The sequence below is a fragment of the Cryptomeria japonica genome, chromosome 6 (genome assembly GCF_030272615.1).
Source record: "Cryptomeria japonica chromosome 6, Sugi_1.0, whole genome shotgun sequence".
In the NCBI taxonomy this organism is placed as follows: domain Eukaryota; kingdom Viridiplantae; phylum Streptophyta; class Pinopsida; order Cupressales; family Cupressaceae; genus Cryptomeria; species Cryptomeria japonica.
Window position 1 is genome coordinate 161,758,693 of NC_081410.1, and position 72,089 is coordinate 161,830,781.

Below are 72,089 nucleotides of genomic sequence, written 5' to 3' on the forward strand. Positions count from 1 at the left end.
CAGAGGTTGAGAGAAGAGAAGTTGTTGATCAATATCAAGAAGTGTACTTTCATGAAGGATGAGTTAGTCTATTTGGGATTTGTGATATCTGAAGATGGTTTGAAGATGGACCCTGAGAAAGTGAAAGCAATTGTTAAGTGGCCTACACTGGAAAGCATTAGAGAGGTAAGATCATTTCATGGATTGGCTAGTTTTTATCAGAATTTTATCATAAATTTTAGTTAAGTTTGTAATCCTATAACTGAGACCATGAGAGAAGATCATAAGGAATTCAAGTGGACCACCAGAGAAAACCAAAGTTTTTAACAATTGAAATAAAAGGTGACTGAGCGGCCTGTGTTAGCTTTACCAGATTTCAATAAAGTATTTCAAGTGGATTGTGATGCAAGTGGAACAACAATAGGAGCAGTCTTGAGTCAGGAAGGGAGAGCAGTAGTTTATTTCAGTGAGAAATTGAATGATGTTCGGAGGAGATATTCAGTGTATGATCAAGAGTTTTATGTCATAGTTTAAGCCTTGAAGAAGTGGAGACATTACTTATTGCCTAAGGAGTTTGTGTTGTATACAAATCATCGATCTTTGCAGTATTTGAACAATCAGATTATGTTGAGTCAGAGACATATGAGATGGGTAGAATTCTTGCAGAGTTACACCTTTGTGTTGAAGCATAGAAGTGGGAAATCTAACAAAGTTGTTGATACATTGAGTAGGAGAAGGAATTTGATGACAGAGATGAGAGTGACAATATTAGGATTTGAAGATTTGAAGACCTTGTATGATGACCCAGATTTTGCAGAACCTTAGAAAGCATGTAGAGAACCGGTTATGGTAGATAGAAGAAAGTGGCGGGATTACTTTATTCAGGGTGGGATGTTATTCAAAGGAGTTCAGTTGTGCATACCTAAGAGTTCTATGAGGGAGAATCTGATAAAGGAGAAACATAGTGGAGGACTAGCTGGACATTTTGGCATTGACAAAACAGTAGCATTGGTGAGCGAGTAGTACTTTTGTCCCCAGATTCATAAGGATGTTAAGAGATATGTGCAAAGTTGTAGAGTTTGTCAAGTTACAAAAGGTAGTAGTTAGAATGTGGGATTGTATAAAACTTTGACAGTACCGGTAAGACCTTGGGAGGATATAAGCATGCATTTTGTACTTGGATTGCCTAAGACGCCGAGAGGGAATGATTCTATATTTGTGGTAGTGGATAGATTATCAAAGATGACTCATTTAATACCTTGTAAGAAGACATCAGATGCATTTCATGTATAGTAGACCTATTTTTCAAGGAAGTGGTAAGGTTGCATGGATTACCTGAGAGCATAGTTTCAGACAGAGACACTAAGTTTGTTGGCTATTTTTGGAGAAAACTTCGAAAGAAGATAAAGAAAGATTTGAAGTTCAATTCTACTAAGTTCATTCATAGACTAATGGAGAGACATAAGTTGTTAACCAAAGTTTGGGAAATTCATTGAGATGTTTAGTGGGAGATAAAAATGGAAGCTAGAATTTGATCCTTGCACAAGAAACGTTTGCCTACAACAATTCAGTGAATAGAAGTATCAAAAGAAAACCTTTTGAGATTGTTATCAGAGTGCATCCTACAGCTATATTAGAATTGAGAGACATTAGAAGTGAATATCGAAGAATTTTAGAAGCAAAAGACTTTGCAGATCACATGGAATCATTGCATATTCAGGGTAAGCAACATTTCGAAGACATGAACAACAAGTATCTGGAGAAGCCAGATGAGAAGAGGAGACATAAGGAATTTGAAGTTGGCGATGAAGTAATAGTATATCTAAGGAAAGAGAGATTCCTAGTTGGAACTTATAACAAGTTGCAAATGAAGAAGTTTGGACCTTGCAGGATTTTGAGGAAGTTTAGTTCTTGAAATGCATATGAAGTGGAGTTACTAGATAGTCTAGGTATTTCACCAATGTATAACATTGTAGATCTTCATGAGTATCATGAACCAAAATTTAGTGAGAATAGTGTTGTAGACTTGGAGAAACAGTTGTCTTGGAAGGAACTAGATTAGATTGAAAAGATTTTGGACAATAGGATTGGGCATAGCACCCGGAGCATTCAGTATAAGGAATATCTTATGAAGTGGAAGGACATACTAGTTGAAGATTCATCTTCGATTTCTCACGAAGAGGTAGACCACCTTGGTTTTCCTCTGACCCCAGCAAAGTGAGAGGCTCATTTTTTCAATAACCTCAGATGTTTGATGTAGGAGCATCCTCGGTTCATACCAATTTTGCATCAAACAAAAACATTTTCCTTTTTGTTTTTATTTCTATTTGTAGTTTCAGTTTTCCTTTCTATGTGTCCCAGTTTTGGCTCACCAGATCCTATGGATTTGGATTCTTCTTGAAGACTTGATCATCTTTCTTTCTTCCAGACCACATCACTTTTGGATCATTTTTTGGCAAGATATCGCTATCGGTTTCCTTGACAGTTTCTTGTTACTGGCTGGCAGTTCTTGTTACCAGTTGTCTGGACCTATTTTGGTGATCTATCAGAATCCCTTGCGAAGCCTTGAACGTTGATTCCAATGTTCCTTGGCATGTGGCTGACCTTTTCCCGTGATCTACATTTCAACCTTTGGATTTTCCGGAATAATCTCTTGGCGGAGACCAACCTTGTTATTCTACACGATAGGTCTTGTTCTTCAGGTTTTGATCCTTTTGGGCCGACTGGATCCTTTGGATTAATATATATAATTATAATTGTGCATTAGAATATAATCAATCAGAGAATCATGTAGCTAGATTGTGCATAGAAGATAGATCTCAAGGTTTAAGGTCTCAGTTGTGAACTATTTTATATGTTCTACTGGGCCTGTGAGCCGTTATGTTGTAACTCGGTTGTTACCGGTTGGATGTAATCAATTTTCATTAAATAAAACAACCTATTTTGCATTGCCTCCATCATATCTTTGTGTTTACATTGTGTTTACTCTTGTTGACTGGTCTAGATTGAATTCTTCCTCTACAAGGGATCTTCATCTCCTCCGATATGACACAAAGCTCTCCTCATCACCAACAGTTATCCATCTTCTGGTTTATTGTCTGATCTAGTGGGGTTTTCTTCCACCAATGCTACTCTTTCGGTAGTTTCTATCTTCTTACACTTGAATGCACAATGTCCTTCTCCTCCACCCTTAAAGGTTCCTCTAAATTTCCTCTAGTCTTGTCTTCCAAAATTCTCATTTAGGTAACCATTTGGTTCTCTCCTCTAGTAGAAATTTCTATCATCCTTCCACTATGAACTACCTTCCTTGCTCACTTCCTTGTCCTTTCTCTGATCTGTACTGGTTCCCATTCCTTCGATATATCTTCTTCCTCCTTGAAATCTTCCTCCAGTGAACCTTCCACCTCTGCCTCTCTTCCTCTGCTCATGTCTTTTGTTTAACTTGTCTTCTGCCTTTAGGGCATACTGGTAAGCCTCTTCAACACTCTCTAATTTGATCAAACTCAGTTCATCTTGTATAGACATCCAAAATCCATTCAAATATCTTGCAACTTGTTCAAATTCATCATCAACATGTCTGGATCTTCTATTCAACTTGTAGAATGCTCCGGTGTACTCCTTAACACTAGATTCCTTCTATCTCAAATTCTACAACTTCTGGAACATATCCACTTGATAATTCACTGACACAAACTTTGATCTCAACTGAGTAATCATTTGGTCCCATATCTTAATGTTCTCTTTACCTCTTCTTTGTCTATCAACTTGCAAATGCTCCCACCAAAGAGATGCATGACCTTTCAACCGAGTATAGGCATATTTCACCTTCCTCTCTTTTGCAATTTTTTCAAAATCAAAATACTTCTCCATCTCTGAGATCTAATCCATCAATTCATCTAAATATAACTTCCCATCATATTCCAGTGGGGTAAAATGAGGTTTAGTATTTTCCCTACTTAAACCTCTAAAAAACCTTTCCTCATCTAGATCAACCATCGGTAGGATTGCTTGTTCTGCCAGCGCTTCTTCTCCTCCATCTTCACTTATATCTTCAATATGTTGGCCTCTTCTTTGGCTGTCTCCACAGATTCCAACCGGGATTCTATAACTCACAACATATCCATCATAGTAGGGTTTGTATTCCCACGCGCTCGACCATTCCTAGCTCCTCTTGGAGTCGTCATTCACGCTAGTCCTCTGCAGCTGTAGGTCGGATCCGCATTCTGCCACTTTACAACAAAAATTTTAGGACATGCACCCTCTGGAATGAAACTTCTCTCAGATACCACTTGAAGCAATGACCAGTGAGGAGGGACCTCAAAGAGATCAATCCGGACCAATCAGCAAGAGTAAGCACAATGGAAACACAAAGATATGATGGAGGCAATGCAGAACAGGTTGTTTTATTTCATGAAAATTGATTACATCCAACTAGTAACAACCGGGTTACAACATACTGGCTCACAGGCCTAGTAGAACGTACATAATAGGTCATAACTGAGACCTTGAATCTTGAGATCTATCTTCTACGCAAAGTCTAGCTACTTGATTCTCTGATTGATTACATTCTAATGTGCAATTACAATTATATATATCGATCCAAAGGATCCAGTCAGCCCAAAAGGATCAAAACCCGAAGAACAAGACCTAACAAGTAGAATAACAAGGTCGGCCTCTGCCAAGAGATTTCTCCAAAAACTCCAAAGGATGAAACGTAGATCATGGGAAAAGATCGACCACACACCAAGGAACATCAAAATAAACCTCCAAGGCTCCGCAAGCTTCGTAAGGGGTTTCAGTAGTTCACCAAAAATAGGTCCAGGTAACTGGTAACAAAGGACTGTCATTCGATAATAGGAAACTGTCATGGAAATGTGTAATGATATCTTGTCAAAAAATGATCCAAAAGTGATGTGGTTTGAAGCAAGAAAGATGATCAAGTCTTCAAGAAGAATCCAACTCCACAGGATCTGGTGAGCCAAAACCGGGACACATAGAAGGGAAAACTAAAACTGCAAACAGAAAACAAAACAAAAAGGAAAATTATTTTGGTTGATGTAAGATTGCTATGAACTAGGGATGCTCTTGCATCAGCCATTCAAATTGATATCCTTTCTCACACCCAATGGACTCTTTACCTTAATATACCCAAAATTTGTTTTTGGTGTGAATTCACCTAGCATAAAATTAGGGATTTCCCTTTGGTAGATTCTTGAGTTAAATAATCTCCACCAATTAGTCGAGGTTCTTCAATCTATAGAGGCTTCCTCCTTGAAATCTAAGGCAAAATGGACTATGATTTTGTGCCATAAAGAAAAAACTACCAACACTAGTGGGGCACAAGCTAAAATACAATCCATTTCATATTTTTCTACTACCAAGGTGCAAGTTGTATTTTTTATCACACATTTCTAATTAGGAGCAAGAGGTTGTGTCATTATCAGATTAGATATCTCCAAACTGATGTTTTATTAGATGTTATAATCAACATCAATTATATATTTACAACTAATTTGTTTATTCATTTTCCCCCATCATCAAAACATTTGCAATAGTCTTCCCCATCATCCTCTACCATCGAACAAGACAAACTTTTCTTTGAAAAATAAGGGCAAAAAACCCAAAGTTGAGCCAACATCTGAATCCCTTGAAGTTGAATTGCTCAAAATGACCCCCCAAAAATGAAAAGTTATGACCCCTAAAAATAGCTTAGCTAAAGCTAGGAAAACTAAGGACTCTAGCAAGCAGTAGATAACCATTGATTTGGACTTGCATGACTCTGAGGTGGAGGAGGAAAACCTGTATGATAAGGAGAAATAAGATGGAAGCTCTGGTGAGAGGCACTCAACTTGCCTTCTTGCCAAGAACAAAAAGGGAAAATTGGAAACTAAAGAGGCTTCCCCCGACCCTGTTCAGGTTTTTACCCCTAAGGAAGATGATGGCTCCTCTTATGATGATTTAAAGAATGATGAATTTTAAGAAGTTGGGGAGGAGAAAAAGGATGATAGCAGAGAAGTCTTAGAGGGTTTAAGTGAATCACATGAAGAAAAAGAAAACTTTGAACAAAATTCCTCATCTTCGGTGGCTTTTGATGATGATGAAATGATGCCCTGTTCCCAAGTTCTCCAATTGATAATGAGGAAATCAATGCAAAATATCTAAAGAGCCAGATTATTGACCTCTAGGTCAAGGTCATGAATTTGGAGGCTAAAGTGGAGGAGTACAGGAAAGGTCACAGGATTTCGTTGGATGCTCTACATTCCCTCTACACTATCACTGATGAGGTTATGAGGAAAGCCGCAATGGAGTTTGTTTTAGGATAGAGTCGTATGAAGAAGAAAGCCAAAAAACTAAAGGGTAAAGACAATATACATGATGATGTGTTGTGCTCTAAAGTCTAACAGGTGCAGATGAAGCGTTTGGTCAAGAATTGAAATCTCATCAAGGATGATTATGTGTTGTTGGTCAAAGGTTTTTTGGATGGTTCCTGTTTAATATTTTGGTTTAGTTAGCTTAGTTTATTTCCTTGTTAATTATGCTCTGTTTTATTTCTGTGGACCTATGGTTAACTGGGCTTGCACACCATCTTAGTATGATAGGGTTTATTTTGATTATGGAGATTCCTATGACTATGGACTTTTGTTGATGCGTTTTGCTAGTTTTATCAGTATTGGTAGGAGGCAGGATATAGGAGGATGTTAAAATCATAGATACTTTTGTAGATTAGTTTTTTATTACTTCTTAGGGCTTGATTCTTACTTGTTGGTTTCCTTTCTATGTGATTCTTAAGGATGTTTTGTTGCTCTCTCATTTTGCTATTTTTTGAGGGTTCAGGGCTCCTTCCCTACTAAAGTAATAAAAAAAATTGCAATAGTCTCATAGACTTATTAAGAACTATGAGGAGGGAGAATATGCTACTAAGAAACCGAGGATTTCATCTTCCAATATTTAGTTGGGTTCTTTCTTTATAGAGTTTCTATAAAACCATATTTCACTCTCTAGGTGTCATTTTTATATTATTGATGTTCTTAAGAATTTTGAGGAACTTGGTCCTACTTTTGTTAAGAAGCATTTAGCTAATTAATATTTTGATCTCTCTAATTATAAATCCACATTACTAGAAGCTCAATATTTCTATATGTATGGACTATAACTGTTACAAATCATGGAGAAAATAATACAAGTGATATTTTAATTATTACATCTCTCATTTTGATATTTACTCCTTTTGAAGATTATATATATTCTTGCATTCAAAAACCTATTCAAGGAATTGGTGCTAAAGATGTTTCTAAGAATAAAAATCGTACTTTGTTCAACCATCAATGGATTTTTTGTTTTTAAAATGGCATGCATATAATCTCTAAAAGCGGGGAGAAAAATAGATGAGGAGAAGGAAAAAATAATTGGTGAAACATGAGTGAAATATAGGGTTATTTAAACTTTATGTTGTCATTTCTATGATTCTAAAAAATGCTATTAATTTTATTGAATCTACCATTTTGGGTAGTACCCCCTATCAAAAGGTTGTTTGAAAGTTTATAAGTTTTTTATAAAATTTCTCTTAGAAATAAACTTTATGTTGAGGAAATGTTGGTTATTTATCAATGCCTTAGAAAGATAGTTAATGTCAATGTATTGGAGCTTAGGGTCCTAATCAAGGGTTATCTTTCATATCGGACCCTCATTTCCTTAAATCTTCTTCTTGGTTAGTGAGTAAGCAATCTTTGGCTTTGGTGCCTGTTCCTATTTTGATTCAAATAGACCTATTTTCTTTACCTTGACATTTACTCTCTAAAATATCTACAAGTTAAGTTTCTCTTTTGATTGCATATTTTTTTAACTCTTTGATTGCCTATGTTTCTTAGATCTTAGTTGGTGATTTTAATGTTGTTTCAAGTCTTGATTAAAAAATTAAAGGATTTAGTTATCTAGAGCATTCTCCAACCTTATTTAGAGAGCTATGGCTTTCTTATCCAATGGATGTTAAACCAAGAGGTAGATTTTTTGCTTGGAATAATAGGAGATGTGACCCCACTTCAATTTTAGAGTGATTTTCTAGTTTTTAATAGCTGGGTTGGAGAATTTTGGGTTTGATTGTCTATTATTTTGTAGTAGGGATTGAATAGTTACCCTATTAAGTTTTATTCATCTTATTTTTCTATTCATAAAATGTTCTTATTCAATTTTTAAGTAATATGGCTTTAGGACTAGTCTATTCATGAAAATATAACAACTTGTAAATAAGAGAGAAATTTGTCATTTTTAAAAGTTGTCTTGTTTCTTTAGTTATGCTCAAGCTCAAATAGTGGAACAAAATTCTTTTTGGATGTATATTTCGGTAAAGGATACAAATGCAAGAAAAGTTACATTTTTTTTTCCCTTTAGAAAGTTTGGTTTGACAAGGAAGATACGTCTAAAGTACTCACATCTTTCTAAAGAGCACCATGGATGGAATATTTAAGATTATATTTTCAATTAATAGAGATCAAGAAGTAATTAAATTCAAGAGGGGGATAAAATGCATCCCTTTTTCATAATTTAGTCAATTAATGGAGAAGTGGTAATTATTTCTTCTATCACCTTTCCTCAAGTAAATTAATTGTGTTAATCTTAGGATATTAACAGAGAACTTACATATTTCTTTTCTATTTTTGAGGAAAGTTGTTCCACAATTATTGAGGAGGAACAAACTATTTTAGACTACATCCCTTCCTTATTTCTATAAAAATGAATGGTCTAGTTATGGATCCTATTTATATTCAAGAATTGGAAATGATTATTTTTTACATTAATTAAGGTAAATTTCCCTATGTAGATTATTCCCTACTAAGTTTTTCAAAGAATCTTAGGACATACTAAACAATGATATTCTGTTGTGCATAAATATCAAACTAACAATTTTTTTTATTAAATCAATCAATTCTACTTTCTTTGCATTGGTTTAAATATGAGGGTGGAGGCTAACACTTTTGATTATTCCACCTTATTGGTTTCTCTATTGTCTCATATATGATCATCACTAAAATCATTATTGATCATTTGAAATAGTTCTTATATTCTTGTTGGTAAACAGATTTGTTGCTTTAAGAAACTTTCTTGAAAAACTCTGTTTTGCCCTGTAACTAGCAACAAAGCGTTCACAACAGTTGAAGAATCACAAAAACAAAATAATGGTAATTCTTCTCTGCGTTTGAGAGGGGCAGCTCCCTCGTATAATGGGGGTATTTGGATTTTTCAAAAATTTAAAGAACGAACAATAAAAAAAGATTGAATGCCATACAAGGTATGAATCTAGTTTAAAATAAATTCCATATAATCAAGTTTGAGATACCACAACTTGAAATAATATTCTTCACATTCAATGTTAAAGGGAAAGCATTAGGTAATCATCAATTAAACATAAGAACATTGATAATAACCCATGAGAATAAGTTGAACACACATTCAAATTGATCTCTATTGCTTAATTTCTTGAATAATACTATCCAAGTCTCTCATACAAAGCTTGTGAAAAAGTGGAATCTCTCTTACAAATGAATTGGCCTTTTATTTATAGGCATCCTATAGTAACTACCTTAATAACCAACTCATAACCACCTTTGAATAACCACCTTAGGTAACTACTTAGGATAACTACCCTAGTTACCCACTTAGAATAACTACCTTAAGTGACTACTTCTAGTAACTACCTTTTTTTTGAAGACAAGCTAGGATAACTAACTTTTACCAAGCTCAAGCCCAAAAGCTAATTTTAATTACAATAAGTGACTTAATTCACTTTTACAAAGAACAACTTGAAACATTATAACATTAAAGTTATGGATCTTGCTGAAGTACACTTCTCCATCTTTGTCTACTCCATTTTCCTTTGTAATCATCTTTTCATATAGCCATTCAAGGACGTGACACATATGTCTTTCCCTTCTAATAGAAAATAAAACTCCAAGGGTCTCCATAAGAATGAAAATCCACCTTTCAAATGAGCACTATCATGGACAAGATGGCCATGTTTTGTTACTGCAATCCCTATACTCTATGATATGATATTTCCTCCAGGCGGTTTGTCAAACTTTCTAAGTGTATTTCCAGCAATTGCATTCCATATGGTGACATCTCTTTCAATGGCTCTTTATGAAATATTTCAAGTGCATTTCTTTTGTTTCCATATTCAGAATGTATTTCTTTGGGAACAATTCCAACTACAATATCTGACAAAAATGTCCCAACCTATGTGTTTTGATACATGTCGATAACCTACCCCAAAATTATCGTTCTTGAGCATGGTAAGATGCCGACAAAGCTTGTGAGGCATGGATTTATACTTGCACTTGCATTCTCTTGAAATTTTCTAAAGTGCTTTCAGTAGACATTGTGTGAAGATCTTTGAAACCACCTTTTTCCTCATCCATTTCTTGTGAAACTTTATATTTCGAAAGGCGGCTTTTCTTTAAGATAATCTGATAAACTTTTACATGATTTATCTTTGATTCCTCATGATATGCATATCTACCATAGGAAACTACAACTCAAACATCTGATAAAACCCTTTTACTGGTAATGCTCCGCTCCATGCTTCACATTCAAGAAAACACGTCCTCACAATGAATCCATTTTCTGCAAATCTTACAATCATTACGTTCCTTCAGATGACATCTCCTTCAAGCTATTATGATAAAATATATGTACCCACTATGCTCTGATATGTGTTCATAACCTTCTAAAGGCTCACATTTTATCACTATCGTGGAGGATGCTGGAATGGATCATGAGAGAAAAGTCTACCAACTTCTGAGCATTGTTGTTATAGACAGAAAGGATGATTGTCATGAAACTTGAGTTCATAACTACCTGGTTGCATGTGCTTGAAATCCTTTTCAACAAAACCATTTTATTGTATATCATGTTGGCCAAAGCGTTTCTAACAATATTATCGCACAAAATCCTTTATACCGTTATGCTTTGATGAATGTTGAAGCGCTATTTCAAAACTCCCATTTTAGCAAAGGCAGAAGGATGCTAGCTAAGGTTACGGAATTTTTCTTTACACCCGCCAAGTGCATCAACTTGAAAATTTCAAAAGACTTTCTTTTCACAGACCGATTTGTGCATATCCTGCAATCTTTGCTTGTCATGAGACCACATTTCTTCGATGATCATATCGAACAGTTCACATTCCTTGGCTATGCTTTCCAATTTTGTATCGTTCGAAACTTCCATTTTTGCACTGGCAGAGAGGAAAGCTGGCAAAAGTTGTTGAATTTGGGCTTTACACCTGAAAAATTGCATTTGCCTGAAAGTTACTAAAGCTTTTTCGCCAAGTTCATTTTGTGCATATCATGTCATCCTTGACACATGAGACGACATCTTATTTTGAGGCATTCCACAAACGGTTCAGGCTTTGTGTTCACTCCTCTAGGCATGCAGTAGGATGACACCTCTATAAGACATTCTTTCAACAAGTCAGGTGTAGACTTTGCATTCACGTCTTACTGCGTGGATATCAACTTGTGCATTTCTAACTATAATATTTGACAAAGATCCACATTTGATCATGCTTTGATGGATGTCTCTTCACATCTCCAAAACTCACATTTTGGAACGGGCATGAAGGATGCTAGCAAAGGGTTGTGGAATTCAGTTATAAGCCTGTGAACTGCATTTGCTTAAAGTTTCTAAAAACATTTCTATGAATCTTGCACCTAATTCTTCGATGAAGTAGTTATTTGCAAGTAGTTATTATAACTACCTCCCTCTTGGTCTTCGAGATCGAATGAGAAACTCCTATTGTTGGAAATTTGTGAAAGTTGGCCAATCTTTTGATAATTTCACTTATCCTTCATGTCTTCACTTCATCGATGACTTTTGAGAGTGCTAAATTTTATTTTTTTTGATAAGCTTTCTCCAAATCTTTTTGGTGACTTTCCTTGTACACTCCACAACTTGTCACTAATGCTATTAGATGGGACATATCGGTGGTTTTGGAAATTTGAGCAAGTCATCGATAAATGAGTGCATTGGGGTCTTTCAAAATTGAAACAATTCATCGACAAGTGAAGAGCTAAGTGAGAGAATCGGTCTTAACTACTTCGAAAACTTTGTGAAATGAGCAATAAATATCATTTTGATATGCCATTTGATAAAAGCTTCATCTTTGGTGATTTATTAAAATGTAACAACTCATCGAAAATGCCTCATGATTGAATACCTTGGCATCTTTGAAAACTTGGCCACATTATGAAAAATCTCACCAAGAAGGAACATTGACACAAAATTTTAAATTTTGACAAGTTTGAAATTAGGGCTAACAACTGGCTCTGACTAGGGACAAGGATCACAAGAGACGAAGGATGAATCCAGGATCTCTTCACTGGTGAGTGCATTATTCATTGGGTAACAGAGTCACCAAAAAGAGGAGACAACACAAGAGACTAACTAGAGAAACCAGACATAAAACAAAAAAAAGGGATGAACATAACAAAACTTCTAACTAAAGTATGTACATGGTAGGAAATTCCTACCTCAAACTTCTCCAAGATTGTCATACAAAACCATTCATGGGCTGAGAGAAATAGGAACCTTTGCGGACAAGTGGCATACATCCATGTGGCACCTGTAAGCTCAGCAGATTGGCAAGATCGATGTGTAGAAGATGAGAAATATCTCTGAGCAATGAACCAAACAACCATATCTCATCATAAATTTGCAAGCTCTCTTGAAATATTTGGGTACCATTTTGAACATTAGGGGCAATTTGTGGAATATTCTCAAGCATGCCTATATCCTCTATCCGAAGATCCCTCTAATAGTCTGGTTTGCAATTAATTAATCCACGAATAGGACAACCTTCATATAATCTGTAATGTGAAAAAACTTGAGTAGATGCAACCATTGAGTCAAGTTCATGACTATCAGCTTGAAAATGGCCTGTAGAAATACACTCATCTGAAAACAAAGGATTGAGGTACACATTTTCATCATAGGAAAAGCCATCATTTGAAGCCTTCAAACACCAATCTGGAATACAATTTTTATGAGAATTAACTTCATGGGATTCCTTCATTAGACCATCCATTACCTCACTTATCTTTGCAGTCTTGGTACAGCTCCCAAAACTATCCTCTTGATTTAAAGATTCAAAAGGAGGATTGATTTGAATCTTGCATACTTCATAAGGCATATATTGAAATTCCATCAAGATAGGGACATTTGTTGATAAACCTTCATAGATTTCATTTTCAACCCGCTCATAGACATCTGTGTTACTTTTTGTGTTCTCTTGTCCCAATGATTCCTCTTTATCACACTCTTCATGGAATCTGAAAACTTCATAGTCAGGTGGCATGCATGATAACGAGTGGATACTTGATGGTTCATCTTCTTTCACTTGAGGTTGATCTAGAAGTTCACTTAAAGTTTCCATTTTTGAAGATAGAGAATATGTCTACAAAATTTTACCTATGGTTACTTCTCCATTGGTCAAATCCATACAAGATTTTCCATTAGGTTTCATACCTTTATTTTCCACGGAAACGTTTTCATCTTCAACTGTTAGTGATGGGTGAATGGGAATATCCTCTCCACATAGAAAGTCATCATCAAAATAATTGATACACCAAGTTGGAATGATAACTATAGGAGATTCATGTTTATACCTTTCCGCTTCACCATTTTCCTGAAGCTTGGGCTGCATGGAAGTCTTGAAATCGTTTATTCCTCTTTCAAACTCTTTGTTTTCAGGTTCATGGAGGACTTCCTCCTGGCTATGGTGATCTTTATAATGCTCATGACATATAGGAACATAGTCTTCTTTTTCTTCCTCACACACTTCATATTGATCTTTCTTTTGACATGTATCCTTATGAGCTAATACAGCTTCATCTTCCTTAACACATGCATAATGTGATGGATCTTTTTCAAAATTTGGATCACAAGATATCTCATCAGGAGTGCACACATCTTCAAGAAAATAATTTCTTCCCTCTTCTTTTTGTTCAACCTCTTGCAATGTTTGGAGCAAAGAAGGATGTACTTTGGCATGATCAAGTTTCATATTTCCATAGAAGCTTTTCAAAAACATTATATGTGAATCAGTGAGAACCTAATTTTGTCGAGAAACAGGTGAAGGAGAATGAGCATCATCGTTATTATCCATTGTTGATTCAAGAATATACTCACAAGCAAAAATTTGGTTCTCTCTTCCATCTTTTTCCTCAATCTTTTGTAGAGTCTGGAGTAGAGAAGGATTAATTTTATGAGGATCAAGTTTCTTTCCACTATTGACTCTCTTCAAGCAGTTGACCTGTTCAGGTTCATCATGACTTTGATTCAGTTGAACAATTTGTATAGGAGAAATGTCACTTTTGTCTTCATCTTTGTTGATTGTTAACTTGGGTATATGATTGCAAGCGAGAAAACCAATTTCCTTTCCATCTTTTTCTTCAATGTCTTGCAACACTTGACATAAGGAGGGATGAATCTTATCTAGAGTAAACCGCATGCCACCATAAAATTTCTTCAAGAATTTGACCTGTATGGGCTCATCAGGAATTGGCCTCTTTGGACATATATAATCTTCATCATCACTTTCACTATCACTTTCCAACTTTACTTTGTACCAAACCATTGTTCTAAATTCGATCTTTCAAACAGAATCGCCAACCTTCATTCTGAAGAATGTACCTTACAGTATGTGAGGAACAAAGTACACTGGTATGTCGATCCCCAGTAATTCTATGATATTCTATAAGAACTAAAGAAGCTTTATTAAGGGGCATTTGATTCTTGATGGTATCATTATAGACTTATAAGTGATTCATTCCATAAGTTTCTCTAATGATATATTTATGTTTATCAAGTTGTATATGTGAAAACGCTTATGATAGGGTTTGATAGAACTTCCTCAATGATTTACTATCTGCCTTCAATTTTTTTTTAGGGTGGATTGAGTGGTCCTTGAGCTACATGGCATCTTTTCCATTATCTATTCTTATTAATTGTATGCAATCTTCTCTCTTCATTGTTCAAAGGTTTTGACACAAGAGAGTCGTATCTTTCTTTATCTTTCCATTCTTATAGTTAAAGTTTTTAAAAGGTTTCTTAACTATTAAAGAGTAGATAGATTACTTCAATGTTATAAAGAGGAAGAGGCTAGGGATCTTGATCATCATTCCAATCTTAATTTTATGATGATCATCTTTCTAAAATCAAGAAGGCTATTCATTTTAGACATATGTTGAATATGCATTTGCAACTTCTAATTGATTAATAATACTTTAGAAATCCAGTAGAAAATCTTACTTTTATTATGAAATTCACCTTATTTATCTTGATGACTGATTTCTACTGATTCCAGACCCTTCCCATGCTAATCAACACAATGTAAACAAACCTTTCTATATATTTACTTCCTGACAAGAGAATTTTACGTTCAATACTATGCTTTTCATTTCATGTGTTTAGCAAGAGACTTTTGGCTTATGTCGACCATCCAAGAAGGTCTATTTTTGTTTCTATATTTAGTTTGAAGCCACGAGATGTGATTAACATGTGATGGAGTGAGAAAGTGCTGGGTTCAGGTTGTGCGATGCACATTTCACTACACGGCAAATCCTAACGCGTCTTCTAAATATGAGAAACTGCCAGCTAAAAGATCAAGTCTCCCACGGCACTCTCTCCCCTAGTAAAATGGATTACTCAAACTCTTCTGTCGAATTTATATTCGCTTGCCCAATATGAATAGAATTTTTTTCAAAAGTATGTAGAGTGGAAGTAAATCCAAGAGCTGAATTTGCTTTCAAACGTACGGAAGAGACGTAGTAGATAAAACGTTATAGTTTCCCTTAAAATCAAAGAAACTAATAGATTTTGAACAACAAATGCCGTTATGAGGTTAAAGATAATATAAGGAATATTTGTCTTTTGATTTGTTGAATTTATTTATTTCATAATTTTTGTTATTTCTTTAAATACATCATGTAAGAAAGCTATTGATATATGACATTTATGTTGATAGACAAAATGTCATTATAAAGATTTTTCAGATTTGATTGCTTTGATTGTCTAGAAGACAAAAGAAGTCCTCTTATTATTATTTTGATTTCTTATATATACTCATTCCATACGAGTGAAGTTGTGAAAGTAAAATTAAGCATATAGAGTGAAAGTAAAAATTAAAAAACTAATTTTACTTCGAAACATACTCATGAAATGTGGTAGTCTATTCAATGAAAGGAAAAAAAATATAATTTATTTGAAGGTGTTTCCTATCAAGTAAATGGAAATTAAGGAAACTATGAAAGTAAAATTCAATAATTAGAGACATGATATTTATGCAATACATTCTAAATTAATTAGCATGTTTTTGGTAAATACTATATAAGACTTTTTAGGTCAATCAGGATAATCAAGCATGCTAATTTATCAAAAACAAAAATATCACTTGGATCTCTTCACATAAAATTTTAGATCCAATTAAATTTTTTGAAAGCCATAAAGCTAAAAACCTTACCAATCGTATTTTTTAACAACCATAAAGGATCTTCTTCAACTTGTATGGTTTTTATTTTAAAAACATATCACTTGGATCTCTTCACATAAAATTTTAGATCCAATTTAAATTTTTGAAAACCATAAAGCTAAAAACCTTACCAATCGTATTTGCTAACAACCATAAAGGATCTTCTTCAACTTGTATGGTTTTTATCTTAAAAACAAGTGGTCGATCCTATACATTTGTTGATGTATATTTTAATTTTAAAAAAAATAAATGCTATCCATTTGATGAAGATGATGTTTGAGAGTAGAAACCAAAGAAATAACAATTCTACCTATTTTTATTTAATGGCACATGGACAAGTGTTTTTTCATAATCAACATCACCATTTTTATTGAAGCCTTTAGCAACCATTCTAGATTGGTATGTGCATGCAAAAGGGAAAACAATTTTTTGAAAATTTTATCATTATCAAAATTATATAATTTATCACAAAATAGTATTAAATATATTTGCAACAAAAAAAAGTTATTATTTTTTCAATCATATAATTTTTGTATATTTCAAATAAGTTAAAATTTTAATATTCTTTTATTTTAATATATCTTCATATGTTTTTGAAAACATACTTTTTCAATTTTTGTATACATTGGATTTTTTGGGGGGACGTTAAGTGATGTGCATGTTTATTGATTAATTTTTCAAGACTCATGAATTCAAAAATCACAAAAACTGTATAATTGTACTACATGTTCTTAATTATTTTTAACCAATGACTTTTAAATAGTACTTAATGAAACAAATTATCTGAAGGTGAAAAAGTAATGTCATATTAAAATTTATTAGTAAATATTTATCTTAGAAACTACATTTTAAATAATAGTGTTCTTGTTCTTATCACATCTTGGTGCAGGAGCACCCTCAAGACCTAATATGCCTACAAGATGAAAAGTTTATAATTTTTCTTTTTTTCTTTTGTGTTGTTTAATGTTTTTAAGACCATTTTTGACTATTCATGATCATTTTGGATCATTATGTCAAGTTTTGAGTCATTTGAATAAAAATTGTAAAAGTTGCTCCAAAGTTGTCAATATTGTCAAGACAGCTTTTGCAACTTGATGACAAAATTTTAAAAGTTAATTAAAAGTTGTTTATGGGTAGTTGTAGCTTAGTCGGGTAGTTTAATATGATACAAATTGTATAATTTTTGTTCAAAAACTCAAATTTGGAGGTTGGAGAGGGTTGGAAAAGGATGCAATAAAGAAGGAACTTATTTTTGTAGCATCCTTACATTGCTTTTTGAAGTTTTTCAGAATTTGCAGTCCAAAACATGTTATTGTATGACCTTTTCGTGGCCTCATATTAAGGATTATAATATATGGATGGAAAGATATTTGTTTCTAGTTTCCAAATATTTTTCTCATTAAATTTTATTGAGTTGTGTAAGATATCCCATTTTTGGTGCATGTTGTCCTGAATGAATATTTTTTCTATAAATGTCTAAAAGAAATGTATGTTATGGATTGGAAAGATACAATAATGGTCTGAACCAATGGGAAAAGGTGGAGAAATGAGTCTAGTTTCAGTTACTTTTGATATGATCCAATTTCATTATTTTTTGAATGAGTTATGACATTTTTAGTGAGAGCGGGTCTATGATAAAACTAGGGTTTCCAACAAGCATTAAGAAAACTATAATGTTGTATTGCATCATCCAAAAATGCTCAAACTTGGTAAAAATCTTCTTTACATTGCTTCACAAGGCTCCTACAAAGGAATTCGGGTTATTTGATCATTTGGGAAAGATGTGGATGTTTTTGTCTGACTTTTCATAGTAAATGTTGTCATGAGGATTTAATAAAATAATACATTATTGAGTTGTTTGATATAATGATGACTTGTGTGCCATCAAAATCCATAGTGAGAGGCCATGTTCAGGCCAATATTATATTTCGTTGCTGAAGTTTAGATGACATGTGTGAAATTGACCAAAGAAGCAATGTATCCAAGTGGTGTAATTGGAATGCACCTTGAATTCATTTAAGTATAACTTGTATGTTGATTGATGTTACCCCCACCTTTGCATCAAAGTGCTATCAGAGCTCAAAAGGTCTAGGCAAGAAATTTTGGTGTTTGTGTGTGTCTGTTGGTTCAGGTTGAAAAGGATAACCTGATGATTGGTTGCCAAAAGACTAGGTAGAGGAAAAGAGGAGAGACCTAAGTGAGGCAAGATGAAGCCAGAAGAGAGAGAGTTGGTGAATGCGTTGAGGGATTATTTGTGAGGTGAGAGTTCATGGAAGAAGAAACAAGAAGAGGAAGAGAGAAAGAGGAAAGAAAAATTGAGGAGGCAAAAAGAGAGTAGAGAGTTGAGACAAGAATTAGGACAAATAAGGAAAGAGATGGAAGAATTAGAGGCAAGAATACAACAAAGTTGGCATTGACACTTATAAAGAAGATCACATGGCCCATCAAAAGGATCATTCAAAAGAGGGAAAGGCAAACAAGGACAACAACAATATAAGAGGTAAGAAATGAGGAGGTAATCACACCTATGATTGTTTTGATATCATCAAGTATTGAAGAAGTTCAAAAGGAAAATATAGATGTAGATGTGGATGAATCCCCATGTCATTTTCAGTTGTTTGAGTCTAATAATCAAATTGAAAAACTTTAAGGGTAATACTACTATTGAGGTTGATAATAAGGATATTGTTATTTCTGATAAGGTTAATATTAATGATGAACTAGTAGAGGGGAATGATAGTGTTGAACTAGATGATGAGGTTGAGAATCAAGGTGTTGTTGTAAAGGAGTGGAAAGAGTTTCCAAGGAAATTTGAGAGACAAGACCAAGATTTCATGAACAATATTGATACTAATCAATTTTGTTTTGTCAAGGAATTTGTTATTATGTGTATTCTAAGGCAAGAATCAAGAAAATCAAATTGGAAGGGGAAGCAGAAGGATAGGAAGGCCAAGTGATGCAGGAGCATCCCCGGTTTATGAGAAATCTTGCATCAACCAAAAATATTTTGTTTTATTTTACTTCTTGTTCAGTTCAGTGTGCAGTTTTGTGTGTTCCTAACGGTATTTTCTGGTAGTTGCTTGCTTTTCATTAGAGATCATATTTTCACTTTCTAGGCTGGTTCTTGTGCTTAATTCTAGATTCTCAGTCCATTTGGATTCTTTTTTGGCAAGATATTGCTTCCGGTTTGACTATTTCTGGGTTCTGAAGCAATTTAAGGCTAACCGGTTTGTTTTTCTTCTTTTTTGAAGTGGTTTCTTGGCGTGTGGGTCTATTTTGGGTCTTTCTTAATTTTCCTAAGTCCTTGGTCAAACTTCTTGTTGATCCTAACTTCTTGGTTTTTCTTTTTCAGAGGAATTTCTTTCATTCTTGGGGCCAACCTATTTACATGTTTCATTTTCCTGCATTGTTAAATGTAATCTTTTGTGGCCGAGTTAGATATGTTCTAGAGGGTATATATATGGTATTATGTAATCATTTGCGGGATAGTAGATCAGAATGAGGATTTATATTCATGATTAAAGATTCAGATGATTGTGAGAGTTCCAGATGGATTGTATGTAGCATGGTAGCCTCCATCCAACCGGTTGATTACCAGATGTTCTATGATGATTGTATGATGATAACCAGAGGTTCTAAGATAATAATATGATATGATTATGTGATATTTCAATATTTCATTATTTCTTCCATTGCGTTATTCTTGTTGCATGAGCCAGTCAGCTCCCTTTGAGGATCCACCAGTCATGGGTGCACCAAGTAGTATTAGAGTAGGTTATGAACTGGTTGGTGGAGGAGCTAGTTGCAAACCTTGAGGCATTTGTTTGGGTGAACAGATCACCAAGTGGAGGCACGATACAAGTGTGTTCAATAGATCATTGAGTGTAAGGCAATTTAAACTACTAGTCAGATCACCAAGTTGAGGCACTTCATTGGAGTAGAGGAGGATATGCCACCTAGAGGGATGAACCTCTAGAGGGTAGAGAAGATAATGGAGGATTTCAAGAATGAGATGAGGAACAAGATCCAAAATGCATTGGCTAGTTTGCGGAGGAATCCAGAGTCTGAGGATGAGCTTGAACAAGCTAGAGAAGATCTTGAGGTAGAAGAGGCTGCAGGATTGGAAGATGGAAGAGAGGAAAGATTTCTGTGAGCAGTGGCACAAGAAAGTAAAGTTCATAAAGTAGAGGTTTCAAAATTTTACGAAATGCTGAACTCGGAGGATCTGATTGATTAGATCAGAGAGTTGGAGGATTACTTTGAGTTTGAGGATGTCAAGAACCCAGAGAGACTCCAGTTGACACATACTAAGTTGAAAGGGCATGCTGCTTTATGGTGGAAAGAATTTGAGGGAGAAAGAGAGGAGAATGGTGAAATGTAGATCACTTGATGGAGACAGATGGTTGCGAGTTTGAAGGCCAAGTTCATACCAGGAGACTATGTGTTGGAATTGTTCAAAAAGTTGCAGAACCCAAAGCAGAGAAACATAAGTGTGAAAGAGTATACTGAGGAATTCTACAAGGTGATGATCAGATCTAGGCATAGAGAGATGGATAGAGAAAAGGTGGTGAGGCAAATAAATGGACTTGCATTTAACATTCAGGATGAAATGAGTATGTTGAGGATTTCAATAGTTCAAGAAGCCTACTACTATACTTTGAAGGTTGAGGAGAAGGTGAGAAGAAGACAACAAAATAACCCTAGAGGGAAGGAGAGATGAAAAGGACATATGAGTGGCAGTATAGAGAAGCAGAATGTTGAAGATGAATCAAAGCCTAAGTGGAGTAAAGATCCAGATCAGAAAACATAGAGAAAAGGCAATGGCAGTAGCAACAGAGAATTTCATGACAAATGTTTCAAGTGTGGAGAAATCGGACATAGATCTTATGAATGTAAGCAGGGAATGGTAAGAAGTTGTGTGGAAAATGAGGAACCGAAAGGTGGAGTTACCAGAACTGACTGTACACCAGAGCCAGGAGAATCCCTTATATTTAGAAGAGTCATGATGGAGTAGAGTAGTGGAGATACTGGACCTACTCAGAGAAGGAGTCTTTTTCGAGTTGTGCGCAAATCAGGTGGTAAGGGTTGCAAGGTTATTCTGGATAGTGGAAGTACTGATAATTTGGTGTCCGAGGAGATGGTAGTGAAGCTTGGATTGAAGAGGATTAAGCACCCTTGTTCTTATAAGGTGAGTTGGTTACAAGATGATTAAAAGTTAGAAGTAAAGTAGTATTTGGTGAGTTTTAATATTGGACCTCTTAGGGATGAGGTCTTGTGTGATGTTGTATCTATGAGTGCTTGTCATGTCTTGTTTGGAACACCTTGTTAGTTTGATAGAAGAGCTATTTATGACTGTAGAAGAAACCTTATCACTATTGAGAAGGATGGGTAGAAGTTCACTTTGGCTTCTTTGAAGGAGAAAGAGAAGGAGGTGAAGAATCTGAGTCTTGAGAGAAGCTATAGTACTGAGAAACCAGTTGCAGAGGTTATACTAGAAAGAGGAATGAATTTACAGAAGGATTTTTTATATGTTTGATAACAAGATAGAACTAGATGACATAAAGCTTATGGTGACAAACCAGATGAAGTCTTGTGGTAGAAACACATCAGAGTTGCAGAAGAAAGAGAGTTGTAAGAAGATATAGTGTGCAAATCTGAAGAAAGGGAAGATAAATAAAAAGAGTCAGGATTTAGAGAATCCGGTTGAGGTTTCAAAGGAGCTAAGAGAGAGGTTTGCAGATAAGAAAGATGTTTGGATCATAAATGAGCATGTTGTAGCCATAATCGGTGAATCCTCAAAGAGAACTGACCAACTAATGTAGCAAGAGTAACACAATGGAAGCAACAATAAAAAATTGAAAGATCACAAAATTAGATCATATTACCATCTTATAACCTCTAGTAGCCAACTGGTTATCATCGTACATTCATCATAAAATATTTTGCAGTCAATCAGTTACATGAAGACTAACATGCCAGATACAATCCATCCGGAACTCTCAGAGTCATCTAGATCTATATAATCATGAATCTAAATCCTCTTTCTGATCCACTACCCTACAAATGATTACATAATACCATAAATATACCCTTCAGAACATATCAAGGTCGGCCATAAAAGATTACATTTACCAATGGAGGAAAATGAAACGTGTAAATAGGTTAGCCCCAAGAATGAAAGAAATTTATCCGGAAAAGAACAATTGAGAAGTGCGGATCAACAAGAAGGTTGAGAAAGGACTTAGGAACATTAAGAAAGACCCAAAATAGATCCACAGGCCAAGAAACTGCTCTGGAAAAGAAGAAAACCAATAGGTAAGCCCAAAACTGCTTCAGAACCCAGAAATAGTCAAACCGAAAGTAATATATTGTCGGAAAAGAATCCAAATGGACTTAGAATCTGGAATTAAGAACATAAACAAGCCTGGAAACTAAAAATATGATTTGCAATGAAGAGAAAGTCACCATCAGAACATACCAATAGGAACACAAAAACTGTACACAAAACTGAACAAGAACTAAACTAAAAGGAAATATTTTTGGTTGATGCAAGATTTCTCATAGACCAGGGATGCTCCTGCATCAGAGCATGGGATCTATATCCCGAATCCTTTTTGATTTTCATGAGTTTCCTCTCATGGAACATCTCTTTCTACCTGGGGTGTTTGATGCAGGAGCATCCCTGATCTATGAGAAATCTTGCATCAACCAAAAATATTTCCTTTTAGTTTAGTTCTTGTTCAGTTCAGTGTGCAATTTTGTGTGTTCCTGCTAGTATGTTCCGATAGTTACTTTCTTTTCATTGTAGATCATATTTTCAATTTTCACACTAGTTCTTGTGCTTAATTCCAGATTCTCAATCCATTTGGATTCTTTTTCGGCAAGATATTGCTTTCGGTTTGATTATTTCTAGGTTTCGGAGCAGTTTGGGGCTAACTGGTTGGTTTTCTTCTTTTTCGGAGCGGTTTCTTATCATGTGGATCTATTTTGGGTCTTTCTTAATGTTCCTAAGTCCTTGGGCGACATTCTTGATGATCCGCACTTCTCGGTTGTTCTTTTCTAAAGGAATTTCTTTCATTCTTGGGGCCAAACTATTTACATGTTTCATTTTCCTGCATTGGTAAATGTAATCTTTTGTAGCCGACCCAGATATGTTTCAGAGGGTATATATATGGTATTATGTAATTATTTATGGGGTAGTAGATCAAAATGAGGATTTAGATTCGTGATTAGAGATCCAGATGACTCTGAGAGTTTCAAATGGATTGTATCTAACATGTTAGCCTGCATGTAACCAGTTAATTACCAAATGTTCTATGATGACTATATGATGATAACTGGTTGGTTACCCGGGTTATAAGACAATATTATGATCTGATTTTGTGATCTTTCAATATTTTATTGTTTATTTCATTGTGTTACTCTTGGTGCATGAGCTAGTCAGTTCTCTTTGAGGATCCACCGGTCATGGCTGCACCAAGTAGTATTAGAGCGGGTTATGGACCAGTTGGTGGAAGAGCTAGTTGTGATCCTTGAGGAATTCCTTTGGGTGAACAAATCACCAAGTGGAGGCAGTCTCTGAGTGTGTTAAATAGATCACCGAGTATGAAAGAATTGAAACTTGTAGTCAGATCACCAAGTGCGAGTGTGTTTATTGTTTCTTCTATTGTGTTACTATTGTTGCATGATCCGATCAGTTCTCTTTGAGGATCCACCTGTCATGGCTGCACCACCAAGGGTGAAAATGAAGCATAGTGATGGTGCAAGTTCAAGAGATGATGCATGTTTCCATTACCTAGTGCATTGGAAAGGTATACCAAATGAGAGGAAAATTTGAAAATCAAATAAGAAGGAGATCAATCATAGTTTTTTTGTAGGTCCTCACTCAAGGGACTTGAGTTTCATTTCCATGGGGAGTATGGTGTAGGAGCACTCTCAGGACCTAATATGCCTACAAGAGGAAAAGTGTATATTTTATTTTTTGTGTGTGTTGTTTAATTTTTATAGGGTCATTTGTGACTATTCATGATCATTTTGGATCATTATGTCAAGTTTTGAGTCATTTGAATAAAAATTGTAAAATTTGCTCCAAAGTTAAGTCAACATTGTCAAGGCAACTTTTGCAACTTGATGACAACTTTTTAAAACTTTGCTAAAATTTGTTTATGGGTAGTTGTAGGATAGTTGGGTACTTTAATATGATGCAAATTGTATAAATTTAGTTAACAAACTTGAATTTGGAGGTTGGAGAGGGTTGGAGAAGGATGGAATAAAGAAGGAACTTATTTTTGGAGCATCCTTACAATTCTTTCTGAAGTTTTCAGAATTTGCAGTCTGAAACATGCCTTATTGTACAACCTTTTCATGGCCTCATATTGAGGACTATAATATATGGATGGAAATATATTTTTTTCTAGTTTCCAAATCATTTTGTCTCATTAAATTTGATTGAGTTTTGTGTAAGATATGCCATTTTTGGTGTAGGTTGTCCTAAATGACTGATTTTTCTGTAACAGTTTGAAAGAAACATATGGTATCGATTGGTAAGATACAATAAAGGTCTAAAACCAATGGGAAAATGTGGAAAAATGAGTTTAGTTTCATTTAATTTTGATCTGATATAATTTCAATAATTTTTGAATGAGTTATGATATTTTTAGTGAGAGCAAGTCTATGATAAAATTAGGGTTTCCAACAAGCATTAAGAAAACTATAATTTTGTATTGCATCATCCAAAAATGCTCAAACTTGGTAAAAATCTTCTTTACATTGCTTCACAAGGCTCCTACAAAGGAATTCGGGTTATTTGATCATTTGGGAAAGATATGGATGTTTTTGTATGACTTTTCATAGTAAATGTTGTCATGAGGGTCTAATAAAATAATACATCATTGAGTTGTTTGATATAATGATGACTTGTGTGCCATCAAAATCCATAGTGAGAGGCCATGTTCAGGCCAATATTATATTTCGTTTCTAAAGTTTAGATGATATATGTGAAATAGACCAAAGAAGCAATGTATCCAAGTGGTGTAATTGGAATGCACCTTGAATTCATTTAAGTATAACTTGTATGTTGATTGATATTACCCCCACCTCTGCATCACATCTTTAGAAATTGAATCCAATTTTTATAGAAGAAAATAGTGACTTTTAATAATCCCCATTTCTATACATTGACATTGGTTTGAAGATCTATATGTCACCATCTAAATTTAATTTGAACCTGTTATAGCCAATAACAATCCACCCTTATGAATGACACAATTTCCTAAATTTAGTTCTTTATTTATACATCATATTCTACTTTCATGACTTGATCCCATTATTTTTTCCTCTATATCTTGAGTGAAATTGGATCAATCATCTATAACCTTTTTTTCTTGAGTGAAATTGGATCATTCATCTATAACCTTTTTTCCATGATTCCCTTTTTTAAGCTTTTGAGCATTGATGATTTAGATCCCTCTAATGTACCTTACCATAACTATCATCTTTTATTATATAAAAGAAGGGTTGACTATAACAATCAATTATATGGTTGACCATAAGAGTCAATTATGTCATTTGTAATGGTATTATCTTCGTGTAAAATTTGTGTAGTAATGCACATCTCATTATCATCATAATTGATATGTAGTTTCTATTTTTTTTTTTGAAACATCTCATCATCCCCACTTAGAGGTTACTGAAGTGCTTGCAAACACCACCAAGACTCCTCCCAACCTCAGACCCATTCTTCTCTGCCATGCAATTCATATCTTATTAACTGGAGGTCCACAAACTCAAGAGAAATGATGGAGACTACTAATATGGGAAAGTAGATAATACTGTACCTTGGATTTGGGTGGAGCAAAGCGGAGATAGATGGTGCAGAAGCAAAACTGCAGAAGAAGGACAAGAGCGCTGCTACACATTATAAGACTATTATCCCATCCGTTGCTTGTGAGAGGGGAGCCATACAAGGTGTATACAATAAAGTTTAAGAGCCCTTACATCTCTCCCGTTGTCTTCTTCTTATTCACTCTCCAAAAGATAACCCTGCTCATCAATAAGTTAATAGATATTTAGAAATATTTACAATATATGAACTACCCTAAACTCAACCAAAAAAATGATCTTATTGTTCTACTTACAGTGGTTGTCCATACATAAGCAAGCGAACGTGCTTCCTGGATCACACAGAAGCACACCAATATTCAGTACAAGTATAGCAGCTATGATTCATGACAGTAACCTTAAACATTGAATTTAAAAATAGAATAAGGTTAATACAGTGTAATGACGTAAAATGCCAGCCCCGAAATGTATGAGTTTATTCATTATTGTTTTTCTCTCAAAAAGATGAGAAAAAAAATGAATTACTCATAAATGGTTACAAGCTGTAGGGTGGTCCTGCATATTTATAGCTGAGTGTCTTGCCCGTATCTATTTGTGCTTCCACCTCTCAAGTTCAAGATGCGTCTATTTTGGTTCCAAAACAACAGTATGAATTGACTAACACGCATGTTAGTCGTGCATTTTATACTGTGGATTTTGTAATTAATGGTTGCGATTGACTAACCTGTCACTAACATGCTGTCATTAAATAATTCCCTTCCCTTCATAAAATATAATGCACGATGATCTATTTCTAAATACATGAAAAGATGCTCCCTAATTTACTATCTCTTCTTTATTACAATGATAAATAGTAAATATCATTTATTCCTATTTTCTATAACCTTCTACACACATGAACTTGATAGGTGGAAGCACTAGTAGGTACGGGTGAAACACACATCTTTAAATATGCAGGACAATCCTAGAGCTTGTAGCCATTTACGAGTAATTCATTTGTTTTGTCTCATCATTTTGAGAGAAAACCAATAATGAATAAACTCATACGTTGCGGGGCTGGCATTTTAGGTCATTACTCTGTATTTAACATTATTCTAGTCTTAAATTCAATGTTTTAGGTTTCTGTCATGAATCATAGCTGCTATAATTGTACTGAATATTGCTGTGCTTGTGTGTGATATCCAGGAAGCACATTTGCTTTGCTCATGTATGGAGCACCAATGTAAGTAGAACAATAAGAACCTTTTTTTGGTCGAGTGGAGGGTAGTTCATATATTGTAAATAGTCCTAAATTTTTATTAACTTATTGATAAGCAGGGGTATCTTTTGGAGAGTGAATAAGAAGAAGACAACGGGAGAGATGTCAGGGGCGCCCTATGCAATAGGCCTCTTAAACTGTCTTGTATACACCTTGTATGGCTCCCCTCTCATAAGCAATGGATGGGAGAATAGTCTTGTAATGGGTACCAACGCTCTTGGCTTTCTCCTCCAGTTTTGCTTCTGCACCATCTATCTCCGCTTTGCTCCACCCAAATCAAAGGTAAATATTATCGACTTCCCGATATGAGTAGTCCCCATCATTTCACTTGAGCTTTTGGACCTCCAGTTACTAAGATATGAATGGCATGGCAGAGAAGAATGGGTCTGATGATTGGAGGGGTGTTGGTGGTGTTTGCAAGCACTGCAGTAACTTCTATGTGGGGATTGGAAGCAGCCCATAAGAAATTGTTCGTTGGAACTGCTGGAATGGTTGCCTCCATCCTCCTCTACGGATCTCCACTTTCAGATATTGTAAGTAAATTAAGTAAATTTTTTAACATGATTGATGACCTTGAAATATTTCAAGATTATTACTGATATATTTTTGTTATTCAGAAATTGGTGTATAAGACCAAGAGTGTGGAGTGTATGTCATTCTGCTTCTTGATGTTTGCTTTCTTAGGCGGCGTGTTGTGGTTGGTGTATGGTGCTCTGAGCAAAGATCTTCTTATCATGGTAATCATATGTTGATAATCTATATAAAGCTATTAGATTTCCACAAGCCATGCTAATATTCAATAATTATTTTTAGATTCAATTGTTTTTAGCCAATTTTTATCATCAATTTTTGAATCACACTCTTTTTGATATTCCTGTTCATCCTGATGAATTACAGAGTGTGTTTTGAAACATTGATGATAAAAATTGCCATACACAATCGAACCCAGAAATAATTATTAAATTATATAAATTTATAGTCTATACACAAAAAAAAATTCTGTGACTGAGCTTATTTCACTTGTTTTGTAATTTATGATTCACCCAGATTCCGAATTTCTTTGGAATACCACTCGCTTCGGTTCAGATGATGATATACTGTACTTATTGGCAAAATAGTCGAGCACGAATTGAAGATGTAAAATTAGAAGCAGCGCCTGTGCTAGTAGACAATAAAGCTATAGAGCTTCCAGTAAAGTTGCGTAAAACTCGTAGTACAGATTAGACAGGAAATTTGCGCAACTTTATGTAATTCTTAGAATAAGTTCCTCCAATTCCTCTCTGATAAGAAATTTTAGCCTCGTCTCTCCAGACGATTGTCATTATATTATCTTCGATATTGTTTGATTTCGGAGTATAATGACTGTACTTCCACCTCAAAACTTTAGTATTATACTGTTTTACACAACATCATCTTCTTCTCTTTTGAGTTGCCATTAATGGTGAAAATAGTGTTTTCCCCGGCAATTCTTATTTCAGCAGTAGGAAAACTATAGCTTAGAAAAATCATATCAAAGTGATTCGTAATTAAAATGGTATTCCATTATGTTTGATAAGCAGTGAAAAACCTTATTCTAACATAGATGAGAATGGGGCATGTGTCCTCCTTTCTCAAATTATTTTCGTTTCTACAGCTTGCTAAATCTGTCCTGTGTCTCCGCAATAATTGAGCGAGAAAATATCATGAAATAATTGTACCTTCTAATATGACATTGCCCTAGCGCGTTTACCCTTTTCTATTTTCGTACGTCAGTTACTTGTAGATATTTTATAATTTTTTTATTTTTAACAAGGTATGAACCCAACTTTTACCACAACAGCACAAATATGAGACCCTGCCAAAAAAATAAAATAATAGAGTAATTCTGTACGGTACTTTTCCCAACTATCTGTCATTTGGCAGTATTTTTGGGTGATCTGGAAGATATTATAATTTATTAATATTATTTGTTAAAATTTGTTTTTTAATTAATATAAATTAGAATATTTTTTTATATAATAATTTTTTGATGAATATGTGCATTATATTCTATTAATTTATAATAATTTACATATCTCTACATTAAAATATAGGAGGACAAAAGGTCATTCCTCAAAGTTAAATAGACAATGTCTTTAAAGCATGATAATAAAAAAAATAGAAAACCCACTTAAGTAGCGAGAGCAACACCAATGGGAGGCAAAGGGGGGTCCTAATCATCCTCTTTACTCCATACATCAGTAGGGTCTGGGGTGACATCATGAAGGGACCACCCCTCATCAGCATTCGTCTCTCCCTACTCTTTATCTTCATTCCTTGTTGGTGGAATTGCTTAAGCCAACCAAGGGAGCCACTTTGAAGACTCTAGCCAACCACCACCACCACTAGCCAAGGACCAATTGTTGCCACCACTAGTAGCTGATCCTACCTCATCCATAGGCCACCTAGAGGCGAAAACTTCAGACAAAGAGAGGCAAAATGTTGTTGAGCCAAGCTACTCTTGCCACCAAAGTGGCAATGAGGAGCCTGAGATCTTAGTGACTAAGAACACCAAACTGAGAAACTTTGGCTATGCCTGTGACTGCAAGGCAGAGAATGACCACACGAAACAAAATTGTCCAAGGGAACCCTGGCCACAATACAAGGGGCATTACCCCAATGATCTTGTAACTCCCGGAGGTGGGCCACCTCTAGTGCTACTTTATTTTCTTGAACTTCAATGTGGATCATAACATTGTTACAAATCAAAGCTTTAGTAAAAAGAAAAAAAAAAGTATCAATAGGCTTGTGAGAAAAAATAATAGAATTATTATATTTCCATAAGGAAAACATAATCTCCATGCTAAAATCATGCTAGATCTAGATATTCTTGAAGGGAATGCAAGGCGAATCCCCCAAAAGAACCATGTGCCAAGAAAAAGAGGTTATTTTCGAAAGGGGCAAAAAAACTCATGAATCTAACTCCATAAATGTTGAGCATGGTAGTAGAACTAGAAGAGGTGCTTGAAAGACTCTAGTTAGCCACAAAATGGATGAGGGTCCACTACCCCCATATGTCTAAGACGAGAGCCTATAGGCAAGTCTTGGAAATGAATACACTAAGTGAAATGGACAAGTTTAGGCTCAGTGACAACTAACCAATTATTGTGAAATAGTTGTTTCTAAATAGATAGGAGACTACAAATGCCACCACAAATTGAGAACAGACACCATAGGAAGGTGTGGAGAAAGCTAGTAGCATCCCAAACATAGCTTATAACTGTAGAAGGCAATGTTAGTTTGCTAATGCCAATCTTTCTAGCAAGGTCTAATAACGAATGCCAAGTTGTGCAACATATTCAGAGCCAAAGCCAATACAGGCATGTTGAACGTCTATCTATTTGGTTGTAAAAGACAAAATTGGACTCTCAAATCTTCCTAGAAACAAAGATCCATAGTAGCTTTGGAGAACAAATCATAGGAAGTGCAAATGCCCTTTTTATGAAATTGCAAGGCTTAAACCCAAGGCAAATGTGTCACAACCTCCTCCATTATGTATTTGATGCTATCTTATTATTTAATTGGTAATGTTACTCTAATATTTGCTTGGTGAAAACTAAATGGGCAGAATTACATGAGGCATATACGGTATCATTAAAAACACATAGGTTAAAATTATACACTAAGGTTGAACTTGCAGATCGCCCTCCACGTCACCTAGTGGGATTCCTACTTAATTTCCCACATCAAAACAAAGAATCACAAATGTATTTTTCCACAGCGCCTAATTAAGTAGTTGTTAAACTCCACCAAACCTCGCACATAGGCTGCCATTAAAAAGTTGCATGGGAGTTGACTCCACTTTGCTTAATGGTGGTGTAGTTAACTTAAAAATCAACCTCCATGTTTACACCTTATTAGACTCATAAAAGAAAAAAACTTAGTAAAATAAACAGCTTCTCAATTTGATTACTTGCACACAATCAAATCTGAAAACTATTTACTTCATTATCATAGATTGTGAAATCTAATAGACTTGAATAACACTTAGTACCACTATGAGAGATGCATTGAAGAAAATACCCACGTTACCAAAGAACTCCATAAATATCACCATACCACCAATCTGCGACTTAACAAGGAAAGAATAGGTTGCACCAAATCCACACGTACTTTGTTTTCATGTCGTAGGACCTTCTAGGAAGAAATAACGTATAGTCAAAAGAACGTGGCAGCATCCATTAAGGTGTTGTACCCACATACTATAGTCGACTTAAACTGAAAAGTATTGCCACGTCTCTTTACAACATATACTTTATTTGGAATCACCCATGATGCAAGGAAAAGGGCAGCTTATATAAGAAAGATTAATCAGCAATCGAAAAGACAATTTTCCACTCACGGACATTCTCTACTAAAGGAGTTCTATCGTTGGCCATTCTCCATTCCTTTTGTAAGTGATTGATGTAATAAAGTATCGAAACCATGGGCATTCTTCTTCAAACTCTTATTCATTATTGTCTACCTTGTTTTTTATTCTTTTTGTTCTTTCCAAGAGTGAGAGAGTTGTAGCCTACCATTTTGAAGCTAATCTTCTTTAAAGGAATGTATAAGTCTAGGTCTCAATGTGTAAGTATACGCCTCAAATTAATGGTTCTATTCTAGAATATGGTTATGTATCATGGTACCAGTAATCAAGTTGCTAATTTTGAATTATTGATTTTAGTAATTATATTATCATGTGAATTGTATCAACCTTCCTTGCGCTTCATGCAACAAACGGAATGTATACATTATTAGATTTAAATATATTATTTTTAATTTGCACAAGGATTAGCTATATCAATCTATGATATCTACCATTCTAACGAATAGTTGTTATAGACATCTATATACATAGTGCACCAAGAATAATATAGCCAATACTCTCATACGCCTATTGAAACATATCTTAAAACAATCAGCCATAAATGCTTCATCTCTAGCATCAACTTTTGAATGTTTTTAAAAAAATCAAATGCTAAAATGTTAGCTTTAAAAAATCTATCAATAATACCTTTGTTAGTTCTAACATTAGAAGATGCAAACTCAAATGTCATTGTTGCTACAAATATGCGTTCTTGTGTTTGACAAAGGCTTGAACCAATCGATGCTTACTAGACTACATCAATGGCTTCCTTCTTTTAACTTTGACTATTCCAAAATACATCATAATTTGAAGCTTTTTTCCTTATTTATCTTATCTACCATCTATCTTTTATATACCTATTATAGAATACGTAGATGTAGTCAATCTGATAATTTCTTATAATTAGTTGGATTTTAAACGTTGTGGTAGCTAGTTGGGAAAGCATCTAGATATCCCCCTCATTTTACACCTTATTATCCTTAAGGAGATCAATGTACTGCATGGCAATTGTCAAGGTAACATTCCATAGTCAAAGAAGCCCATAGGTCATAACTATGCTTGAATTTATTTATTATAAAAGAGTTATAATGAGAGTTATGTGCTTGGTGAGGTATAGGGTGCTTGATTAAAGGATTATTATGTTGAGAGGTCTATAAGTTGATAGGAAGATGGAATAAATGAGGCATTAAGAGTACTAGAAAATATTTTGGAATCAGGCTTCTTACCCGTTACTTAATAATACATAATTCTATTAAGAAATTACTACACTTATAGTTTTGTCTCTATTAGTTTTGTTGGATAACCACATTTCATTTGAAAGAATTTTTTTTTAACTATTAATTGTAACATAAATTTAAGATTTGCATTCATTTGTTCTCAGAAGATCAATACTAGAGAAATTATAAGACCATGAAATATATCATTTCACATTATTTATACACCTTGACACATGATAATGACAATAGTGGTTTTGGGAAATTGACATTTAATTGTCTAGCAACTAGAACCATGACATCAAACACACAAGACCATTTCTAAGAGCATTTTGATGCATGAATTTTTTCGAGTCAAAGTCTAAATTGGAGATCGAGTTCAACTTGCAAGTCCTACTCTCCATGAACACTTTTTCTTAAAACAAAACTGCCCTACTATTCATGTGCTCATGCATGCTTATATCTGATATAACTTTAGCATACTTTAATTTATTTCTTCAAGTACTTTAAATAATGTCCCTTCACTATTTCGATATACTCTTATTAGTGCAAGCAAGAGGGATACTATCTAATAATTATGAATCCATTTTCCCTTCTTTATTCATGCTTGCTAGTTAACTTTTATTATAAATTTTTTTACATTATTCAATTAGTAAATTTGTACATAAACCATAATCTCAACATTATAGTCTTTTAGACAGTTTGTCAGGCATCTCATTCATCACTTATGATGTTTTTGTGCAGTATGTTATTTTATACCTCATGCTTAATTTTTTGGGGATAGATTTAGTAATCAAATTTTATATTTTTCAATAGTCATTGTATTGTTAGTTTCTTTTTTTTTATGATGGAAGAATTGAACTCATCTTATTGGAATAAAGCAGAAGTCAAAATATTGTTATCAATAAATTACAAGGCATAATCTAGTTGATCCTTAATTGATATTATTTGTATATTTTATTGTTGATAAACAAAAAAAGTGAATTGTTATTTGTAGACTCATCAATTAAATAGTTTTGTCAGTTGTGCCATTTTTTTAATGTTGACATTTGAAATCTTGATTATTAGATGATATTGATTTTGGGTATAACAATCCTTGTTTTTTCTAAAATGCCACGTTTCTCCAATAGATTAGTATATCGATAGCGTGTAGTAACAATTATCCTTTGCATATGTTGGTTAGAAGAAATTATTGTCAAATAATATAAATTATTGAATCAATATAAACTAACTAAATATAGTTTGTTTTTTAATAATATAAATTATTGAATCAATGTAAACTAACTAAATATAGTTTGTTTTTTTAATTACTTTATTTTATGATCTATGTTGTGATAGACATTATTTTTGGGTATTAATTTGAGGTTGCATTTATTTTTTAAAAAACTGAAAAACTATAGCATTTTTAAATGATCAACTATGTGAGTAGATGGATGCAATAGAACATAACATTGAATAATTAGATTCTTTAATTATTATTATATGGATTGGCATATGTTGCATTTGGAAAGCTTAGAGAATGGCATATTAATATTAATGAATGTTACAAATTATATGAAATAAATTGAGTACTAATATGAATTATATTTAATAGGCAACATAGTAATGTGGTTAGGTTTAAAACTTTATGTGGATTACTAATAAGACTTGGATGATTTTGTAGATCTTCCTTCCAAAAGAGAGTTTGATAAGTATCACCATGTTATATTATTTTGTTGGGGTAATTATATTATTCATGAAGGTGCATATACTAAAACCACTTTATCATCTTAGTTATATCCTACAGTAAAAGAAACATTGTCTAAAATTGTAATTACTTTCATTCGGTATAAATATAAATATTAGATAGAGGAATTGGTTGATTATCTCTAGAACTTTGTATTTATGTACATTTATTTATTATAAAAGTATTGATTATACATGTTAGTTTATCTAGTTGTATTTTCTTTCATGATGTTAGTAAACCTAAATTAAGAGAAGAAACTTAGAAAAACCCTAACAATGTTTGATATATATGGTGCCTTTGGCTCAAACCTATAAGTAATGTTTTCATGATTGAGCTACTACATCTATTGCTTAATAAAGCTACAACAATAGTGTTAGTGGTATCCTCCTTATAAATCACTATGGAGTAATAAGGGACATTGTGGAGTTAAAATCCAAGGGGTGGGAAATCCCCCCTTGGATTGGAAATCTAATAAAATAAATTTTAATGAACCTACATCCACTAGTGAAACCATATAAAACCCCAATAGGAATTGAATATAAGTGATTATTCTATTTCATTATTTTAATTCAGATGTTACAATTCTTGATTTTTGACACACGAGATATGGGTGACATGATCTTAGGAATAGGACCTAGATGGAGTTAGGTAAACAAGAAAGGGGCCAACATGGGCTCTTTTTTCTTTCTAAGCTTCCCAGCGTGGGTAACAACCATAGAGAAACTATTTGGGACAATGACCTTAGAAAGGGTTGTGTACTCGCAAAATAGTTTACATCAAACTTAGTTTAGAAACCAAGAATTACATATGCCTTGATCTTGCTTGGAAGCGATGTATATGTAGGCAGTCTAGGGATGGAATGATTCCCTAGTACATAGGCAATTAGGGATGGGGGTTTAGGAATGTTAATCATTAATACGATTAATAACTCAAGGCAATCATTGAGTAAGAAGCTTTGGCTGATGAATTCCAAACATAAATGATAAGTTCAAATATATTCATAATATATTCGGAAGGATCTTGGATGGATTGTTTGACTCCTAGGCTAAATTCTGAGGTGAGTTTCAAGCCTGAATTTTAAATAATACCTCTGACAATGACGACCTCGGTACACTTCCAATGGGAAGTGTAGTCTTCAGGGATGCGACTCGGGACCTGAATGGTTTCAATAAGCAATAAGACTCTGGCTAGAGAACATACCTATCCCATGTGTAATGGAGATAGATGCCTACCTCATTTGGGTGGATACTTGTCATGAATGAATAGATGGCTAACCCATATGATTAGATGTTGTTATGAATTAGACTAATACCTATGTTGCATGGATAGAAGTACCCGAATATACCTATGAGTGAACACTTAATAACATTAAGAAAATATTAAGAACAAAAAATAATAGTTGGTATTTTGGGATTTTATGAATTGGTTATTACAAAATGAGCCAAGGGAAGACCCTGAATTTGAATGAGAGGAAACCAAATTTTCATGCTATTGGTAAGTAAGTGGGTGAATTAATACATGCATTTGATATTTTAGGTGAAAATATTAATTATAACATTAAAACATTGTATATTCTATTGGAAAATATAATTATGTATTATTGATCAAATAAATTAATGGTGAATTCACATGCTTTGTTCCAATAATTCATAAAAATTGCATGCTTTGGCCACCCTATGGTGAGGAAAAATTCACCAATTTGAAATTTTTGACAAAAACTATTCACTAACTATTAATAATTCACAACCAAAAAAAAGTTAGGGAGTGGTTCCCAGTTTTGGTTCCTAATGTGCTTGAAACCTTCAATATGAGAAGGAAAGGACAACTCTTTGCTAGTTCCTATCGGAGTAGGAACCCATGATTAGGTAATTAAAGTTTAGTTCTCATAGAGGTAAAATTCTTGATGAAGTTTGAATACTTAGGTAATTTTGAGTTCATAATGGCTAAGGAACCACTAACAAGGTAAGAATCTCAAGGTTCGCATTGAAGTGGTAACCCTTGATGATGGTAAAGCTACATAATTCCCAGTGGAGACACAACCATGACAAATTGTTCATTTTTTGTTTCTGATGGAGATGGAAACCTTGATGAGAAGGTTGTGAAGTATTTACAAGAGTAGTTTTGTGAGTTCCTTAAAGGGTTGGAACCCTGCCATACGCTACATCATTTGAATTGTTAGGAGTTCCTATTGAAATCTGAAGCCTCAATAAAGGAATAAGCATGGAGTTCCTACTAGGGTTCAACCCCCAACAAAGGCTACAAAAGACAAGGTTGGACAGTTTTGAGAACTAAACACTTTATGTGGTTTCAATTGGAGTTAATATCCCAAAACATGAAAATAAGAATGACACAAATGAGGGAAACAAATCATTGAATAGTTCTTAATGGGATAGGAACCTTCGACATGGTGGCAGATTTCTAGTTCTCATTAGTATGATATTTCTTGACAAGTCTGAAATTTTTTTACTAAGATGGAAAGAATCAATAAGGTTATAACATTCCATAAAATCTTTTGGAGGGTCTTTCAAATGTTTTTATGTGGCTACTTTTGGTTGAAGTGCTCATGTGCTAATTCAGTACTATAATTGCTAAGAGTTCAACGTCTCCTACTATGACAATTGATATTTTCCATATAGAAATTATATGAAGATGGAAGGTGATTTGTGGAGGGATTTTCACCATCAAAGAAAGAGAGGGGATAGACTTAAGTGAGTGGGAGATCACTAATACAGGAAAGGTGATTGGAAAGGTAGAGAATATTCAAAGAGGGAAGGAGATGAGTGAGGTGGCTAACGAGTATGGTATTCAGTAGAACCAATACATTGGAGGGAGTAGGATGAGCATGGGAGAAGGGGCCTGAGATATTATGTGTTCTTGTGGAAAAGTTCTTGAAGTAAAATTTGTTCTATAAACAATTATGATTTTAATCTTGTTGTGTTATTTTGTGAATTGGGTGTTATTTTGGTTTCATGTTGGGTTGTTTGATAAGACTCTTTGATTGCATCTACATCAAGTCTCCTTAAGATGGTCCTAAGCGTGACCCATCTTTCTAGATACACAAATGCATAGGTACTAAAAACTTCAAGAGCAAGAGATATAATTATGTCACAAGGATAAAATCACACCAAGAAGTTTAGATTTTGTATAATCCTTTCCAAGGCCAAAATATACTATTTGGGTAAGTTTGTGATGGTCAAGATAGTACAAGCTTAATAAAATCATCTTAACTCACACTTTTGATAATTCTATTATGACAATCAAAACAATTTTAAGTCCCTAATGCTATTATTACCAAAACAATAATAAATTTTTATTTCTAATTATCAGTCATAATTAAAAACCAGCTTGTGTTCCTAAAGCTATACAATGAAAAAGGAAAGCCAAGAGAAAACCCATTAAAATTTAAGATGAAAGAAAATCCATTCTACATTGAAAGCAAACAATGGGTATCATTTACCCGCCCTTCCCAGAGCCACTGCCAAGTATTAGTTTCCAAGTTATCTCATGGTATCCTTCATATTTTTTTGCATTTCAATGTCAAGTTCAGAAAGAGGAATTGTGGGGCATTTTTCTATGGCTGTTCCATCTGACTGCACAGTCACCACTTTCAATTTTACATCTTCAATTCCTCCTCGACTCTTTTTCTTGTAAATGCAGTATATTATCATCTGAATCGAAGCCAGTGGTATTCCAAGAAAATTTGGAGCCTGTATGAACAAGAAATGAAATGAGCTCAGTTGGAGAGGTTCTATTTGTTTGCACAATAAATGTATATAGATGCTCAACATAAGATTACCATGATAATAATATCTCTTCTCAAAGCACCATAAACCAACCACAACAGACTGCCAAGGAAAGCGAACATTAAGAAGTAGAAGGACATGCACTCCACACTCTTGCTCCGAATTACAACTCTCTATATGATAACATATATGTTAGTTGAATAATAATTACTTATAACATATGACTCTAATGAATGCGAGGGAAGTTTCTTACAAAATCTGAGATTGACAATCCAAAGAGAATGACAATGGCCACCATTCCAGCAGTTCCCACAACCATTTTCTTCTAGCCCGCTTCTACTCCCCACATGGAAGTTGTTGCAGTGTTGATAAACACCACCAAGACTCCTCCAACCATTAGACCCATTCTTTTCTTCCATGACATTCATCCCTCATCAACTAGTGCCCTCCAAAGCCAAGTGAAATCATAGGGACTATCATGGTGAAAGTAAATAATACAGTACCTTAGATTCAGGTGGAGCATAGAGGAGATAGATGGTACATAAGCTAAACTAGAGGAGGAAGCCAATGGCATTGATAACCATGACAGGAGCATTATCCCATTCATTTCTAATGAGAGGGGAGCCATACAAGGTGTAGATAAGACAATTAAAGAGGCCTATTGCATAGGGAAACCATGATCTCTCCCGTTGTCTTCTTCTTTATCACTCTCCAGAAGTTACTCCTGCTCATAAATCAATGTAATATGAACTTAGTGTTAGGATTTAGAAATGAATTAGAAGAGAAGAAACAAAACAATGAATTCACAGACAGAGACAAATGTGATACACATTTTATTATGGTTTGGCAGATTGCCTACGTCCACACTTAATGCAATGAAATCTTATATTAACTGATATCTCAATACACAATACATAGACTACACCCAGTTGTTTATATATTTATTAAGGCATGAAACAAAGAGTTTTGGGAAGGCAGAAAGTCATGTTACCATTAGGCTTCATATACCCAACAATCTCCCCCGTGAAGTCCAACCGGCACAACTATGCACTATGGCATCCCCTACTTTTCCATCGTAATATTACACTTCAACCAGACCCTAAGAAGATTTTAATCTTTTCAGGCTTTGTTCCAACACACTACGAATGAGTCTTCTCTAAATTAAATCAGAGGTTAAAATATCTTCTTTAACTACTTCACCTGGTAATCCATAAACGGAAACACTACTTCCAACAGATTCAAAAAACACTCCTGTATCATGGTCAGCTGCTCCTGTGCTCCCCCATAACAGAAAATCTAAAAAAATGGCATCTTCCTTAGACACCAAAGAAGTCATGAAAATTTGTTGATCCTCTTAAGAAAAATCCCTTAAATCCTCTTGTCAATAACCAAGCATTGGGGTCCACAACCCCTCTTTTTGGCAGGCTAGGAAATCAAATTCCCACTTGTCTCTCACAAATTCTTGGTCCCCTTCAACATTTGTTCGACCAAATTCTATATTCAAGTCATGTAAAATAGTAGACAAAAAAGACCCTCGTTCATATGTCTGCGTACCTGGACAAGCTATGGTGGAAAATCATCATTGCTGCCAATTTTATCCACTCCATGTGGACTAAAAAAACCTTTGCAATGAAACCCAACTTCACCATAAAATAGCCCCTTCTAATGTTCCTTAGGTAGAGCTTCCAGGAAAAGAATCATTTGTCCATCTTGTAGCGATTGACTGGAGTAAAGATTCATTGCTCTGTTTTGAAATTTTTTTCCAACCTAACCATGGTGATTGACAGACTCCAAGACCACATAAGATGCACTTCTCTTTACAAACTCCCTAGGATGTTTGAGCATTTCTGTGGCTTTTGTCCCTTGGCCATACAAAAATCCTTGTCGTCTCTCTCTCTGGTTACGCTTCTGTGGCAAGTGGATTTTATCCAACGCACAATCCTAGTCAACAGGTAATACCGTGAGAAACTCTTGAGGAAATTCGCTAGGACAACACTTTCCCTCACTACCACTGGGAGCATTTTCTCTGTCAAGCCATTTTGTAACCACCAAGTTTTTAAAACCATGTTCTTGCTAATAAACATGCTTTTTTTCTCAGCCACGTTCAATGGGCACATCAAATCATCCTCTGCCAAACCATGCTTCACTGCAAATAAATCTATTTGGGTATTCCCTTCATGCGATTCCTTGTAGTCAAATTGATGCAGAGCCCTGGTATAGGTATAGAGTAGATCCCTTTAGTCCAAGAACAAACCAAGGACTCTAGCAATCACAAAAGACTTTAAGGGGTTAAGAAAGATCAATTTGACAAGTCCCACATCATTTCCTTCCTATATATTTCCTCATAAGGTCACTTTCCTTGAATGCTTCACAAGGGCTTCTAGTGATTCTTAAGGACCCTATAGCCCAACTAGGTTTGGTCCTCTCCATAATTTACCAGTGCCTATCTAGGATTTGGTTTGAAGTCCACTAGGTTAGGGAGACTCCTTTCAATCACCAATTTAGGTTCCCTTTAACGGTTTGTGACTGTTGCTGCAGGAAGGCCTACTAATCCTAGTAGCCCTGCCATGCCACTTTTCCTCAGTTAACTCCTTATTTCTACAAAGGACTCAGACAACTAATTCCAGATTTGGATACCCTTTAATGATTTACAAAATATATCCAAAGGGTTCCAACCATTCAGGAATACAAGGTTCCAAACCCTATCTTGGTTAGGAGACCTAATAGCCCCAATTAGGCCTAATTTACAAAGGAGAGGGTAGACACATGCCCTATCTTGTCAAACCAACACAAGGAACACTTTTAGTACATGGTAACACCATCAATTCCTAAGTTTTAGACTATGATCAAACCCCTAACACTTGATGTGGAACCTATTTGCTTGAACTGGCACGGTGGCCACATGGAGTTGCCCACCTTAATGTATCAAACCCTTGCCTCCAACCGACCCAACCATGAAAAAGTCCTCCAAAATATTAAAATACATTGGCCATACTTTTATTTCCTCCAGATTCGTGATCAACCAATGAAGGATGAGCAAGATTAGGCCATTTCTTTGTGAAACCCTAGGTAGGACTGTCAAATCTGGACCACTTCAAGAAAATTGCAGGTTTCTCCCTTGTCCTGGAAAATTAAGACCTCAGACTTGATGCATATGAAATATTACTAGTCACTATACCACATCCCACCAATTTTCTAATCCCAAGATGTCCGTACATTACGATACATCATTCAGAACAGTAAAATTGTAGGAAATTCACAAAATTTTATTGCTTCAATGATGCCAAATATTTACAAAACTCTTCAACCAATACAATGATGATTGGAACAGAAATTTTATGCCTTCCTCAATGGTTATCAACCACTTTCTGAACTTAGGTGACTGTTGGGAAGAAGTTTCTCTTTGTAACCAAAAGTTGCCATGAAAAGTTATCATGGATTAGCAACTTAGAGACATGTTAAGTCCACAGACTTAGAGTTGTTCAAACATGTCTTAAAACTTCCTAAGAGACTTGCAACACATAAACACCTAGAAAATACTCAACTAAATAGCCCTAGGCCCATATGCCCATGGTGGCTTATCAACTTGCCAAATCCATGTCATTGGGTAACAAACTGTGGTTTATTACAAAGATCAAACAAACTAAACTATCCTATTACATGGATTGAAAGATCACATTCTTATGCATGTGTGACATTTAGGCCTTCATTGTGATTATATTAGTTATTATCCTAGTCATGAGGTGCCCTTGCACCATACTCTCAGTGTGAAGGAATCTCAAGTCCACTTGATATGAGGTCATGTATTGTAGTGCCATGCTTCTTAATCTGATCTTCATCCAACCAAATGGCTTCAGAGTTTGGTTTTCCTTTCCATTTGACCAAGTATTGTTTGTACTCATTTCTCCTAGTCTTCTTTACAACCTTGGTGTCCAACACTTTCTCAAGTTTAGGTGGCTCATGTTTGGAAAGATCTATATCTGCTGCATCTTCTATGACCTGCTGTGAGCTACCTATATTAGAATCACCTTTAAAAGGAGTTAGATCACAAACATTAAAAATAGGAGATATGCCAAGGTCAGGTGGTAATTGAATTTCATAGGCATTGTTGCCAAACTTCTTCAAGATGTGGCATGGTCTCACTTTCCTTTGCATGAGCTTAGTGTGCTTGCCCTTGGGAAACCTTTCCTTCTTCAAATTTGCCCAAATCAAATCTCCAACCTAAAATTGTAATTCTCTCCTTTTCTAATCTGCGTGTTCTTTGTACTTGTCTGATGACTTTTGAAGTTGCATCTTGACCTTCCCATGGACTTCCTTTATGGCTTCAACAAACCTCTCTCCATATGCACTTATGGGGTCTGTATGAGGCAGTTTTCTCAACTCCAATACCCCTCTTGAATGTAACCCATACACAATCTGGAAGGGTGACTTCCCTATGCTTCTATTTACAGTATCATTGTAGGCAAACTCAGCCTAGGACAAGATTGAATCCCATTTTTCACCATGCTATCTTGTAAGGCATCTCAATAAGTTTCCCAATGATCTATTTACCACTTTTTTCTGCCCATCTGTTTGTGGATGATAGGCTGATGAAAAGGACAGATTGGTGCCAAGTTTCCTCCACAGAGTTCTCCAAAAATGACCAACAAATTGGACATCCCTTTCAGACACTATATTCAATGGAAGTCCATGGATCCTTGCTACTTCCTTGAAAAAAACATCTGCTATGTAAGATGCATCACTAGTGGACCTACATGGCAAGAAATGTGCCATTTTACTAAACCTATCCAGTACCACAAATACACTATTAAACCCCTTTTGTGTCCTAGGTAAACCCATTACAAAATCCATTGACACACTTTCCCAAGGTCTTGAAGGAATGGGTAAGGGCTGACAGAGGCTAGCATTAATGCTCCTTCCTTTTGCCTTTTGGTAAATAGTGCACACATCTACAAACTTTCTTACATCAACCTGGAATTTGGGCCAGCAGTAGTGCCTCCTCACCAATTCAAGTGTCTTGTCCAAGCCAAAATGACCTTCCATAGCTCCACTATGCTTTTCCTTGATGATAGTAGTCCTCATTGAGCACCTTGATATGCACAATTACCCACCTTTGAAGAGAAGTCCATCTTGGATCATAAAATTAGAAAAATCCACAAGATATCTTTCATCAAATTCAGTACATACCTTGTAAATCTCCTTGAAGTCCTCATTTGCAGCATACATGCCTTTCAATGCATTAATCCCAATGCTTTCTAATTGGATTTCAGATATGGTTATTGATAAGTTGATGCTTTGACATGTTTTTAATCATGACTCTTAGGTTTTTGGCATCTTTTGGGTTGCATTGTGATAGTAAAGTATTTTGAATTGACTATATGTAATCCATGTTTTAAATCTAAACTTATGAAATCATGTTTGAACTTTGTCTGTTAATTCCTGTAGCCATGCCAATTTATTCCTGAAGCCAAATGATTTGTCCCTATGATATGCAGATTATTTAGGATAATGTCATATGTGAGTTAATGAATGTATTAATTGAGTAAGATACATATGCATGTCCTTGTATGTTGTTTTTGTTTTAGTGCAGATAATAATTGATGTTGCGGTGGATGATTTTCTTTCGCGCCTAAGGACTGGAGAATCACGTTCAGATAACTGGAGGTCAAACTGAAGGGGATTCGAGCAAGTGCAATGTAAGGCATAATCGGAGCAGTTGTACTTCACCATGGGATTTTAACTCTAGTGCATATTGAATTTGCAAAATATCACTTTGGCATGCAAAGACTGTGGTTCAGTTTCAAGATCCACGGTTCCTGCAACCAAGCTCTCAGTTATCTCCTTCATCTAACAATAATCCGCCTCTTCTTCTAGGTGTAATTTGAGTTGTCCATTGTAGTTGATCTTTTCTTTATAATAAGCTCTTCCTTCTTTCTTAGAGTTAGACAAGATGGAAAGGAATTGAGCAGAGTTTTGACAAGCATTCTAAATTTTCTCTTTTAGAATATGTAATCATTTTCAAGAAGAAATGAATAAAGAATATGTTGTTCTGATCTGTTAAAAGTACTTTGTTGAAAGTTTGATATCACTCATCCAAGGGGGCCCACTTGGTGAGTGATCCTGTGTTTATGATCATTGAAGCTAGTTTTTACTTAGCTGCAGTAGAAGTTCATGACTGGATTGTTCTTGCAGCCACTGGAAATATATCTGTTGATTGTTCCTGTAGCCAAGACAGAATGGTGTGATTTCTGTTATTTTCATTAGATCATTCCAGTAGTGTTTTGTGAAGCTTTCATGTAGTCTTTTATGATTTCCATTCCTGCCTTTCCTTTCTGCATAATGTTAGTTACTGCAGTAATGCAGAATAATCATTTAAGGAGCTTAGTGCATATATATTGCAGACCCATTTCAAGTTTTACGTTCCTAGATTGATAACTAAATGAACACCAGCCATGAAAATAATAAACTCTACCATATGCATATCCAAACTTCGGATTGAGATTTCAATTAGAGGTATAATTATTATCATTATAGTTGGGGTAGACATTTTTGGCACCGTTGCCGGGGATGGTGTCAAGCTAAGAACCTTTTATGATTATTTTAGTTTCTAGTTAATTGTTTGAAATTTCATGAATCTGCATGCATAATAGAAGAAGAGATGCCAGAGGTAGATTTTTGCCCACTCATCCTACTCATACAGAAGATAATTTCTCAGATATAAACCCTTTTGTTGAACTGTATCAAGTCCCACATAATTTGAATCACCCTGAGTTTGAATTTCCAAAAGGTAGTCTTTAGTTCCTTTTTGGTCCACAAGAAGAAGAATTTCCTATAGTAACAACCCCCACAAGTCCAATGCAAGGGAACCCACCTCATGTTGGGAATAATCCGCTACCACCACCTGGTCCAATGTTTGAGTTTCCCATCTCTGACCAGCATGATAATGCTAACCTCAAGAACATTCTAGCATCTTCACTTCCTAAATTCTATGGGTTGGTGACAGAGGATCCAGATACATTTCTGTTTGAGTTTGATGTTCTCTGTAGGAGTTTTGACTATACTACAGATGCCCATAGACTCAAAATTTTTCCAGCCACTCTGAAGGAGTCATCCTTGAGATGGTTTATGAGCTTGGGTAGTAGCACAATCAACACATGGGATGAGATGAAATGGTTGTTTCTTGCAAAATACAAAGATTATTGTAGAGGCACTGATCGTCATGGGGATGATATCTTTAGAATGACACAAATTGAAGATGAGAGCCTTGAGGATTATCTGGAAAGGTTTTTGTTTAGTGTCAAGAAGTCCAAGCATAGTACTCTAAATGAAGATTCCCTCAAATTGATATTCTTGAGGGGTATCAGTGATGAATGCATCGATTCCTTAGATCTCATGGGAGGAGGTGACATTACACAATCTATTTGAGCTAAAATAGGACAAATTTGCAAGAAGTATTCCAGATCTACTTCTAAGAAGAATAGGAGATTTAAGCCAGGGGCACCATCATCAACATCTGGAACTGGAGTTTCTAGATTGGAACTTAGCCATCTATTAAAATATTTCAAGGAGGACATTATAAATAATATGGCTACTCAGTTGGATACATTGGCAGCTAAGAAGAAGCATGAGGAAGCTGATGCATTTCTTGCAGAATTATGTCCTCATTGTAAGGAGCGGAAGAAAGATTGCAGATGTAAGATGGTTGCAAATGTTGAAGTACTTGATTTCAAACCAATTCAAGGTGAGGATGAACAAGTCTTCTATGTTTCTCAAAGAAGACCAAATTTTCAAAGACAAGGTATGCCACCCGATCCACTTTCCTTTTCTGGTTATAGTGGTAATTCTTATGCACCAAATAACCAATGGCAACCACAGTATTCTTAAAATTTTGGTAACTATCCACATTGGTATGGATCACAAGGCCAAGGACAACAATTTGCTAATCAAAACTGGTATCAACCTCAGGGTCTAGGGAACCAGTTTCAAGGGAATTGGCAACCTACGTCTCAATGGAGGGGAAACCTATCATGGCCATCCCAATCTTCTGGATATCAGCCCCCTGCTTAGCAGCCACAACCTTCTACTTTAATGCCTCCTCCTGCAGCTACAACTGCACCTCCTAAGCCAACGTAGTTGCCTACTCAACGGTTGCCTAATCCAAATATCAAATCTCATCAACAACAACAAGCTTATTTAGCTGATGCTAATCAATACCCAGCCCATTCTTTATCACTAGATGATATTCACCTCCGATCTGGGACAACTCTACCTAATCCTTCTCATCCGGTGATTACTAAGGTACAAGAAGAGTAGCCAATCTCTGATCCTAAAGATATAATACCTCATAATCAAATATTACCACCATTTCCCCATAGACTGAAAGACAAAGAAGTTTTCACTGAACAACAACAAAGCTTTGATATTCTTGATCAACTGAAGCATATTTGTGTTAAAATTCCATTGTTGCAAGCAATAAAGGATGTCCCTATATATGGTAAGGCATTGAGAGAAGCATGCCTAAAGAAACCTGGCAGAAAGAAAAAGGATCCACAAACAGTTCATGTTATGGGTCAATTGGCTGAAATTATGTTAGGAAAAATTGCTATTCCAAAGTATTCTGATCTAGGTAGTCCTGTTGTGAGTATAGTCATTAATGGCAGTCAAATAAAAAATGTTTTAGTTGATCTAGGGGCAGCCATTAATGTAATGACAAGGGAAGTAATGAAACATCTAGAGATTGATAGTTTAAGGGCTACACCCATAGTTCTCCAACTTGCTGATGGCTCTGCAGTAAGACCTGATGGTATCATAGAAGATATAGTAGTTATTCTAGATTCCTGGGAATATCCTGCAGACTTTATGATTTTATCTCCAAAAGCAACATTGGGGGGATATCCAGTCATTTTGGGAAGACCATGGCTTGCCATAGCTGATGCATATATTGGGTGCAGATCAGGAGACATGACTATTTCAGATGGCAGTTCCATAAAAACATTAGCCTTGTATTCCCCAGCACAACCTCAGCTTGAGCAGCAACAGGTTGTTTGGCCTATTTTGGGAGAGGAATCTGAAGAAATTGACTCTATTAATCACCTTATGATGATTAATCAATTACCACTCATGCAGTTATATGATGAAGAATCAATTCTTTATAAGGTCTTGATAAATTAATTAATAGAAGACCAAGAATTGCAGGAATTAGTTCCGAATATTGCAGGTTTGGACTTTCCTACAGCCACTGATATCTTGCATACCTTGTTGCCGCAGGAATTGTCTTATTCTCATTTTTTTGATATAAATCAGATTGATCTTACTATCAAGATAGAGGTGAAATTGAATAAATATTTGAACATCAATAAGAATATAGCAGATACTCAAAAGGATAGCCTAGTGGACTTGCTGAAACTCCATAGAAATGCTTTTGCATCAAATTACAAGGATATGAATGGAATTGATCCAACAGTTTGTACTCATCGTATTTACATAAAGGATGAGTGTTGCCCCCTCAGACAACCTCAAAGAAGAGTCAACCCTGCCTTGAAGGAGATAGTTAAAGAAGAATTGCAGAAATTGTTGAAAGGTGGGTTTATCTATCCTATCTCTGACAGTCAATGGGTATCACCTTTGGTGATAGTTCCTAAAAAGGGAGGAAAATGGAGAGTATGTGTTGATTATAGAGCCTTGAACTTAGCCACAAGGAAGGATCATTTTCCACTACCATTTGTGGATCAGGTATTTGATTCTCTTGCTAGTAAGAGATATTTTTCATTCCTGGATGGATTTAGTGGCTATAATCAGATACAAATAGCTCCCGAGGATCAGGAGAAAACAACATTTACTTGCCCATGGGGCACGCATGCATATTTTGTTCTTCCTTTTGGGTTGTATAATGCTCCAGCCACTTTTCAAAGGGCAGTGATCAGTATTTTTTCTGATATTTTTCAACATATTATGAAAATTTACATGGACGACTTTACAACTTATGGCTCTGAATTTGATCAAGCATTAGGTAATTTGAAGAAAGTTTTGCAGTGGTGTGAAGACTACAACTTGTCTCTAAACAGTGAGAAGTGTTTCATTATGATGGAAGAAGGAATAGTCCTTGGTCATCATATATCTGTACAAGGCATACAAGTGGATCCAGCAAAGATTGAGGTTATTCAGCATATTAATGACCCTGTGAAGTAGAAAGATGTGAGAAGTTTTCTTGGCCATGTTGGATACTACAGAAGGTTTATCAAAGATTTCAACAAAATTGCAAGTCCCTTATACTCATTGCTTACTAAAGATGCAAAATTTAAATGGACCTCAACATGTAATGAAGCTTTTTTAAAGCTTAAGCATGCTTTAACTCAAGCACTAGTTCTAAAAGGACCAAATTGGTCTCTACCATTCCAAATCCATACTAATGCATCTGATTATGCCGTAGGAGCAGTGCTGGGACAAAAAGTTGACAAGTTGGAAAATGCAATATATTATATCAGCAAGAATTTGCAGGGACCTGAATTGAATTATATAGTTACTGAAAAGGAAATGCCAGCTGTCATATATGCCCTTAACAAGTTTAGACACTATATTACAGGGTATCCCATATTTGTGCATACAGATCATACTACAATTAGATATCTCATGAATAAGCCATCAATCACTGGTAGACTGGCTCGCTGGTTATTGTTGATGCAGGAATTTGATATTACAGTTGTTGATAAGCCAAGGAAGTCTAATGTTGTTGCAGATTATCTTTCACGTCTTCAATTCAAGGAAGATTCTACAATGATAGATGACACTTTTTAGATGAGCATTTGTTTCTCATACAGGCTCATACTCCTTGGTATGCTGATATTGCCAACTATTTAGCTATAGCTAAGATGCCAATTTTTTTTTCTCCAAAGGAAAGAAGGTTGCTAGTCGAAAAAAGTTTTAACTTTTCATGGATTGCTGATTGTCTATTTTATACTGGACCTGACCAAGTCATGCGAAGATGTGTCAGAGAAGATGAAACATATGACATCCTGTATGCATGTCATGATGAGCCATGTGGAGGTCATTTTGCTGCCAAAAGGACAACACTGAAAATACTCAATACCGGATACTATTGGCCAACATTACACAAGGATGTAGCTCAGTACACAAGGAAATGTGATAGATGTCAACGAATGGGCAGACCTACAAACTCTGGTGAGATGCCACTATATCCTCAAATATCTGTTACACCATTTGACAAGTGGGGATTAGATTTTGTTGGCCCCATTGATCCACCTTCTAATGGCAAATCTTATATCTTGGTATGTACAGACTATGTAAGAAAATGGGTAGAAGCTAGAGCTATGCAACATGCAAGAGATAATAAGGTGGCTGAGTTTCTCTATGAAGAAATATTTACAAGGTATGGAGTACCAAGGGAAATTGTCTCAGATCAGGGACCTCAATTTACATCAACATTGATAAAAGATTTGGTCAATGAATACAATATAAGACACATGAAATCTACTCCATATCATCCACAGTCTAATGGACAAGTAGAAGTTACCAATAGAGAGCTTGAGGCTATTCTTACAAAAACAGTGTCTATCCACAAGAAAGATTGGTCTCATCGACTTTCAGAGGCAATTTGGGCATATAGAACAACATGGAAAACACCAATTGGATTCACACCTTTTGAGATGGTTTATGGCAAAACAACAATGATTCCTATTGAATTTGAGCATAAAACCTTGAGAACAACTCTACAACTGAATATGACATTGTCTGAAACACAGAAGGAATGCATTCAGCAGTTAAATGCTCTTGATGAATGGAGGAAGATAGCTGTTCAACAGAAAATTTTTATTCAAAACCAAAGAGCAAGATGGCATGATAAATATATCAGAGAAAAGAAATTCAAAGTTGGTAACTGGGCACTCTTGTATGATTCCAGATATAAAGATGCTATGGGAAAACTCCAAACAAGGTGGTATGAGGTAGAAGAAGTTTTTCAGAATGGAATAGTCCGTTTGTCCACAATAGAACCTGTTCGATATAAACTCTTAGTGAATGGACACCGACTACGACTTTATCACAAGCCAGCTACTAGAGAAGAGTTCCTGCAACAGTTTGATCCACAAAGTGAAATAAAAGTTCCTGCAACAAATGGCAAGGTTCCTGCAGCAACTGCCAATGATTCAGTATCAATTCATGAGCTTCTTGTTGCACTTGAGCAGATTGATAAAGGTGATGTTCCTGCAGTCTCTGCAGTGAACTTATTTACCGTATCATAATAAAATATTTCCATGGGAATATTGTTCTGCGTACATAAAGTTCCATCCACTATATTCCATTCCACTTTTTTACCTGTCACTTCATTTCATTTCGCCATCATTTTTGCCCAATTGCAAGTACGTGTATATTGTACTTTATTTTAATTATGCATTTATTAGTTCATTATGATTTTATCTTGTTTAAATCCGCTCCAAACTTGAAATCTCGTCAGCCTGTGTGGACACGTGCTAGGTTAAGTTGGGGGGGGGGGGGGTACTTTATGGTCCTTTTTCCAATAAGATTTATTATCAGTTTTTTTGATACCCCAAATTGATTTCCTAACTGACATTACTTATGATGATTATTATTTCACACAAGTGAATAATAAGGTCTGCTGCCAAAATTAAGATATGTAGATTTTAGTTTTTTGCGAAACTGTCAAACATTTTGGTGAAGCTGTGGAAGTATCAGAGTAAAAGATGGGTGGTGATCTAATTCGTCATGAGCCAATGGTCCATGAAGGGTTGTTGCAGGATGTTGTCTGTGAGCATTATTTCTGAAACCACGACTGGTTGGATTATTTCTTGAAAATCAGGGATTACAACGACGAAATAGCTACAAAATTTATGTATTCCTTTGATGAAGGAGAAGCTACAGTTAAAGGGTTGAGGGTAATTGCTATGGAGCAACGAATTGCAGAGGTCACAGGGTTGCTATAGGAAGGAGAACTCTTTCCAGAATCAAAAGACGTAAGGAGTGCCAGGGTAGAGTTCACAATTTCCACTGATAGACCCTTAATGGTGGATAGACAAGGGACTAGAAGGGTTTCTTTACCAGCACATTGGCCTTAGGTAGCTTTGTATGTTATGAAATATATTACATGTGAAGGGCAGTATTCAAATTTGTATTCACCTCATTTTAAGTTACTTAGTCATTTGTGTCATGGCCGACGAGTTAATGTCCCTAATTTCTTATACCATCTCATTTCTATAAGTGCTAAGGAGACTCGAAAGTATGTAAATCGCTCTGTTAGCCATCATGGATTGGTTAAGTTGCTTGTACAGCGGTCCCTAAGAGATGTTTCACAAATGGAATGGGGTGTATTTGAGGATATTCTATAATTTAGGGTTGATGATGCCCCAATTGCGAATAATCCGCCGGCTCAAGAAGAGATTGTTGCAGAAGATCCTTCTCGTGAAGATGAGGGTTTGCTGGTTGCTGAAGGAGCCACAATTATTATGGAAGAAAATATTGAAGCAGAGTCAATCGAAGAACAACCCTCTACTTCTCTTCAAAGAGATTCACTTGTTTTGCAAAGAGAAGGAAAAGAATTGGAAAAGGATGAATCAGATGAAGAATTTGTTATCAGGCCGCAGGAAATGCAGATTCCTCCTGCAGCCAAGAGGCGTCAAACAAAAACAAAAACTCCTGCAACTATTTCAGAAGTGTATGTAAGGAGAACAACAAGGAGGACACAGAAGACTCAACCTGTGAGTAATCCAGCAGAGGTTATTGCAGTAGAAACTTCGGAAGAAGAAGATGCTACAGAGAAAGAAATGCAAGAAAACCCTGTGGAAGAGGAAATTCAAGAAAACCCTGCAGAAGAAGAAATCTAAGAAGAAATTCAGGAAGAAGTTGTAATGGATAAGCTAGCAAATCTTGCTTCTGCGGCATTGCAATGTGAAGAGATTGTTGATGATGCTCTACAGCAACCTGAAGAAAATGTGGGAGATATGTCAACTCAGAATGAGGAGTTTATTGAAGAAATTCCACGGTCTAAGGTAGGACCTATTAGACCTCCTTCATCCCTAAGTATTTTATCAATTGCTTTAACATTTTTTAGGCAATGGGAAATAGAGAATGATAGGTTGCAAGGGATAATTAATAAGCAGCAAAAAGAGATTGAAAAGAAAGATAATAGAATTGAGGAATTATAAGCTAAGGTAGAAGTGATTTATGGTATGGTTCCTGAGATGATGCAGTGTAGGGCACCCCCAAGAGTTTATGTAGTACATTTGAAAGAGCGGTATCTGAATTTCAGACTAAACCGCATTGTTAGGGACCTTAATCCATCCTTGGAAACACCTGAGGAATTCTATCATGCTTATCAAACCTCTCCACATGCTGTAAGGAATTTGTTATGTAAATTATATTTACATAACTATGTTGTACCCCAAGAAAGAGAATGGAATCCTTTATTGTATATTAGGGATATCCATCTCAGACATTTAATGTCATGGATCCAAAATGAGATGATCATAGGACCACAAGCCAGGGAGTTTGAAAAATTAGAGCTTGACTATCCATTACCATTGAGAAGGGAATCAGAAGCACCCAGGGTTCTGTATTATGATTGGCAAAAGTTGCTAATAAGAGATGATGTTAGTAAGATAGTACTTCTAATGAGAGAGGAAGTCTATCAAGCGTATGAGCATTTGGTTCAGACCCACAGGACAACCACACTAGAAGGGTTAACTCAACGCTGGAATAATCTACTAGATTATTTAAAACTAGGAGAACCTTACTCATTACAGAATTTTCATGCAGCCATACAAAGAGCCTCCAGATACATACAACTAGGTAGGGAGAAAGCCAACAACTGGTTGCCATTGATCTTTCAGCCTCCGATCCTTATGTGGCCCCTTTTGGCATGCCAACCAACATAACAGAATTATGATGCAGTTGTAGAAGAAACAACTAGATGGTCTAGGTTGGAGAAAATGAAAGGATTTTGTTGGAATTTTCCTTCCAAGGGAACCGGACAGGACACTATTGGTGATTTCAGAGTTTTAGCAAAAATCATAAATTTTCCTTTTGCTGCAGGAGAATCAAACCCTTAAAGTTGGGGGGCATGATAAGTTGATGCTTTGACATGTTTTTTTATCATGACTCTTAGGTTTTTGGCATCTTTTGGGTTGCATTGTGATAGTAAAGTATTGTGAATTTACTATATGTAATCCATGTTTTAAATCTGAACTTATGAAATCATGTTTGAACTTTGTCGGTTAATTCCTGCAACCATGCCAATTTATTCTTGCAGCCAAATGATTTGTCCCTGTGATATGCAAATTATTTAGGATAATGTCATATGTGAGTTAATGAATGTATTAATTGAGTAAGATACATATGCATGTCCTTGTATGTTGTTTTTGTTTTAGTGCAGATAATAATTGATGCTGCGGTGGATGATTTTCTTTCATGCCTAAGGACTGGAGAATCATGTTCAGATAACTGGAGGTTAAACTGAAGGGGATTTGAGAAAGTGCAATGTATGGCATAATCGGATAGTTGTACTTCACCATGGGAGTTTAACTCTAGTGCATATTGAATTCACAAAATATTGCTTTGGCATGCAAAGACTATGGTTCAGTTTCAGGATCCACGGTTCCTGCAGCCAAGCTCTCAGTTATCTCCTTCATCTGACAATAATCCTCCTCTTCTTCTGGGCGTAATTTGAGTTGTCCATTGTAGTTGATATTTTCTTTATAATAAGATCTTCCATCTTTCTTAGAGTTAGACAAGATGGAAAGGAATTGAGCAGAGTTTTGACAAGCATTTTGAATTTTCTCTTTTAGAATATGTAATCATTTTCAGGAAGAAATGAATAAAGAATATGTTGTTCTGATCTATTAAAAGTACTTTGTTGGAAGTTTGATATCACTCATCCAAGGGGGCCCACTTGATGAGTGATCCTGTGTTTATGATCATTGAAGTTAGTTTTTACTTAGTTGCAGTAGAAATTCATGACTAGATTATTCTTGCAGCCACTGGAAATAGATCCGCTGACTGTTCCTGTAGCCAAAATAGAACGGTGTGATTTCTGTTATTTTCATTAGATCATTCCAGCAGTGTTTTGTCAAGCTTTCATGTAGTCTTTTATGATTTCCATTCTCGCCTTTCCTTTTTGCATAATGTTAGTTACTACAGTAATGCAGAATAATCATTTAAGGAGCTTAGTGCATATATATTGCAAACCCATTTCAAGTTTTGCGTTCCTGGATTGATAACTAAATGAACACCAGCCATGAAAATAGTAAACTCTACCATACGAATGTCCAAAATTCGGATTGAGATTACAATTAGAGGTATTATTATTATCATTATAGTTGGGGTAGACAGTTATCACCTTTCTACTTAGTGCATTAGCCACTTTGTTGGCTACTCCTTTCTTGTGTTTGATGGAGAATGTGTAGGCTTGGATGGATTCTAACCATTTCATATGCCTATGGCTATATTTTTCTTGACTATTAATGAAACTCAAGGCTTGGTTATCAGTATAGACCACAAATTCCTTTGGTAGCAGATAGTACCTCCATTTTTTCAAAGACTGGACCAATGCATACACTTCTAGGACATATGAAGAATATTTTCTCTTTTCCTCATTGAGATTTTCACTAAAGAATTCTATAGGTCTGCCTTCTTGGCTTATGACTTCTCCTATGGCCACATGACTAGCATCACATTCAATCTGAAACAATTTATTAAAATCAGGTTAGGCAAGTACTGGTTGTTGAGCTACCTTTTTCTTGAGAGTTTCAAATGCTTCATCTGCTTCCTTTGTCCAAGAGAACCTAAACTTTTGACCACCTTTTATGGTGTCCAGCATTGGATCACATATTTGACTAAAACCTTTTATGAACTTTCTATAAAATGTGGCTAGTCCATGGAAACTTCTAACTTCACCAATAGTCCTAGGAGTAGGCCAAGAGAGAATTGCATTTACGTTATCCTAGTCCATCTTTAAGTGACCTTTAGAGATCACAAATCTAAGGTAGGTGAGTTCTTGTTCTGTGAACAAACACTTCTCCAAATTTATCATCAGTTCCTCTTCACTCAATTTTCTCAAAACCATGTCTAGATGCCTCAAGTGCTCTTCCTTTGTCCTGCTAAATATTAGTATGTCATCCAAATACACTATTACAAGCTTCTCTGTGAACTCTTTCAATACTTCATTCATGAGTCTCATGCAAGGTACTTGGGGCATTAGACAACCCAAATGGCATAACCTTCCACTCATACAACCCTTCATTTGTTTTGAAGGTTGTTTTCTACTCATCAACATGTCTAATTCTAATTTGGTGGTATCCACTCTTTAAATCAATTTTAGAGAAGTATTTTACACCCCCCAAAAAATCAAGCAAATCTTCTATCTTAGGCATTGGAAATCTATACCTTATGGTGATCTTGTTGAGAGCCCTTGACTCAGTAGAAAGCCTCCATTTTCCATCTTTCTTGGGTGCCAAAACTATAGGGATTGTAGATGGGCTAAGGCTCTTTCCAATCAGATCAGAATCTAGCAACTCTTGAAAGTGCCTTGCCATCTCCTCATTTTGTTGTGGTGTGCGTTTGTATGCAGACTTTTTAGGCAATGTGGCCCTTGGGATTAAGTCAATACAGTGATTGATTTCTCTTATTGGTGGCAAACTCCTTGGCACTCCATCTGCAATTATTCCTTTATATCTATCAATGATCTCCTTTACTTCCGGACTGAGATCCTTTTCCTTCCCTTCTGCCTTGTCATCTGTAGTAGGCTTCTCCTTTGGAGTTGGTATTGGAAGCAAAGCAAAACATATCTCTTCTTCCATCTTTATCTCCTTGAGGAATTGTTTCCCTTCCATCACCATCACTTTGGCCTCATTTTCCTTGTGTTCTTCATTTTTTCAGTCAGGGGAAGTAGCTTTATGACCTTTCCATTCTTTGTGATTGAGTAGGTATTCCTAAAACCATCATGATGTTCCTTGAGGTCATGCTACCATGGCCTTCCAAACAGAAGTTGACAAGCATCCATGTTGATAACATCAAACAAAATCTTATCCTTATATGCACCTATTTGGAATTCCACCCATGACTGCTCCTCTACAAGTGTTTGTTTCCCCTTTGCGAGACAAGACACCTTATAGGGGTATGGATGGGGTATCCTCCTCAATTTCAACTTCTCTACCATTTCTATTGACACAAAATTCTCAGTAGACCCTAAGTCAATCAAAACTTTACATAAATTTCCTCCTGATTGGCAAGTGGTGCAGAAGATAGACTTCCTTTGAGATGGCTCCATAGGGGTTGGTACCTTCAAGAGGGTTATTCTCAACATTAATGCCTCTCATGTCTAGATAACCATATGAATCAGGTTTACTCACTCCTTGGTAATCTGATTCTTGGGCTAGGTTGGTTCTCCTTTCTCCTTGGGAACTAGACCCCATCTTCTCTAGGCATCTACTGGCAATGTGTCCTTCTTGATTGTAGTTAAAACACTTTATTGATACTACTCCTCTTCTTGATGGTCTACCTCTGAAATTAGGCCTTCTCCCTGTGCATTTTTCTTTATTGTTACCGTCATTCCTTGAGGAGTCTTGATTGCTCTCTTCTTGGAATTCAAAATTTGACCCTCTTCCTTTGAAGTTTCCCCTTCCTCTTGATTGCTTACCCCTTCCTCTACTACTCTACTCTTGTCTTCTTTTAAGCTTCTCCTCCACCTTCAATGCTATTTGGTAGCATTTATGAACAGTATCAAGGCACAAGAGGTTCAATTCTTCTTGTATGTTCCACCTTATGCCATTTAGGTACCTTGCAACTCTTTCACTTTCATCTTCAACCTTCTTGGACTTTATACTCAATTTCTGAAATTCTTCAGTGTAGGAACACACATCCATCTCTTTCTATCTGATATTTTGCCTTCTCTTATGCAATTGGAACTCATAGTTCTTAGGTACATATACTCCCTTGATCTCTAGAATCATCTTCTTCCAAGAGGTGATCATTCCTCTTGCCTCCTTTACTCTTTCCCCTTGCACAAAATTCCACCATGTCATGACCGCTCCCTGCATTTTTGACTTGGAAATATTCACTTTCTGATTGTCACCAATGTCTTCACAATCAAAGAAGTTATAGTTCAAGGACTCTATCCAATCCATCACTCCATCGACATTCATCTTCCCATTGAAAATAGGAAGATTTGACTTCTGGTTCATGGTTCTCCTCTCCATAGACTTCAAGGCATTGAACAGGTACCTATGCTCTGCAGGAACTTCCTCTTCTTCCTTCCCTTGTGGGTTCTCTTCTTATTCTCCCACTTCCTCTGAGCCATCAGGTCCTCCTCTTTCTAGTCTGCCTTCCAAGTTTTCTATTAACCTTCTAAGTCGATCATTCTCTTCTCTATTTTCTTGCACCATCGTGGCAAGTTCCATAGTTGTCACCTTTTGAGGAATGTTCCTAGCCCCACCCTCTAATTCTTTTGCTGACATGTACCATCCTCTTTCCCAAAGGGATTCCTCCTACGCTTTGATACGAATTTGATGCACAACCCTAGTATAGGTATAGAGTAGATCCCTTTAATCCAAGAACAAACCAAGGACTCTAGCAATCACAAAAGACTTTAAGGGGTTAAGAAAGATCAATTTTACAAGTCCCACATCATTTCCTTCCTATATGTTTCCTCATAAGGTCACTTCCCTTGAATGCTTCACAAGGGCTTCTAGTGATTCTTAAGGACCCTATAGCCCAACTAGGTTTGGTCCTCTCTCCAATTCACTAGTGCCTATCTAGGATTTGGTTTGAATTTCCCTAGGTCAGGGAGACTCCTTTCAATCACCAATTTAGGTTCCCTTTAATGGTTTGTGATAGTTGTTGCAGGAAGGCCTACTAATCCTAGTAGCCCTTCCAAACCGGTTTTCCTCAGTTATTTCATTATTTCTCCAAATGACTCAGACAAATAATTCCATATTTGGATACCCTTTAATGAGTTACAAACCATATCCAAAGGGTTCCAACCGTTTGGGAATACAAGGGTCCAAACCCTATCTTGTTTAGGAGACCTAATAACCCCAATTAGGCCTAATTTACAAAGGAGAGGGTAGACACAAGCCCTATCTTGTCAAACCAACACAAGGAAAACTCTTAGGATATGGTAAAACTATCAATTCCTAAGTTTTAGACGGTGATCAAACCCCTAACACCGGATGTGGAACCTATTTGCTTGGACTTGCACGATGGCCATAATTGCAAAAGTCCTCCAAAATATTAAAATACATTGGCCATAATTGCATCTCCTCCAGAGCCGTGATCAACCAATGAAGGATCAACAAGATTAGGTCATTTCTTTGTGAAACCCTAGGTAGGATTGTCAAATCTAGACCACTTCCAGAAAATTGTAGGTTTCTCCCTTGTCCCGGTGAATTAAGACCTCGGACTTGATGCATATGAAAGGTGATTGGTCACTCTACCACATCCCACCGGTTTTCTAATCCCAAGATGTCTGTATAGTATGATGCACCGTTCAGAACAACAAAATAGCAGGAAATTCATAGAATTTTATTTCTTCAATGATGCCAAATGTTTACAAAACTCTTCAACCACAAAAATGATGATTGGAACTGACATTTTATTCCTTCTTGAACAGTTATCAACCACTTTCTGAACTGAGGTAACCATTGGGAAGAAGTTGCTCTTTCTAACCAAAAGTTGTCATGGTTTAGCAACTTAGACACATGTTAAGTCTGCAGACTTAGAGTTGTTCAAACATGTCTTAAACCTTCCTAAGACACCTCCAAAACATAAACACCTAGAAAATACTCAACTAAATACCCTTAGGCCCATATGCCCATGGTGACTTATCAACTTGCCAAATCCATGTCATTGGGTAACAAAGTGGGGTTTATTACAAAGATCAAACAAACTAAATTATCCTATTACATGGATTGAAAGATCACATTCTTATGCATATGTGACCTTTAGGCCTTCATTGTGATTATCTTAGTCATTATTTTAGCCATGAGGTGACCCTGCACCACAAACTTAAGCACAACGCAGGGAACATCATTTTGTGCTCCAGCTATATTACTATCAAGAGCACGAATATCATCTTGGCCCTCTTCTTCTCTCAGGCCATTCACATAGGGTTCATAGGATAGATTGGGATTTTCGTCTAGTTTTGTGCATTTCTCCTTCATCTGGCTTGTCCTCTCTGTGTGAAGTGACTCTGCGACACAGATATCTTTGATCTTCTCCACATAATTATCCAAAGGCCCATCATCATCTTCGATATTTATGCCTTGTGCATTTGCCATTTCCTTCCTACTATCTTCCATTGAAGAAGAATACCTAAGTCTATTGCCATCATCATCGTCATGGGAGTGCCTCTTTATTTTTGCCAAGGCCATGCCATCTGCAGAGCCCTCCGAAGCCACAATTTCTCTCAGGCTTCATTGCTCTGCTACCTCACTCTAATCTGCACCCTCCTCATCCCAAGAGTCAACAACAGATTAAACTTGGATCTCCAATGGTATACACTCTTCCTCTGACAATCTTTTGAGTTCATCCTCTTCAACAACAACCTCTTTTCCAATATCTTTCTGCTAAGAAATCCCAGTGTCTATATAGCGACTATTTTCAACTCCAACTGAGGTATTGTGGCGTTCAACCTTCACTAAACGAATGCCAACATCTTCCCGACCATTAACAATTTGGCCAATAAGTGCCAAAGCTTGCTCAAGAGAAGAGAAAATGAGAATCCCAACATCCTTCTCTTCTGCTAGATTCTCCTTGTCAACTGAGTTCCCCTCTTTCTTCCAGCCATCCCACCAATGTACGTGGCTCTTGAAGCATAGTTTTACATGGAATATAAAACTGCCTATAGAAGTTATAAGTTTTACCTTCTCATTCTTCCTCCATCTCTGCTCAAGCCAACATGGCTCTGATACCAATTGTTACGATTTAGAAATGAATCAGAAGAGCAGAAACATAACAATGAATTCACAGACAAAGACAAATGAGGTACACAATTTATCGTGGTTCGACAGATTGCCTACGTTCACACTTAAAGCAGGGAAATCTATATTAACTACTATCTCAATATGCAATACATGGACTGCACCCAGTCATTTATATATTTATTCAGGCATCAAACGAAGAGATTGGGGGAGGCATATAGTCATGTGACAGTTGGGCTTCATATACCCAACACTTCTCAATATTTTACTAAACCAAAATTGTAATACCATCCCTTCAAAGATAATGTTAATAGACAAAATGTCATTATAAGCTTAACATTCTAAATAAAGATTTTTCAGATTTGATTGCCTTGATTGTCTAGAAGACACAAGAAGTTCTCTTATTATTATTTTGACTTCTTATATATACTCATTCCATATGAGAGATGTTGTGAGTTAGTACAATCTTTCTTTCTAAGAGATATTTAATATTGTATAAATTTTAGTTATTGATAATAAATAAGGTTAAATTCACCAAGATAACATTTTCTCTTTCTTCTACACTTATATCTACATATCAAAGTAAAATTAAGCATACAAGATGAAAGTAAAAATAAAAAATTATTTTTTCTTTAAAACAAACTCATGGAGTGTGGTAGTCTATTCAATGAAAGGAAAACAAAAAATAGTTTATTTGAAGGTGTTTCCTTTCAAATAAATGGAAATTAAGGAAATTATGAAAGTAAAATTCAATAATTAGAGACATGATATTTCTGCAATACATTCTAAATTAATTAGCATGTTTTTGGTAAAAACTATATAAGACTTTTCAAGTTAATGAAGATCAAACATGCTAATTTAAAATTTAACAAACTTGAACATTTTATTTGTAGTTACAATAATGGAACTATGATAAATCATTTCCTTTTTACTTAATTTTCATGACTAAGAGACCTTCACCACATTGCCAAACTTTTATGTGGCTAAATTTCAACTTCATTTATTTTATATTGAATGGACCTTACATCTTGTAAAATTATATTTTTGATGTGTTTATTCTAAATTATTCAACTTCACCAACATACCCAAATCTCTAGAACATTTAATATATTTTGAATGTCTAACAAGGCTAATATTAATTAAGAAAGACTTAAAATACTTAAAATATCTTCTAATACTATTAATAAATTAAAATTATAATAATATTACAATCAAAATACAAGACAATAGACATGAAAATTTAATTGTATATTACAATTAATAAAGACATATCTCTATTCTTTTAACAAAAATAATAAACAAAATATAGAAAAAAATAAATAAAAATTTACATAATTAAAAATTAATTTTTAAATTAAATATTAAAAAATATGTAGAGTATTGTATCTTCTTTTATAAATATCCATTTTTATTATTCTAAGCAATTCTTTATAGCTTTATTATTTTGATTTTTATAATTTTTTTAAAAATCTATCACTTGTTTGTTTGTCACTATGTTAATATTGTAAATTAATAATTTAAATTTGAATAAGGTTTAATGAATATCAATCTTTTTATTTTTTATTTTTTTATGAATAATGGTATTACAGCTGTATTTCCTTGTGTTTTTTGTGGTCATTGTATGGAATCCATGGATCATCTTTTCTTGTTTTGTCCATTTGCTTCTGAGTGTTGGTATTGGATATTTCGCATGCTTGGTTGGTCTTCTGCGATAGGTCCCAATCTACTTTCGCATTTCATGGCCTGGCCCTTGTTGTTTTCCTCATCATTTTATTCATCCCTTTGGGTTGTGGCCCCATCACTGGTGATTTGGAATATTTGGCTTGAAAGAAATTCTAGAATTTTTAAACATAAAAATGCCACTTTGTCTGAAGTAATTGGTGAAATTCAAACCTCCATCAGTGAGGTGGTACTTTCTTTCATTCATAAAAACTTAGATCATCTCAATTCTTTCTCTCATTGGGATAATCAGGTTACTTGGAAATGGTCTGCACTTCATTTGATGCCTTCCCATGGGGCTGTATCAGGAGGTCTATCTTCTTTGGTTAAATGAAAATTGGCCAAATGGTCTCCCCCTCCATTCCCTTCATTCAAACTTCAGTTTGATGGGGCTTCCAAGGGGAATCCAAGAAAGTCTAGTATTGGAGTAGTTATTTTTTATCATTCTTCAAATGTCATCAAAGTTGTGGGTAAACAAATTGGGTATGGTACAAATAATATGGTTGAGTTTCAGGCTTTATCCTTTGGGCTTGATCTCGCTCTTTCATTAAACATTAAAGACATTGTTATTGAAGGTGATTCCATGGTGGTGTCTCAAGCGGTTGTAGCTAAGAAATGTCTATCTTGGTATCTTCAATATTTCTTAGATCACATTCTTCAGCAGTTAAATTGCTTTTCCACTTTTTCTATTTCGCATTGTTTTAGGGAGATCAATGTCATTGCGGGTTTTTTAGCAAATAAGGCTATTGTTGAGGGTGTTGATTTCCTAGAGGTTTCTCCCTCGGACATTCTTGCATCTTGCATGAAGATGCTTTTTTTAGGAGGTCCTCCTTCTTGAAAACCTACTTCACTATCTATGCTTCATTAGTATATGTAGTAAAGGTGTTGGCCTTCATGACAATTTTGTGCTATTCAAATATTACTCATGAAGTAGGATTTTGGTTGGGTTTTTCTTCTACTGATCTGAAATGCCTATTGTATTTGTACCTTCTCATGTCTCCATGCTTTATGTGTTGATTACTTCCCTATATGGCTATAGGGGGGATGTTGTCTTGCCTTATGGTAGCATGCCTGTTGTAGTCATATTTGGTAGTTTCTTCACACAAAGTCCGGGGGTAGGAGGGGTCTCTTTAGTTTGGTTAGTGGCATTTTTCTTTCTCAATTGAGTGGTCAGTTTTTGGTTTTCTTGGTTGGCGGGATTTTTTGGAACTTCTTTTGTAAGTTTGGGATCTTTGGCTTAAGGCAATCATTACATATTAATCAGTATCTGTACGACAGGGGTACTTGTATTATATCTGTTTGTTCCTCTGTTTTTGGTAATCATTTTTTGGTGTGACTGGTTGGTTGATGCCTTTCCATCAATCTTTCGTACCTTATGCACTTGTTTTTCTCTTCGCTTCATTTGGCATCATGATCTATCGATGTTTCAGGTTATTGATCTAATGATTGGGGATATTATGGTATCCGTTGGCTTTATCATTGCGTGACCATCTTCATTTTAGCATATCTCTTTCATGATGGGATAATTATGACATGGTGATCTCGTTCTTAGTTATATTGTTTGTTGGTAGGCACTTATGGCTTTCATTCAATCTTTGTCTTGCTTTTCACTCTAACATCATGTTCTGCTTTCTATGGAGAATACTTGCAAAATTTGGTGGCTTTTTCTAAGGAATTGGAAAGAGCAGTTAATGTGGTATTGCAGGGGATTTCTTATTTTGATATTGCTCCTTTGGTTACTACTTTGGATTATCCTTTGGTTCGGTCTCATCCTTCTTCCTGAGGGTCATCAATATCCTTCCCTTCTTCTTATTTGGATATGTCTATGTTTGCTCACTATATTTGTGATGGCAAGATCTCTTGTTCTTGGTTCTCTCATGGCTGTGAGTTTGTCTTTCTTCAGATCTTTGGATTCTTGTGGTATTTAGACAGGTTGGATTTTGGGGAGATGGCACTGCTTTTTGGTGGACAATCTTGACTCCATCTTCAGATGCTCCCTGTTAGAATGATTCTTAAAGCTTCCTTTATATCTAATGCGGATGGCAATGTATTGCAATGTATTTGGGGCGTTTGGTATGCCTATGGGCTTTTTGTAATGGGTAGATAGGCTTATGTTTTCTTGAGCAATACTGAAGGGTTTTCTTACTGGTTCTTTCCCTTCAGTGCTCTTTGAACCAGACACTTTTAAAAAATATATATAATTAATATAATTTTAGTGGTCTCATCCACTTTTATCTTAAGAAAAGAAAAAAAGATATTTTCAATCAAAATTATTTCATATAAAGTAATTTTTTTTCGCTTTTATCATTATTATTTTTTCACATAAATACATTTTAACATTTGGATTTCTTTGCTACTCTATTTAAGAGGGCTTGACTTAAAAACATAATCATTAATATATTTCCTGTCATCTATAATACCCCCCCCCCCCCCCTCTCTCTCTCTCTAATAAAATGGCTTTCTTTGATCTCTTATATGAATCTTGACATAAAATTGTTATAGATTAGACAAATTACAACAAAATAGCACATGAAGATCTCACCAAGAAGTAGATGCAGAGGAACATTATGAGACCTTAACAAAGGAAGAGAATGACCTATTTTCTTTTTGTGAACCACAATCTAGAAGAATCCTTGATGGGAGAAAAAAAAAGCTATGAGTTGTTCAAGCGAAATGTATGTTTGGTTTAGAATGTGTGATAATTTAATTATAGTACAAATTAATTTTCTATATAATAAACAATCTATGATCTTCAATGAGTAATTCCAATTAATATTAATTTAGTTCTAAAAGAGAGTAGAATTATATCTGTTCAATCAAAATCAAGATCACATATTTTGATTATGACATGAATCTATCATGTAATCTACAAAATTGAAAATTAAGAAAATATTTCAAATCCCAAAACAATCTTTTTAATTTTTCTTTTAAGATATTACTTCAAAGCAATTATCAACTCAAAATTGTCCAATATAAAATAATCTACATAAACCAGGACAACAAAAATATCACTTGGATCTCTTCACATAAAATTTTAGATCCAATTTAAATTTTTTAAAACCATAAAGTGAAAAACCTTACCAATCATATTTTTTAACAACCATAAAGAATCTTCTTCAACTTATATGGTTTTTATCTTAAAAAACAAATGGTTTATCCTATACATTTGTTGATGTATATATATATATATATATATATATATATAAAATGTTATCCATTTGAAGAAGATGATGTTTGAGAATAGAAACCAAAGAAATAACAATTCTACCTATTTTTATTTAATGGCACATGGGCAAGTTTTTTTTCATAATCAACGTCACCATTTTTATTGAAGCCTTTAGCAACCATTCTAGATTGGTATGTGCATGCAAAAGGGAAAACAATATTTTTTTAGATTATAATTAAAATGTCAAAATTTTATCATTATCGAAATTATATAATTTATCACAACATTCTATAAAATATATTTGCAATAAAAAATAGTTACTATTTTTTCAATCATATAATTTTTTTATAATTCAAATAAGTTAAAATTTTGATCTTCTTTTATTTTAATATATCTTCATATGTTTTTGAAAACATATTTTTTCAATTTTTTAATACATTGAGTTTTTTGGGGGGACCTTAAGTGATGTGCATGTTTATTGATTAATTTTTCAAGACTAATGTATTCAAAAATCACCAAAACTGTATAATTGTAATATATGTTCTTAATTATTTTTAACCAGTGACTTTTTTTTTTTCGAAAAAAGGGGTAAAGGTTTATTCAGAAATCACAGAATTACAAAGAACATGCCTTAGGCCCACCAAGACAACAACAAAAACTAAAAGGATCCTAAAAGAACCACCAAAACCACCACTACAAAGTCTAGTGACCATAGCAATAGATCCGACCGTCGAATTTCCCATGATAATACCTTTTCAGAAAGCCCTTAGAAAGATGATGTTGCACTAAGTAGGGCCAGCTACTTTGGATTTACACCAAAAACCAGGCTCATTCGGAGCGTCGAAGGGCCTCAAAAATGACAATGAAAATGAAACAAACATAAAAGGGAAATTGATCCTACACCACTGGGTTCTCTTGCATCATCCTGTCTTCTAGCATTAACTTGTCTAAAGTTTCAAGATAATCAGGAGGTAGATTATCCCTTCCACTAAAATCCCAACTATCAACATGCTCAGAAGCCACTTGGCCAAACAATCAGCCACTCTATTCCACTCCATGGTAGTATGACAAAAGGAGACAAATTCCAATGTATTACACAATTGTAAAATATGTCTGACCACATAAGCTAATTGCCAACTCACATCTTCAAATTTTGTTTGTTCAACATGTCCACAACAATTTGAGAATCCGACTCACAAATAATCTTCCTCCATCCTAAAGAACAACCTTTCTCAACAACAATCTAAATAGCTAGGGCCTCCATAAGATTGTTAGAGTGATGCCCAATATAAATAGAGAAGAAGAAAAATGCACAACTATTATCATCTCTACCCATACCTCCAAAACCTGCATGTCTAGGATTCCCACGGGAAGAGCCATCTGTATTAATTTTTAAGATTCCCACAGGAGGGGGAATCCACCTTCCATCTCTACTTATCCGTTGCTTTGCATGTTGAGATCTATTTCCAATAGCATAGTCCATTTTAATGTTTTCCAATTGTAGATTCCTTACAATAGCATAATCACCTAGATCAACATTTTTAGACAAATTGCACTTAGCCGAGATTGTCTCCTAAAGCCTATTAACTATCTTCTGCCACAAATGAGGACTCCCTATACATGAATCACAAAAGACCCTCCGATTCCTTTCGGGCCACAAATTCCAGATAATAAGGGATGGCCCAATAGCCCGAGCCACTTGAAGAAAAGAAGTCTTTACTGGGGGTCTGCCCAAGCTATCCCAAAATTCAATTAAGGAGGTAGCATGAAAACAAGCTTGTTGCCAAGCCTCCCACCACTTGTGCCAAATCTCCCTAGAGAAAGGGCATAGAAAAAACAACTGGGAGCTTGGAGCAATCTTCCTTATTATACATATAAAGATAATAGATAGATGGTCCCTGGAAGCCTCTCTTACGAAGATTCTCCCACGTGAGGCATTTCCTCTCAGCAACCAGCCATAAGAAGAAATTACATTTTGGCCAAGAGAAGCTATTCCAAACCTTCTTCCACTAGGGAACATCCATCAGGCCATGCAATTGCCTATCAAGCTGAGCATAACCTTTAGCAACTAAAAACTTGCCTTTTGGATTAGGACCCCAAGCCAAAATATCTCTCTCCTTGAGGGAACTACATAACCTACCATCCAAGATACTAACCAACACCACACGATCTTCATCTGAACCACCCAAGGGCCATTCAAGGGGATCCTTCCAACAAGTCACCTCAACCTGTCTAATGCGCCTAACCGTTTTAAAATTCTCCACCTTAACCCATCCAACATCAGTGAAAATGTTGCAAAGAGGCTAAAGGTGTGGATAACTAGATAGAATAGGAGGGTGGCCATCCCAAGAGTCATACCAAAAAAGAGCTTCAGAGCCTCTATTACAAATCCAGAAATGGCCATCTTTAATAAGTTGGGCACCTTTTTTAAGAGTACCCCAGAACAAGAGCCTATTCCCACTAAACTAAGACGAGGAACCTCATAATCATTAGCACCAGGGAGATACTTGTGGGTTAAAATATTGGCCCAGTCCTGATCCTGATTGTTACACCACTTCTAATACAACTTAGCCACCAAGGCCTTCCTAACCAAAGCAATAGATCTGAGGCCAAAACCCCTAGCATGTCTCGGTCTACAAATAGAGTCCCATTTAACTAAAATCCACTTAGAAGAAAGAAAACTACCAGACCAAAGAAAATGATGGGAAAGAGCATCGAACTCTCTCACAAAGTTGGAGGGGGGAGCCTGCACAAAAAACCTATAAATGGGAAGTGCATGCACCACAGTCTTCTGAAGAATCACTCTTCCAACATAGGATAACCACCTGTACGTCCAATGATTAACCTTACAACAAAATTTATCCAAAATTCCTTGCCAAAAATCTCCACGCTGAACCCCCAAATCTAAAGGAATCCCAAGATGCAACAAAGGAAGGGACCTCGTTTGAAATCAGAGGATCCTGGCAATCCTATTCTGAATAAGCTGAGGGGTGTTAAATAAATATATGGATGATTTATCTTCATTAATTTTTTGACCTGAGGCTTTGCATTAGATATCCAAAGCTCTCCTGAAATTCACTGCCTCATTGATTCTGGCCCTACCCATCAAACTTGTGTCATTCACAAACTAAAGATGAGAGTAGGGAGGTAGAGAATTACTCCAAGTCCATCCCTGAATAAGACCATGTCTCACCTGGGAATGGAGAAATCTACCAAGACCTTCAACCATGAGAATAAATAAATAGGGAGATAAAGGGTCCCCTTGTCGAAGACCCCACGAAGCGCTAAAAAATTCTGAAGGTTCCCCATTAATAAGAACTGAGAAAGAGGTAGAAGTCACACAACTAAGAACCCAATTCACCAACTCTTCTCGAAAACCAAAATCCAAAAGGATCTTCTGTAAGAAATCCCAACTTACCCTATCATAAGCTTTGGCCATGTCAAGTTTAAGAAACATAGCCTTCTCCTTAGAGGAAGCCATCAAATGAATAGCCTCCATTTCTATCACAACTCCATCAAGGATCTATCTTCCATCAATGAAACCACCTTTCTCCTTAGAAACCAAAGTGCAGAGGAGAGGTTTGAGTCGTTCAGCAATCAGTTTAGTGATTATCTTGTAGACAACATTACATAAAGCAATAGGCTTGTACTGATCCATGCTATTAGCCCCCTCCTTCTTAGGAATGAGAGCCAAGAAGGTATAATTCATAGATTTGTGAATTTATTTATTCCTATGAGATTCTTGAACCACATCTAGAAGATCATACTTTATAATCTCCCAAAATTCTTGAAAAAAATCAATAGGAAACCTGTCAGGGCCAAGAGCCTTGCCTTTTTTCATTTGAAACACAACCCCCTCAAGTTCAGACAATAAAATGGGGTGCAAGAGAGAATCATTCATTTCAACAGAGACAAGAGGGGGAATACAGTTTAAAATGGCCCTCTCTTCCACCATAGCTTCAGGATCCTCTTTGGTAAACAAATTAAAAAAAAATGACAGCTTCTATAGCAATTTATTCTTTAGATGAAATATGAACCCCTTCTGAAGAAATGAGAGAGGTAATAGAGTTATCATACCTCCAAGCCTTCACAAAATTATGATAAAAAATAGTGTTTCTATCACCTTCTTGGAGCCAATCCACATGAGACTTTTGTTTCCAGAAAATCTCCTAACGCAACTCCCACTCTTATAAGTCCTTTAGAGCAAGGGACTTGACCATACTGAGCTCCACAATCATCCCTTTATCCCTAATTTGATGCGTAACCTCATCTAGCTTGGATTGAGCCATCATCTTGTGTCTATGCAAGTTCCCAAAACATTGTTTATTACACCTCTTCAGCCTATATTTTACATGTTGTAATCTCTTCCCAATGGAGTACATATCCCACCCGTGGGTAGGCACCCCTTCATACCACCAATCAACCATAAGATCCCTCAATTACTGATCAAGAAGCTACATCAATTGAAATTTGAAAGAGGGATTTTTGGAGGTTCTAAAAGATGTAATAGAAAGCTTAATAGGCCAATGATTAGAACCCCTCCAATCAAGAATTTCTGAACTGGTGGACCACCTATCATGCACCCAATAGCAAGAAACCAAAAATATATCAAGCCTTTCAGAGATAGAATCAACACTACTCCTCCTATTATTCCATGTAAAGACACCATTAATTGGCTTCACATCAATGAGATTCAAGAGACCAATAATATCTCTGAGTAAATTTGAGGAAGGATCAAGCTTGAATAACCCACCTCGCTTTTCCTCCAAACTAGTAACAACATTAAAATCTCTAGCCAAAATCTAGGGGAGAAAATGATCTTGAGCCCGAATAAGATTTATGTGAACCCAAAGATGAGGCTTACTCACAAGATCAATAGGAGCATAAATATTAGAGAAGAGGCATCTTTCTCCAGTCTCAAAGTTAGAAACGACCATAGAAATGGAAGACCTTCTAGAAAACCACCACAAAGGGGAAAATTTCCTTGGGTTCCAGAAGCAAGCAACCCCCCTAAACTGCCATTAGAGCTCACTCCCTACCAAAGGCCCCATGACCAGACACACAAAGCACAACTGGACAAACCATCCATTGAAAGCTTGGTTTCCTGAATAAAAACAACATCAAAAGACTTAGAGTCAATTAATCTGCGAACAACCTTTTGTCTAGGGATGTTGTTCAACCCCCTTACATTCTAGGAGAGCACAATCATTTATGTGGTTGAGAGAAGTGGGAATCAATTGGCTTCATAGACCCCGACTAAACCAAAGTATCACCAATAAGCTTAACCTTTTCCTGATCCATTTTTTGTCCACTCCTTAAAGGTTTGTCTAAAGAACCCTTTTTGAGGGTCTTCTGCTGCAAGCCTAAAATAGGTGGGGCTTTGTTGCTCTTCACTGAACCTGAGGCCACTATAGTGGAAGGAGGAGTAGATGCCATGACCACTGCACCTTCAGGGACCTGTGACTCAATAAGATCTCTGTTGCCCTGAACATGGGAAGGCAAATCCATAACCATTTGAAAATCCTGTTGATTCTCCAAAGATAGAGCCTGACCCTCTTTCATGGAATCCCCATCTAGCACCTCATGGTAAAATTGGGCACCCAAGGACATTTCAATTGGAACTCCTTCCTCTTGGATTAAATCCTCTAGAACCTCAAACCTATTTAGGGTGACATCATTTGGGCTATCAAACCAGGTTTTGTTCTTTCCCTTGTCTTTATTCCGAGGTTTGACAGGAATGAAGCCATGTTTATCTGCATGGCCATTAGGCATAGGGGATTTCCCCTTATCTTTCCCCAGAATAGATTGAGGAGGATCGGAAACAACCTGTTTAGAAGATTTATTTCTGGGACATCTCCACTGTAAATGACCATATTCATGACAAATTCTGTATCTAAATGGCAGGGTCTCATAGTCCAACTGTTGAATCCAAGAAGATGTCCCCAAACAGATTTCCATAGAGTTTGGCAAAGGATTATTTAAATCAAATTCTACACATATACGAGCGTAATAAATCACCTTTCAATCTTGAGTTTATGAAGCCAAACCCATAGGTTTACCAAGAAACAGTGAGATTGAGTGAAGAATGTCTTCTCTCCAGAATTCCAAGGGAAGCCTCGGCAATCAGATCCACATGGGCACATGAGAGGGAAGTTCCTCAGCAAAATTAAAGGCAATATGTGAAGGCTTGATAAAGAGTCCCACCTGGTTGAAAAAATAAGGGCCACCCTCAAAATCCTTGTTCCTGTCTACCAGGTTGGAAAAAATAACTAGAAAATAGTTATTCGCTGCCATACGTAGCTCCATGTCTCCTTCAGGATTCTATACATGGTGTGCCCAAGACTCTAAAATAAGTATAGAGAGGCGAAGGCCGATAAATTTGCATATGAGAGCATGATTGCACCAATATTCAACATCCTCTAAAATTTGCTTAGGTTGAAAACCAGGACTAGACGATCTTGGGATCTCTCCAAACAACCATTCACCTTTTTCATGCGAAAAGGCTCTTTCGAAGAGGAGATACTTGCCCCTGATTGGGAATGACCAATGTGTTCCTTTCCACATGCATGCATCAAATGAGACAGATATGCCATATCTAGATCTCCAGAGACCATCTAA

The 72,089-nt window shown here is 35.7% G+C and overlaps 1 protein-coding gene and 1 pseudogene across 1 annotated transcript; one reads left to right on the forward strand and one right to left on the reverse strand.

Moving 5' to 3' along the window:
* Positions 1-27,259: 27,259 nt before the first annotated feature.
* Positions 27,260-29,003, forward strand: LOC131038007 (bidirectional sugar transporter SWEET3b). The gene is made up of 6 exons (XM_057970270.2): positions 27,260-27,406; positions 27,524-27,560; positions 27,656-27,878; positions 27,971-28,129; positions 28,214-28,333; positions 28,644-29,003. The coding sequence occupies exons 1-6, from the start codon at positions 27,370-27,372 to the stop codon at positions 28,818-28,820; spliced, it is 753 nt and encodes a 250-aa protein (XP_057826253.1). The 5' UTR covers positions 27,260-27,369; the 3' UTR covers positions 28,821-29,003.
* A 9,396-nt stretch (positions 29,004-38,399) lies between these two features.
* Positions 38,400-56,467, reverse strand: LOC131038009 (bidirectional sugar transporter SWEET3b-like; annotated as a pseudogene).
* Between the last annotated feature and the right edge of the window lie 15,622 nt (positions 56,468-72,089).

Coding starts and splice junctions, on each gene's coding strand:
- LOC131038007 (XM_057970270.2), top strand. CDS start 27,370: ATGAATAAACTCATACGTTGCGGGGCTGGCATTTTAG. Junction 27,407..27,523: donor TTGCGGGGCTGGCATTTTAG/GTCATTACTCTG, acceptor TGTGATATCCAG/GAAGCACATTTGCTTTGCTC. Junction 27,879..27,970: donor TTGCTCCACCCAAATCAAAG/GTAAATATTATC, acceptor ATGGCATGGCAG/AGAAGAATGGGTCTGATGAT.